The sequence below is a fragment of the Dasypus novemcinctus genome, chromosome Y (genome assembly GCF_030445035.2).
Source record: "Dasypus novemcinctus isolate mDasNov1 chromosome Y, mDasNov1.1.hap2, whole genome shotgun sequence".
NCBI lineage: Eukaryota > Metazoa > Chordata > Mammalia > Cingulata > Dasypodidae > Dasypus > Dasypus novemcinctus.
In genome coordinates, this window is record NC_092216.1 from 15,275,222 (window position 1) to 15,347,310 (window position 72,089).

General features: G+C 41.6%; 1 non-coding gene across 1 annotated transcript; it reads left to right on the plus strand.

Moving 5' to 3' along the window:
* Positions 1–20,598: 20,598 nt before the first annotated feature.
* Positions 20,599–20,705, plus strand: LOC139438415 (U6 spliceosomal RNA). Its single transcript, XR_011648091.1, has one exon. It is a non-coding gene; the product is annotated as a U6 spliceosomal RNA (small nuclear RNA).
* The last annotated feature ends 51,384 nt before the right edge of the window (positions 20,706–72,089 follow it).

Genomic DNA, 72,089 nt, shown 5'->3' on the forward strand with positions numbered 1-72,089 from the left:
CTTTGGCCTCACAGCCTCACCAACTCGTGCCCTTCAGGAGTGGGACTGGAACAACTGGCGAGCCAGCCAAGAGACTGAAGGACCACTGGCGGTAGTGGGCATGAGGTCAGGGAAAGGAGAATGCCCTGGGGAAATTCCAGGTTGGCTTCTAATGCCCATGTGGGGAGGGGTGGCTGCTCCCCTCGACAAGTGGGGACCGCTGAGAGAATATGGCGTCACCCACTTGCTTGATTTGTGGAACTCCGTGTGAGTGTGGAGATGTTTTCAAAATTCTGAGGGTCATGCTGCAAGAACAGTAAACTAAGATAGGGAAAACATTCCAACAGCAACTCCATGGACCCCTTGCCACCTGGTTGGTGTGCTTGTGGACTATTGGAACTAATAGAATTAGTTTAACTACTGGAGAAGTGGAAAAACTTAGCAAAATAAATGTTCTGTTTTATTTCCATGTTAATTTTAATTAGATCTGGATAGCCACATTAAAAAAAATGGTGCTGTTAAAGTTTAGTAACTTTGAACTGGACAGCTCTAAAGAAAAATAGAAAGAAAAAAAAATGCTAGCAGCTTTTATAAGCCTGCAATTAAAAAATGTTACAAAACTGGAAGCTCATAATACTTGTGTAAACTGTGGAAGCGTTTAATGGGATGTTATTTTGACAATGTTTTAAGTTTTATGCACATTTTATTTTGATCAGAATTTTTATCAAGGTGTTAAAGTTTTGAATCAATAGCTTACTCCTGAACTTCAAGTCTAAGTGTACTCCTGAAGACCAGTAATCCAGAATATATCTGTTAAATGTCTGTCTGTCTAAACTGCTAAATTAGACTTAACTGCATTTACACTGTTCAAGTAATCCTAACAGGTTGCTGGTTACTAATAAAAGTGTTTCCAGGGAAGCGACTATGGCTCACTCAGCCAGGCTCCCACCTACCAGATGGGAGGCCCTAGGTTCGCGTCCCGGGGCCTCCTTGTGAAGGCAGGTTTGCCCGCATGCTGTGGAGTGCCGCCTAGCTCGCAAGTGCCGTGGAGAGCTAACTCAGCAAGGTGATGCAATAAAAAAAGGGAGACAGGCAAAAACATGAAAGAACGTGCAGCAAATGGACACAGAAAGCAGACAGCAAGCAAGCCACAATGGGGGTGGGGTGGGGGGGTGGGGGGTGGAAATTAAAAAAAAAATACAGACACAGAAGAATGCACACTGAATGGACACAAAAAGCAGACAGCAAAAAGTCGCAAGAGGTGGGGCAGATTTTTTTAAAAAGTGTTTCCAAGAACAAGCTTGCCTATCACAGGAACACTGATTCCAGAGATCTTAAAAGCAGTAAAAGTCAGAGAATATGAAGTGATGGAGAGCTTGGAGACAGCCAAACCAAAGAACTGAGAATTATGAGTCAAATTAGTGAGTTTTATGTTTCTATTGGTGTGTCTTAACTCTTTTTGTTTGTTTGTTCAGTGTATATTTTCATGCCTCTGGGTGGTAATAGCAAATTAACAAAGGAAAATTCTTGAAAGAGCTCTATTCAAATTGCTAAAAATTAAATAAGTGCTTCTATTAGTAAATGAGTATTCCTGAAGCCCAAATTGGGGAAGCCAGACAGGATAAAAAGTAAACTAAAATCTCAATAAAGCAACTATTTAAGGAAAGAAAATAAAAAAGCTTATTTTGAATTCTTCCATCATCTTTCTATAGTCTATCCTATCCCCAGGGTCTTCTCCTAACCTTGGCTGAAATCCAGTAAAACCAGTTGACCAAACTAAGGGGAGGGGCTGGGTGTGGAAAGATAGGGGAGATGTGAGTTTAGTCTAGAATTCTGTCTACTAGGCCTGGAAATTAAAATGGTAGGGACAGAGGGGATATTACAGAATAGACCTTGTTTTGTATAGTCTATCCCCAATCAAATGTTAAGAGCTTTTGAGATGATAGTAATAATCCAATGGCCAAATTTCAGTAAGTAAAAAAAAAATCCTTGAAAACTATGAAAAGATCTTTTCTAAATTATGATTAAAACAAGTTAAACAATTATAGTTACTCCATAGCCTGGTAACTAGTATGCTTGCAAGGCTTTTCAAAATTTTAGAATTTTATTAAAGAAAAAAAGAGATTTTAGCCTCCTGTGGAGGAAGAAAGGAAAAGGAACATTTCTTGCATAAACTATAATTGTTGCAATTTTATATAGCTTGGGTGAAATCTCCCCAGGTTTATAGGATACTAATGAAATTAATTATGTGTTAAATCTTTAGGATGATGAAAATTTTAAGATTTTGGCTAACGAAATTATTACAAGCCTCTTCTTTTTTTAGAAAAAATACTGTTCTTGCCTAAAGTGAAAGCAATAGTTTTTTTTTTCTTCACAGAACAGAATGAAGGACATGAGATTTAAATGGATGTAGAAAGAAGTAAAAGGTTTTTGGACGTAAATTCGTAGGTAATACTGACTAAAATTTGGTAAGTTTGTTAAAGGCACGGGGTCTTAATCTTTTTTGTTCCATGCACCCTTTTGACAGTCAGATGAAAACCATGGACCTCTTACTAAGTCCATACTGTACTGTGTATTATTTATTAAGTATATCACATCTGCCCCAACATATCACCACAAGAATGATGGTTTTTTGAATTTCAATTCAAGCTCACCCTCAATTCTAGACCCCTTAATAAGAACCCCTGATTTAAGGGAATGTGCTTTGTCCTAAGATGAGATGACTGGTTTTCATAAAATCAGGGTGGAAATACATAAAACAGGCTTGAATGAATATAGGAATTTGTAGAAGGTTTCATTAAGTAAGGGAATGTGTTTTTATAAAGGTGAAATTTGTCTTGAAATGAAGTAACCATAGTCTATGTGGTTACAGATAGTTACGTGAAGTCTGTAAAAGCATTTTCTAAACAGAAAGACTATAATGTAAGTGACTGATTCTAAGAAATTATGAAGTAGAAATCTAGGAGTTAATACTAATAACAAAAAGTAACATGGTTTTATAAGTAGTAAATTCAATTTATAAGTGTCTAAATTGAAGTATTTAAATGACTAATTCCAGGAAGCCATTATTAAATAGAATACTGACCTGATATTGGTAACAAAACGTAACTTCATAGCAGGAAAACCTGTCAGAGGCCACCTCAATCTGCGTATTAAAGTGATGGTGGGGGTAGATAATTGTGATTCCATTAGGACTCTTAGGTTTACATAAAATAATGGAGAAAGTATTTTTTCCTGCACTGCTAAAATAAAATGCCTGTTAATTAATGTAATCATGGTAAAGGTATAAAAGTAAAGTATTGAAATTGTCAAGTTCACTTGAGATGTTATAAACTACATTGAAAGTATTTAGAAAGTGTATGAGAATTACAAGAGATAGTCTTCAGTACTGTCAAACTCTCTTGGGCCTTCAGTACCCTGCATGATGCCTCTCCATTGGAGTAACTGGCTGACCCCTAAAACAATAAAGGTATCTACCACATCTCTGTTATGTTCCTGAGGTGGATGGAGAGTACACTGCCATTTCAGACTCAAGGCAGCAGCTGGTGACGGCTCGATATCACTAGATTTACAATGGACATGGCCTCCAAACTGGCCCTGCTTCTTAGTGTTGAAGGATGCTATGTACCAGGCCAGGGAAACCCTGGAGCCTCCCTCCAAGGATCAATGGTGCTGCAGCATGCTGGCTGTGTGAAGGATATACAAGTGGAGCAATAGTGACCAAAGTAAGGTGAGTAGAACCTAAGCAGACATAATTGGCATTATGGTCTGCTCCCATGGAGAGACAACATGTATGGTATTACAGATCTGGAGCTTAGATCTATTAACTGCAGCTCAAAGGGGAACTTGTGCACTGATGAGTGCATTGATGAGTATTAAGTGCTGTACCTATATACCTGATGAATATGATATTATCTCTTCTATTCTAGATCATATGCAGAAGGATAGTGAACATGTTAAAAGTCTTGACAAACTTAATTCATTTTCTAAGTAATTAATGAACATGTCTATAAGATAAAGGAATGGCTCTCTTAAGCAATGTCTTTTATTTTTCTTGCCATATGCTTATCTCGTTGATATCTATATTGTCTTTGTGAGTTTATATCTAGGGCAGTGCCTCTCCATACCTCTCCTAGCTGTCCTAAGCATAACCACCACTGTGGGAACTGGAGTTGGCAGTTTATACCCAAACCCAGCAAGTCTAACACAATCTCTCCCTAGAGCTAACCAACAGCATAAAAGAAGTCAAGGAAAAATGCTGTTTCCCATCAACTTTGGGAAGAAGCAGCCTCTGAAGGCACTCGGTTTTTCTCACTCTTGTTTTGGGCCTGCTTACCACCATCTTCTTTATCCTTTTAGTAGGACCATGTATCTTCAATATAACTAAGTTCCCTTCTTCCAGAATCAATACCTTCCCGAATAAGGTATTAGTCATATGGGGATTTCATCCACTTCCAACCTTGGTGCCAGACATGCCTTCCCTCAGCCTTAATAGAATAGCCAGAGAGTTTCACACCCCATCAGGCAGGGACCACTGGCCCTGTCCAGCAGGAAGCAGCTCCAGAAGATAAGGGTGTAAACTCTCTGAGAAGGGAGTTGAGGCAGATTAGTACAGGAGACAGGGAAGGTAGCTGGTCAGAATAAAGCCATAATAGCTGGAGCCCCATGTATGTCTACGTAGATTCTCTTTCTGCCTAAACTAGTCTTTGGGATATAGTAGTTTAGGATGATTAATGGCTGAATCTGTCACCATAGATCGATTTGCTTCTGTCTGCATGGAACGACAAGAGGGAATCCGTGATGTGGGGTGGTTATCCCGAGTTGTGTAATTTTACTATCAAGTAAAGCATGGTTCTACCTATTGGCTGTTTTTGTGCCAGGTGATGCTCTAGTTGTCACTGAAAAACACATAATAGCTTTGGCCAATCACACTGCTCAAGCCCTTAATGACGTCAAAGTAGCAACTTCCTTAGTAAACAAAGAAACTACCCAACTGCGAAAGGTAGTTTCACAAAATAGGATGGCTTTAGATATTCTTACTGTGTCACAAGGTGGTACCAGCGTCTCATTAACGTTCAATGTGGTGCACATGTTTTTATAGGTCTAGTAGCTTTTGGTGGAGGTTGCCTGTTATTCTGTTGTCTTTTACACTGTGGCTGAGGATGAGGATGTAATGCTTGTCCTATAGTCGATGCAGGTCGCTATGTGGGGGTGGACTGTGGGGGTCCTGAGCCTTAGCACATAGCCACCTGCATGACCTAGACATAAGCTAAAGGTTAACAACCCTTCCCAGAGGGGAATGTATAGCTATCATAAACTATGATCTTCTCAAAGCAGTAAAGGTCCTTGGTAAACATCCTTCCTAAGAGCACAGTGAAAGCATCACCACACCCCATGTGTACGCGTCACGTATGAGAAGTTTGTTCTCATACCCTATGGAATGTCCTTGTTCTGAGACCCCGTATATCATCCTTCATTCTTCCTGTCTCTTTGTGGAGCACTAATTTCATTCATTCTTTGACCGGCCACCATCAAAGTTTCTCTCTTGTGCCTAAGTCCCAATGAAGCTTGTGCCTGACTAAATGCCAGGTGTATTCTTGGTCTCACAGCCACACCAACTCATGCCCCTCATGAGCTGGGTTGGAACAGACGTGGTCACTAACATAATGAGCTAACTATCACCTCAGCACTTACTAGAGAATTTAGAACAATTTATTTCATGGAATAATCCTTGTGCTACCATAAATGAGCTTTAACATCTTTAAACACAGGGACTGTTGTACATGTCACCATCCTCGCCATTCATCTAATAAATGAATGATGTTGACCATTTGAGAAATCAGGCTTGAGAGGGCACCTCAACACAGAGCGGTCAACACTGTAGCTGCCCCTGTGGACAGGGATGCTTGGTGGCCAGCAGTTTGAACTTAGAGGACACGCCAAGCAAAGACCGCATGAGGTACACTATCTCGGGTGACTGAAAATTTTACATTTTCACGTCGCAGCTCTATTTTTCTACACATGCCATTTCTGATTTACTGGTACATTTATTCTGGTGAATCCCTTCAATCAAATGCTCTTTGAGCACAAATGTTTTGAATTGGTGCCACCAGAGATGGATTTCTTTTCCTCCCTTCCATCCAGATAGATTTGCTTATTTCTAAATCTCATCAGACGCCACAAATGACCAGGAAGCAAAATCTAGATGACTCAAAATAATTTAAAAGTTATTCTCCGATAGGCTTTTGGAATGGAGTTTGATGGAATCTTCTGGCTTTCCCAGCCAAGGCAATTCAGCTAAGTCAACTGCCCTTACTTGGCTCTTTGATTGATTTTTCCTCCACCCTCCTCCCCCACCCTGCTGTTTTTGCTGTCTGTGTCCATCCGGTGTGTGATCTTCTGTATCTATTTCTCTTTTTGTCTTCTCTTCTCGTCGTTCTCCTCTAGGAGTCACCGGGATTTGATCCTGGGGATTTCCAATGTGGAAAGAGGTTCCCTGTCACTTGAGCCACCTCAGTTCCTGGTTTCTGTTGTGTTTTGCCTTGACTCTCCCCTTCATCTCTCTTTTTGTTGTGTCGTCATCTTGCTGCATGGCTTGCCACATGGGCACTGACTCTGATGGGCAGGGACTTGCCACACAGGGACTTGGCTCACCACATGGGCACTGGCTCACTGTGTGGGCACGTGGCTTGCCATGTGGGCACCGGTTCGCCCTGCAGGTAGCCACATGGGCACTGGCCATGTGGGTTGCCATGTGTGCACTGACTCATTGTGTGGGCACTAGTTTGCTGCATGGGCACTTGGCTCACCTCATGGGCACTGGTTTGCCATGTGGGTCACCGCGTGGGCACTGGCTTGCCATGCAGGTTGCCATGGAGGCACCGGCTCGCCATGTGGGCACTTGGCTCATTTCACGAATCGCCATGTGGGCACTGGCTTGCCACATGGGCCTGGCTCACCACACTGGTATGTCTTTTTTTTCTTTTTAACCAGGAGGCTCTGGGGATCGAATCCATGTCCTCCCATATAGTAGGTGGAAGCCCAATCGCTTGAGCCACATTTGCTTCCAGTGATTAATTATTTTTAAAGAAGCTTTAGATTACATAAATGTTACATCGAAAATATAGGGGATTCCCATAAACTTCACTTCCTTCCCTCCCACACTTGCCCCCATTAAGAACACTTTTCATTAGCGTGGTGCATTTGTTACATGTGATGAACATATACTGAAGCACTGCTAATAACCATGGTCTATAGTTTACATTATGTTTTACACTTTGCACTGCACAATTTTATTGGTTTTGACAAAATGTATAATGGCCTGTATCCGTCCTTGCAAGGTTATGTAAAACAATTCCCATGTCCCATGATATACCTCTTCTTTCTTCTCCCTCCCCTCAGGACCTCTGGTGACCACTGCCTTTATGTCAACATTACTAGTTCTTCCATTACTAGAGTACTATTAATAAGTTTGCCTTAGTCCATAGTTGCAATGCCCCCTTGTGTCTGTTCATTCCTCAGTCTTGAGGATTTGAAGATAGTGATGACCACTGTGCCCCCTCTTGAAAGGGGCCTTGGATCCCATGCGGCAGAGGTGTGGAACTGTCTTACTTGCTGTTGTACAAACGCTTTGCTTTGGGGGGATGGGTGCTGTCCCTCCTCATCCTTTTGTTAGTTGAACCAGGTGAGTCTGATGAACTGGAGGGTAGGTATTGGCTGCAGCTCTGCTGAGATTCAGGGCTCAGCTGGTATATGAACAGCCAGAAAGTCTCAGTATCTGGGACACATATTTAACGGGTATAGGGCTAATTATAAGTTCAAATAAAGGGACATGAGAAACATGTGTAGGGAAATCATGAGTCCAACTCTGATACACTGGGGGGATACTTTATCATATATTCCAAGGTAAGGCCCACTGACAGGGTGCCAAATTCCTGAGATGTCTGCCCTGCCTATAGTATCTAGAAGTCTCTAGAGCCCTCAGGAGCCCCGCTGCTTGAGGCACTGTTTAGTTTGGCAGTCAATGAGATCCTGCTGAGACATGCATACCCATAACCTCTGGAATGACCTCCCAACTCGCTTTGAAATCTCTTAGCCATAACAACTCATATGTATTTAATTTTCCTCCTTTTGATCAGGGTTTTTTTCTAAATGCATCTCTAGTTGAGCCAAATGCTTACTTGGCTCTTTTGGACTGTGATTCTGCTTGCCAAACATAGAAATGCTCATCCAGATAAGTTCAAATTTATGGTTCCCAGAAAGTTTTTAGGACAAGGAAGTTTCTTAAATGGAATTCCCTTTTTCCTAAACCCTTTGGCATGACTTAATAATATACATGTGTAAAAGTTTACAATGTATTGTAAATATATGCCTCTCTATATGTAACTTACTGTAAATGTCAAATTTTCATTGCCTTCAATTTTTTAATATGAAAGTCAATAGGGCTTATTTTTAGTACAATTATATAATTTATTGATAAAATAAAATAATTTCCTTTTCTTCTCTAAATGTACAGAGCTTGTGATTCATGTTAAATAAATTTTGGATATCTTATAACAGTAGCACAGCTTTATTAACAATAGAGTCACTGTGAATATTTGCTGAGATATTGAGTGAATGAATGGATTGATAAATGAGTCTATGAATAAGTGGCTGAGTTCAGAAGAATTTGTTTTTTTAGGAAGATTAATGAAAAACATACTTTAGCAAAACAGCTTCACAAAATTGCACCAAAATGATGGATTGTCCTATGTCCATATATAAAAAATTGTATATATTGATTTTATAGTTCTTTTCCCTTGTTTGATGTATCCATTTTATTTTATTTTTTGTTGACAGAATTACTGTAAAAGCCTGTATGTTTATAATGAAATTTCTATAAGCAACAGAATCACAAAAAGAAATTTGTTCCATTTCTATTGCATTGAAAACTTAAAAGTTATCTTTAGATCATTTCTAATTTTTTGTTCTTGTTATTGCTCATTGTTCCTGAATTTATGTTTTTCTCTTTTAAAATTAGCTTTTACATCTTACTTGAATGATTTTGCATTTTAAAATTGATTTGGAAATGGTATACAACTTCGAAATAGCAAGCTTTTTCTTTCATCCTTCATGTAACAAAACTCTGATAGCCTCACAGGTTAGGCATGGCACAAAGTACAGATGACAAGAAGCAAAGGTGGCACAAGCAGTTGAGCACCTGCCTCCCCCATGGGAAGTTCTGGGTTTGGTTCCCAGTGCCTCCTAAAGAAGAAAAACCATGAACAGACATTGAGCAAAAACAATGAGCAAGACTACGAGCAAACAACGATCAGACATTGAGCAAAAACAACAAGGAAAAACAAGCAGGAAGCAGATGTGGCTGAAGCAGTTGAGTACCTGCCTCCCACACAAGAAGTCCTGAGTTTGGTTCCCAGTGCATCCTAAGGAAAAAAATCAAACAGACAATGAGCATACAACGAGAAAACAACAACAACAACAACAACAACAACAAGCAGACAAGCAGACAATGAGCACAAACAACAAGCAAAAACAATGAACAAAATGACAAGGGTGCCACCTCAGCCCAGCCCAGGAGGTCCTGTGGCGGAAAGGGTCCCTTTAGCAGCAACACCTGAAGCCATCCCTGGAGGCTGGCATGTGATTAGGGAAAGGAACATACTCCAGGCAGAGGTATTCTTGCAGAAGTGCTACATTATTAAAATGTTGCAAATAATTCACACATTTCTGTTGCAAGTGCAAATTCAAAAGTCTCTGAAGAACTGTTGGCAATAGGGACCAATATTAAAAATGTATTGATTATGGAAGAGTACTACTTGAGAATTTATACTACAGGTATACTTCTTTGTGTGTAAGAGTGTATGTGTACAAATTTATTCATGTCCTCTCTTTTAATAGCAAAAGATTTTAAACAACCTAAACCTCCACCAGAATAAGACTAATTAAATAAAACATCATAAACCCAAGGGATGGAAGTGCCACTATAATGCAATGAAAAGAAAAAACTTTCAAGATATGATAAGTGAAGAGAGTAATTTGTAGATCAGTGTGTCTGGTATGCTATACCTCATGTAAAAAAGGGACAATTAAAACAGACATTTGTTTCTCTCGTAAATTCATGAAGTTATCTGAAAGTACATATCAGAAGCTAAGAATGGCATTTGTTGATGGTATTGGTTTTTGGACTCTGGGAACTGGATTTTTGAAGTGAAGGGTGCAAGGGAGATTTTTATTGTATAACTAAAAACTATAACGTTTATGATGGAAAAATTCAAACATGTGAGAGAATGCTAAATTCCTATATACTGATTCCAAGCTTCTTATAATCAACCAATATTTTCATCACAACCTCTAGCCATTTCTCTCTAACCCAGAGTTGATTATTTTTGAAGCAAATCTCAGACATCTTATAATTTTACATATAAATATTTTTAGTATAAGTGCAATACCATTGAAACACCTAAAATAAAAATTATTCCTTAAATCATTAAATATCGAGGCTGTGCTGAAATTGTTCCACATCACTCATATTTTTTATTTTTAAACATTCATTTGCTTGAATCAATGTTCAAATAAGGTCCATTCATACCAATTAAGGCTATAAATTTCCTTTTAAGTACTTAGTTACTCAAACAAATCACGTTCTTCTAGGTATTTCTTTATTTTCATTACGAATTCTTGCTTAACCCATTAGGGAGCTTAAAGTGTGTGTGTGTCTGTTTTAATTTCCAAATATATGATGCCTTTTCAGGGTTTTTTGTAAATTGGAGGTATTATAGTTGGAAAATTCCAGATTTTTTGAAATTTGATGAGACCTACTTTATGGAACACTTTCGATTAAGTTTTAGAAATAGTCCTGGAATGCTCAAAATGAATATGTAAGCCCACTAGCTTGAGATTATTAGCTGAATTATTAAGGCATTTTATGTTAATATTATTTTTTGTCTCGATGCCAATCCCAGATCATTCTTGCAGCTTGCATGGAGTATGCAGAAGTCTCCCACCCCGACAGTGGGTTTGTTCATTTCTGCTTTTGTTCTGGCAATTTTAATTTTACATATACGGTGGGCATAAAATTAGATGCATACAAATTTTAAATTGCTATATCTTCCTGAGAATTTAACACATTTTCCAATATAGGCAACTCATGGTTTCATAGGACTGGCTTATGTTTTTATGTTTAATCTGTCTGATGTTGATATAGTTGTGCCTCTTTCCTTTGGGTATTTTTTGGCATTTGATTTTCCATCTATTTTCCCCAAACTGTTTGTGTGTTTATCTTTTCAATGTAGAGTTTAATCCATTTACACTGTGTTTACTGTTATAGCCTAATTTACTTCCACCATCTTCTATTATTGTGCTTTCTACTTGTATCACGTGTTGTCTTTTTAGTTCTTCCCATTTTGCTTTGTGATTGTTATTTATTTTAGGTTGACTGAGTTTTCCCATTCCATTTTCTTCTCTCTTGCAGTACAGAAGTCTAATTTTATTCTTTTAGTAGATAATCTAAAAATGTTAACGTTAAAGGTATTTATTGAACCACCTACAAGTTTAAAGTGAATGAATAGCATTCCCCTTCTCTAGAGTGTTACAAAGACCACAGGAAGCGGGTACAACACTGTTGAGAGGCTGAAATTTAGGGGCTGCGTTTGATGACATGACACAGACTCTCCACATGCAGCTGGGTTCCTCACTTGAGGATGGACTTCGGGGTGGTGGATACCTAAGTGCATGTTCTTGTTTGCTAGGCCACTGAATGCAGATACCATAAATGGGTTGGCTTAGCAAGGGAGTTTATTTGCTTACAGTTTGAGAAGGTCCAAATCCAGGCCTCAGCAAGGTGAGGCTTCCTTCCCAAAGACCAGCTGCCAGCGAGCCGGGACTCGGCTGGACTCCTCTGCCACATGGTGAGGCACGTGACAGCCACCTGCTGCTCTCTCCCTTCTCTTCCGGGTTCCACTGCTTTCAGCTTCTTGCTCCTGTGCCTTCTTTTCCTCTCCTTGCAGTCACTCCATTTATAAAGGACTCCGGGATAGGATTGAGACCCATGCTCACTGAGGTGGGGCACAGCTTAACTGACGTGACCTCATCACGAGATCCCGCTTACGATGCGTTCACACCCCCCAGGGATGCATCAGATTTAAGGACATGTTTTTCTGGAGGGACATACAGCTTCAAACCACCACTTCAAATAATTGTGCGTGCATGTGCATGTGTGTGCATGGATTCAGGATTTACCTGTGTGGATTCTTATTTATGAAGAGTGAACAGATTTCATGTTCAAAGGAGTTTATGGCCCAAAGAATATATCCCAATGACTGAGTACAGTAAATGTCTTTGTTGCATTTGGATAGGCTTTTTAATGTAGTATCTCATCTTCTTCACAAATTTACTAGCTTCCTACCTTCCAAAAAGCTAGCGTCCACTTTAAAATTTCTCCAGCCTAGTGCAGTGCCGTGAAGAGAGATGGATCACCAAAATGACAAGATTAAATAGGCATGTTCTGAGCATGTAATTGTAATATGCAACCACATCAAATAGCAGAATTAAGCAGATTTGTATAAAAGCAAGAATGGAATTGCGAAAAACATGGAAGACAATGCACCTAAAACCCAATAATTAAAAGAATCTTCACATGGAGAGACACTGAAATCTCTCTGCAATAGTTATAGATGGAAATGCTGTGAGAAGCTTCTGTAGGACACAAAGCAGGATCCAGAATCAGGACAATGGATAAGCAAGAGGTCTTGGCAAGGCCCATAGTTTTAACTCCACGGGCCACATCTGTCTTAAGCAGTTCATTAATTCCTTCCTGACACGGAATTTGTATTAAAATTGGCACCAGCATGTGGTCATACGTCTATTTGCCAAGGTCAACCATTTAGCAGAACGCCTATAAATTACCTGACAGTGTAGCCTCTGGCACTCACTCACAGCAGATATTTTCTGTCAGCTTTATACACTTACGAAGTAAAAAGTCCCTGTTAAAAGTTTTTCAAAAATAGATGCCCCAAAGGTGGACTCGAGTGGTAATTTTTCTGCAGGACTCTGGCGCTGAGAGTGGTGTAGCAGATAAGCCTTGAGCTGTTTTCCAGGCACTAGCACACGCTGAGAGGAGCTGAAAGGGCGGAGGTGAAACGCACTCCAGAGAGGAATCAAGCTGGACTGCAACTAGTGCAAGGGAAGAGGTCTCTTTTGTGTTCAATACTAAAATCATTTTATCCATTTAAACGTGTATTTATATACTCGTGACGTTAATGTGCTCTCAAAACTATTTTCATGTAAAGGGACCGATGGTCCTGATGAGGAAAGACCCACAGCTGGAACGCTGATGCTGATGGAAACACCCGGCAATCGTGAAAGTGGGTTGGGGCCACGTCCAGGCGTTCACCGGGCCGCAAGATCCAGCAGACCCGTGGCGCTCTTGAGAGCCCGTTCTTGGTGGCGTGCCCCTGGCCGTTTAATTCAGTGCTCCCTTACCTCACTTCTCTCTCACAGAGCCAGCTGCTTCCTGCACCCAGGGGCTTGCGTGTGTGGCCAGGAGAAGGTGGCTGGAGCCTGAGGAGCCCAGCTCCGCGGCCTGGACCTACGTAAAGGGGCACGACAGGGTGGACGGCTATCAAGCATGCCACTCCCTTCGCTCTCTTGAGCAGGCCTTACAGTCCTGAAGGCCAAGCGTGCCCTCATCATAACTCAATCATGCCCAGGTACAGATCAGATTACAAGCATAATCCAGTATCTACTATTAGAATTCATCCATAATATCAAATTGCCACACCCCCAAGGAGGGGTGGAGTTTAATGGCCTGGACAATGTGGAGTCTCCACACCTTTCATGCTGTGGCCTTCAGGTGTTTGTTTGGGAGGGCTGCAATAACACAGCTCAGCCAGGAAGCCCAGGAAATCAGGACAGTGGGCAGCATGGCTCCACCTGTTTCCAGCAGGCCCACGAAGAAAAGGAAGGGGCCTCAACATAGGAAAGACACACTGGCAGGAAATCTTTTGTCCTTTCCTTATTTGTGTCATGCCCTCCTTGGTCAGAAAGAGTCTGTGAGAACAATTCTGAAACTGAAGTTAGCCTAAGGCCGTGAAGAGAGCTTTTTCAGGCCTAGAAGGCCATTTGGCGTCTTTCTGGGAACTGCTGTTCATTTTCAGCGTTAACATACTTGGTGGACATTTTCAAAGGGAAGTCATTAGACATATGTCAAGTGAACCTGCATCATTTCAGTAACGCCTCTTTCGGAGAACAATACATCAAAAGGAAGGTAATAAACAAAAATTTCACTAAGGAGTTAATTCTTTCAAAAATTTCCTAGCTCTATTCAGTAGCAAGAGACTATACTCGCCGGATAGATATTAATTAAAACAGTTATAACTTTACAAACATTGAATAATAACCAAACTTCAAACCCTGTGTTAACTACTTATAGACATACAGATACATATTCACATATTGCAAGAAAGGAGAAAAGTAGTAATTACTTTTCCCATATTTCAAAGGAAGACAAGCAAACAATGTTTGGAATAAAATTACCCATCATAAAGATCCTTTTTTTTTTTTAACATAATGAATCATTCTGCTTAACATATAAATAAGGCCCATCTTCATGATTGTTTCATGAAGGGATACACTTCATTTTGCTTTCTTTGAGGAATTTTTCAAAGGAAAACAAGTTGGCTGGCACAGAATGAGTTCTATTCATGGATTTAGATCAGGAGGTTCTTCTGTAAATGGGTACATGTATTTAAAAGATGTCCATATAGATATGATGAGGCAGGTGACAGATAGCAGAGCAAAAGTGGTACAGCATCAGCATTCATGATTTCAAAGAACAGATTATTTTCATGCATGTATGGGAAATATGAAAATACTCATGCACACTTTACCTACTTCACATGGATGTGTTTCATTCCGTAAGTGATAAATGTCTTTATGATAATAAAGAGCAGAGGACAAAGAGAAATGTATGCAGCATCGAATGTCTTTGGCCACGGGGTGTCATGGTTTTCTCCTGTAATGGTTAAGCCTTCAGCCAGAAAATATCCTCTATTTCACTATTACATGGGCTAGCACTTTCAAACGTACTTTTTATTAGACAATGCCACAATCCTTTTTTTCAGGTTCTTATGCTATTTCTAAATATGTTATTGATATCCCTTTCTCCCTGAAAACTGGCCAACAAGTATTAAATCTCCAAATGTCTAAATGTCATACAAGTGCACAGCTGTTCTCGTTCTGGTCATAGTCGAGTCTCACTGTACCAACGCCAAACCTGAAGAGTCTGCACAGTGCATTTATATGTGTGTGTGTTGGTACATGTTTTGAAGAAGGCTTTGTTATGCAGCGTTTTGGGAGAACAATGCTTGGCCTGAGATGTAACGACCATATTTTGCTGCCTAATTGTTTTGACTTCTGCTTCAGTCTACATATGTGTTGGCAGACGTACTGTAGAACCGCACCATCAATTACACCCAGACAACTCCATTTCTTCTCTCTGGAGTTGGATGAGTTCGCCAAGTCAGACAGAAGTGACTTGATGTGACAATTAAAAACAGTTGTGCTTGTCCCATAATTGGCTTGCTACTGGACCTGCAGAAAGAACTGGAAGGATGGAACGTGCCAGAGAAGACGTAGCAAGGCACTCGGAAACGTCCTCGCGTTCTCTCCTCTTAAAGGCTGGTTGTTGCCCTAGCAGGAAAGGTAAACCCGATGGCGCGACGGACGAGTTAGAAACCAACACTGAAGACTGTGATGGGATATGTGTGGAGCAACAGTTGGAAAAGGTGAATTTGGGGACCTGGGGCTATTTTATTTCTTTTTGTCATTGCTGTTGCCATTGCTTTGTTTAAGACAAAGTCAGGAAAATATCCAAGTTACCATTGCCTGAACCTATAAGTGACATGTTTGCAGAGCCCACTTATTATGGAAAATTAGTTAATTGCTTTTTGCTAGGAATGTGGACTTCCTTGCTTTTTAAATAAGGGGTTGACCATGGAGCCAAGAGTCTCGAAAGTTACTGAGAAAAGTAAAACGGAGGAGTTACCAAAAAGTGCAGCTTAATGGAAGGTCTGCATTCATCTGAATGCAAATATTTTCCTATTCTAATAATAAAAATACACCTAAGGCTTAATTATCTCAGATCCAGGTTCACATTAATTTGTTGATATGGTTACGCAAACCCAGCCAAAGAACAATGTCAGAGTTGAAATATGCTACTTAGGGGCACAACTTGTTATAAAAAATTAAAAATAAAAACCAAGGCCAGTAAAACAACACTCATTACACATTTTTAAAGTGCTTGCTCTTTGACTGAAACTTAAATTCCACCCCCCAGTGAAACCACTGCCCCAGTGGAAGAGTCATTTTTTGTCAAAGAAGTGTCCAAAATATGCCATTAAAAATGCAATTCATTCTGTGAGTAGACCTGCTCTACCTTCTTGTTCAGAAATGGATTCCCTGACACTTGGCCAGTGAGAAGGGGGCTTGACTGGGGCAAGGTGGTAGCAGGTGTTTAGCTAGCACTCCTGAAGGGGCAGGTGCAAGAGATGGCTCAGAAACTGAGAGCATGGTCCCACTGTTAGGATTTAGCACATGGGGGTGCAGTTTGGGGGCTGATGAGAGGAAGGCACAGCACATGACGAATTTGGAGGGTAAAGGAAGTAGCAAGTATCTTGGTCTCTTTTCCTTTTTTATTGTGTGAATTTATCTATAACATAATACTTGCTCTTTAAGACACAAAGAATCATGTCCTTTGCTTAAGAGCAAGGGAGACAGAGAAAGGAGAAAGAGGAAAAGGAATGGCAGGGACACTAATTATAGCAGTTACAGTAATTAATGCAGTAATTTAGTCACGTAAATTTAGGTGATTTGGGTTAGGTTAGGTAATGGAGAGGTGATGAAAGTTTGCATGAGGGTGGTACTGGCTGAGATGGAGCAAACCAGGCACTTCTGAGAGATGGTTAAGAGATTAAACTGTCGAGATGCAGTATGATTTGTTATTTGGTGGTGGGAGGAAGTTATTGAAGGGAATCATCCATAACATCCCTCAGGTTTCAGGATTGCACTGCTAGGTGGACAGAGAGTAGCTGTTAGAACAAGGCTGGCATAAGGGGAAAGGTTATGAAATCTATTTGGAAATGACAAAATAGAGATGTCTTTGGGACTTTAGGGGGGCCACTGGTTATTGGTGGGAATCTCAAAAGAGAAGCATGAACAGGGGTGGTAAATGATGTCACGATGTGATTCAACAGCCGAAGTAGGGAGAAAGCATAGAGTAAGAAGAAGCAAGGTCAAGGACTGACTCCTGCAAAACCCCAACACGTAAAAGGAGGTGCAGCCAAGGGCTAGAGAGTGTTACCTCAGCACTCCTACTTCCCTCCCTTCGTGCAGGAAATCCCTCCCACACACATTTCTTCTTGGACATGTTTTTCATCCCATGTGGCTTCCTTGTGTTCTCCTTGACTCCACCCTTCTGGACACAGCTGATTGGCTCAGTGGTCAATATGACCAAAGGAAGTAATTTAATGATCTTATGGCACATTTCAAACTGGAGCTGAGAGAAGACTTTTGCTTTTATTTTTGTAGGCTTGGAGAAAAGAGAGATGGAAACTTGAAGCTATGCAGCCTCTCAGAAACCATGTTTCCTACTGATGGGCTCATCAGAGACAATAAAGCCAAGGCACAGAAAAAAGCAGAGGCTCCTGCACTTCGGCAGTGGAAAGCAAGAGCCCATCAGAGAGACGCACAGACTGAATCCTGGTAGAATTCCACCCCTTGCTTCAGCAGTCCCTGAGCCATCATTTTCACCTTCCCTCCTACTGTGCCCTCCCCCAATAGAATTGGTTCAAGTTAGGGGACTTCTGTCATTGGAAAGTGAAATAATGGCTCACCCTGATGGAGGTGGCAAAAGCAGCAAAGTAAAATGACAGGGCATGCTCCAACCGGGAGGAAGAGAGCCAGGGGATTCGTGGCTTCAGGGATGGACAGGAAATACAGCATCCCCGAGGGTGCTGGATGCTGTTGAGGGGTCAAGAGGAGGACGGCTGGAAAACGCCCACTGAATTTGGGAAGATGGTGATACTGGCGACCTGAGTGAGAGCCAGCGTGTGGATTAAGGAGTTGAAGAACAATTGGAGTAGTATGAGAAGTAAACTGGAAGTAAGGAAATGAAAAAATGCAACTGAAGAAATTATTCCAGGAATTGATATAATGATGGCTGGAGAGGGTAAGTCAGAGCAAAGAATAATTTTATTTTCTTTTTTCTTTGTTTTCTTTACTTTTTCCCTTTATGTTTTCTTTCTTTCTTTCAAGATGAGAGCCTTGAAGTTATGTATACCCAGGGGACCTAAATCTCTGGACTGACCATGTGATAGCCAGGCCCTGAGCCTCAATAGACCTGCAACTCCTACACTCTGGTTTATTGGACTTACCCCGCTCAGCTAACATGGAGGTGAAGAAGGTCAGCCACCACACCAGGGAGCCAAGAGTGCCTACAACTGAAAGCGGGAGAATTGCATCCAGCATCCATGTGGAATCTAAGCCCCCTCTTGATATAGATGTGGAGTGGACATCACCATCCCAGAGTCCACAGGATGGAGGGACAGAGTATGGATTAGAGTGGACTTACTGATATTCTATTCATGAACTATTGTGATTAATAACTGAAGAAAATGTGGCATTGGTGTGGAGAAAGTGGCCATGGTGGCTGCTGGGGGTAGGGAATGGGAGGAAGAGATGAGATGTGGGGGCATTTTTGGGACTTGGAGTTGTCCTGGGTGGGGCTGCAGGGACAGTTACCGGACATTGTGTGTCCTCCCATGGCCCACTGGGTGGACTGTGGGAGACTGTGGGCTATGGTGTGGACCATTGACCATGAAGTGCAGCGGTGCTCAGAGATGTATTCACCAATGAATGTCTCATGATGATGGAGGAGGTTGTTGTTATGGGGGGAGGAGTAGAGAGAGGGGGTAGGGGGTAAGTGGGAACCTCATATTTTTTTAATGTAATATTAAAAAAATAAAGACAAAAAAAAATAAAAGCCTTCATGTATATTCTGACAGAAGAGGAAAGACTAAATATAAAAAGATGGGGTTCTAAATGTATAATTCCCGAGACACAGCAAACTGGCTCAAGAGAAAGGAATGGTGGGTGGCGATAAACAGACGCAGGTGAGGTTGAGGTTGAGGTGCTGCTTACAGAGTTAGTTGACCAGAGCAGAACCTTTAGGAAACTCCTACCTGATGGTTGATATTTCATATACGATAGAAAAAAAAAGTGGCCTCTATTGAGAAAAAGAAATAAGGCAGGAATCAATTGGAGAGTTTAATTGGAATTTTAAAAAGAATAGTTGTGAAAAGTGCTGAGTTGAACTGAAAATGTGGTTGGTTTTTCTGGACATTTTAAAGGACCCAACTCATCTTGTTTCCCCCCTGTCACTTGGGTATGGTTTTCCCAATAGTTCTCCATACTTGGATAAAAGGAACTAGAACAGAAAGATTTGATAAGATAAAATTCAGTGCAAGGGAGTTTAGTGTATTGGCAAGGAAATGATTGGGATAACATAACATGTAATGTGACCAAAGTGGACATGTAAGCAAGAAAAAGTGAGGAGAAGTGGTGGGTTACAAGAACACACAGTTGCCAAAGGATGTTTGGACTCCATGAGCTTGAACAATATCTTCTAGTTGGAGCAGTCAATCAAGCAGTCAGCAAGGAGAGAAGAAGATGGGGTCCGAGAAGAAGGTATTTTAAGAAGCTATTTTGGAGATGGAACCACAAAGAACAATCAAGTGGCAATTACATGACCTTGGATGCAGACCAGGGCTTGACCGTTATGGGAGACGGGAGGGCGAAACTTGAGGTATGAGAAGGAACGTGCTCCCAGTGAAATGGTGCGAGGTTATAAAGCCCTAGCAGCACCCTGCACGTGACAGACCACGAGCACGTGCCCAGCGCCTTTCTCCCATCAGTTCTGCATCTATCGTGTGGGGGTGGGGGCGGGGTGGGAGGAGCCCCCATCTGATTAATTAGGACTATTCTGAGAGAACCACCAGAAGAAAATGAAGAACTACTCAAAACAAAACTCATATTCTGCAATCTGGAAATGACTGAATTTGAAGCTTGTTGAAGCAGCTGGTAACTTTTATCCGAAGAGAATCATACTTGGAATGAGGGAGAAATGTCAGAATTATACTCCTCCCCCTGATGACTGCGGCTGAGGCCAGGGCACACATATTCCTCCATAAGAGCCAGGCAAAATGCAACAGAAACCTACAGCACAGGGAGACTGGTCCTCAGGAAATATGGGGTAAATAAATGGAGAAAGTCGAAACAAAATGTCTCCTAAGCAGTGGAGGTTAGCTGGGGCATTCCACTGCATCGTGGCTTGAAGATATCGTAGCTTGAAGAGATCTGCCTAATGGAGGAAAAAGAAACTACATTTATATCCTCTTAGAAAAATTCACTCCTCAGTGCTTCAGGCTGCATAGAGACTCTGAGCAAATCTAGACACATACAGGGATCATCAGGTACTGAGAGGAGTCACCAATTCCCCCAGTGTCTGTTAGAGGGGTCACAGCTCAGACAAATTTATTTGCCATCTTCCTTCACAAGAGCGTCTCAGTGCTCGCTTCGGCAGCACATATACTAAAGTTGGAACGATACAGAGAAGATTAGCATGGCCCCTGCGCAAGGATGACATGCAAATTCATGAAGCGGTCCATATTTTTGAGTGTCCGCCTACCACATGGGAGGTCCAGGGTTCAAACCCAGGGCCTCCTGACCCATGTGGGGAGCCGGCCCACACGCAGTGCTGATGCATGCAAGGAGTGCCATGCCACGCAGGGGTGTCCCCCGTGTAGGGGAATGCCATGCACAAGGAGTATGCCCTGCAAGGAGAGCTGCCACTCTTGAAAAAAGTGCAGCCAGCCAGGAGTGGCGCCACACACATGGAGAGCTGACGCAGCAAGATGACGCAACAAAAAAGAGATACAGATTGCAGAAATCTGGTGCCGCTGACAAGAATACAAACGGACAGAGAAGAGCACACAGTGAATGGACACAGAGCAGACAACGGGGCGGGGGGAGAGAAATAAATAAGAAAATAAATAAATCTTTAAAAAAAAAAAAGAGTGTCTCAGTGGAGAACTAAAACCTCCTCGATACCGTCGGGACAATGGCGCTCATCAAGAGGAGGCACGTGTTGAAGACCTACACTCTGAGGACAGGAGGAGGCTGCCTGGCCAGCTGTGCCACACACCACTCTGAAGACCGGAGGCTCCAAGCTGCAGAGATGACCCTGAGACCTTTTCAGGCCAGGTGACATCAGCAATGGGAGGCACCTGCCTAAAAGGTGCTTCATCATGACAGCATTTACAGAATCGTCGGTGTGGGCAGTGTCAGCTGTAACTGTAGGCCACCATCCCCTAGTTTTAAAAGCGCTCACACACTCACTGTAATGGAGGGCCCCGGGCATGTGAGAACACCTGAGCAATCGCCTTGGTCCTGAGGCTCCGACGTCCCCTACGGGAGAGGCAGCTGTGCGTGGCCCGAGCAGCAGGCCCCGGCCCTTGTCCACGTGCATTTCCCAATGAGTATGTTATCGTGGCCTGCCGTGGCTGCTCGCAAACTCTACCTGGGGACATCATCTGTCTTCCCCATGGCATCGAAATCCCCGCCTTGGGCCCAGGACTGGGGAGGGGCTGATTTTCTCTGAGAGGCTCAGCCTGGAACCATGTCCCTGGAAGGGCCCCCACCCCAGGAGGGTCAGAAGGGCCTGGCTGGGAGGGTCATGGGGAGGCTGGGGTACGTGCACGGAGGGAGAAGGGGCAGGCTGCAGACGGGCGTTCGGGGATGGAAAGGAGGAAGAAAGGAAAACGGGAGAACGTCGAGACAGGGAAGTTTGAAGAGAAGGGATCAAAGATGGCCAGGTAGCTTGAGCAGAAAACCAAGAAGCAAATAAAGGATCCGGTGAGGAATAGAAGAGCAAAAGAACAGAAAAGCAAGAGAAAAAGAGAGTGAGAGAAAGAGTGAAAGAGGGTGATCAGGCAGCCAGAGGTACACGGCTGGAGCTGCACTCACACACACACAGGAAAAATGAACATGTACCATCCTTCTTCTTCTATGGTTCTCTCCCTATAGAAATAGAAACAATTTCATACAGTAACATTTTCAACGAAAAAAAATATAGCACTCACTTTATAATACTCAAACTGATTCTAGGGAGACCAAAATGAGTTTGGCGTGCCTACCATCACTAAATGCAAGAGAACAGTCCATGTGCTCTGAAACAAAAGCCTTCAAGAACTCAGGGATTCCAACTAGCGGAGAAGTACACCTGAATCGAGAGAAGCGTGTAAATGCTCTGTCCGGAGGAGAAAGCCGAGATAAAGAGGAAAGGAAGCACAGTTTCTATAGTAGCTGAGCGGGAGCAAGGACTCCAAATCAGGAGAACCCCATGACCGTGGCTGGAAGAGCGTCCTGTTTGGCTAGGACACTGGGTGTGTGTACGATGAGGGGCCAAAGTTAATGTGTGAGGTGGGGCTCGGAAACTTCCAGAGATGGCTTGAAATGCTATGTGAGGAGTGCAGCTCTTGAGTGGGTGATGGGAAACACTGGATGGTTTAAAATGAAAGCAGTCAAGATTGCAGTATTCATGATGGTGAGTAACTACATAAAAGACACAAAGGCTCCTCCCGCAGAGCAGAGCCACAGGTGCTGAGGACTGTTCTCAGGTAGCAGTATACCCTCTGCGAGCGAGCTGCCGGATAAGACTTTCCGTGATGGTTTGGGGGCCCATATCTGCACTGCCCAATATGGAAGCCACTGGCTGCATGTGGCTACTGGTCACTCGACATGTGGCCAGTGCAACCGAGAGACTTCACTTTTAATTTTACTTAATATTAATTAATTTAAATAGTCACCAGCGGCCAGTGACTACCTATTTGGCCAACAGAGCTATACAGGTAGAGTGGGGAAAAAACTCAACTTAGAAAAGACGTTAAGTGTTAACTTAAGAGAGATTTTAGCCCTTTGAGGTCAGTAAGTTTCTTCCATTTCCAGTTTCAACACCCCATCGGGTTCATGTCAGAAACTTCTGCCTGATGGTGAAACTGGATGTTTAGAATATTGTCAAGGGCATCCCTGACCGTGGAATGGACCAAGAGTCTCAGGCCCCATCTAAGTGGGCAAATCTGCAGTTTCTATTTTTCTGTCTGTTACGGTTACTTGACCAATTTTAATTGAACGCTTTCGTGTAGTGTTTATCAAATGCCCTCAACCTTTTAAAATGCTTTGCTTGGTAGCAGGCTCCTTTCTGCAAGTAGGTTTCTTCTGGTGGCCTAGAGAAGTGCAGCTCTGAAAAGTCATTTCATGCTTGGGGATTCATGCTGCTGTAATTGATTTCAATGTCTGGCAATATAAGGTGAGAGAACATAGACACAGAGAAAGGTCATCACTGCAAATGAGAGGAAAATGTTTGTTGTTATATGGAAGGCAAGAACAGAAATGACAGGGAGGGACTTTTTAAAGGAAAGCCTAGCGAAACCAAGGGATTCCAAACAACAAACAGAAGACTTTCAAAATCATGTCCATACTAATGGAAAAAAATAGTATTGATAATATCTAATATCTAGTTTCCACATTTTGGGGGGTGATAAGTAATGGTCCAGAGACACACATTTGACTCTCTGAGTTCCCAAATCCCACCTGGCAGGGGTCCTGACAGACTGTCATGAACCCCAATGTCTAAAGGGAGCAGAGTTCTAAAAAATAATTGCTTAAATCAGATGAAATGACCTCAATACTATGTTGGAGGAAAAAAGCAATCCTTATTCTCACAAAGTTTATACAGAATAGGAAGGAACTAACAAGATGTGGTGGTTTGAAATTATTTTATGAATCCCCAAAAGAGGAAGATTATGTTTTTGAACTAACCCATTCCTGTGGGTGTGAGACTGTTTTAATTGGACTACATCACTGAGACGTGACTCGGGCTGAGTCTCCGATCTCTTGCTGAGACACACTGAGAGAGACGCAGAGGAAAAGGGAGCCACCATACTGATCCTGCCACGTGAGAGGGAGGACTCCAGTTCTGTCCACAGCTGAGCCCAAGGCGAGAAGCCCCCGAGAGGCTCCCAGAGGTGAGGCCAGGGTGAGATGAGCCCTACGCCTGACAGCTTGCAGCTGAACTTGGGAAGAAAGTGGGACAGCCAGCACTGACAGAGGAGGCCCAGAGGAGACAAGCCCTGAGCCTGGTTGCTCACAGCTGAGCTCCGCGAGGAGACCAGAGGGGAAGGCTGAGACCTCAGCAGAGATGGGCGGCCACCTTGCTCCACCACGTGGCAGCTGACTTTGGGGAGAAGGCATCTCTGCCGATGCCTTAATTTGGACATTTCACGGCCTTGGGACCGTAGGCTTTTACCCCAACTAACTCCCCCTCATAAAAGCCAACCCATTTCTGGTACTTTGTATCAGCAGTCCTTTGGCAAACTAAAGCACAAGGACAATCTTAAAATGGTGTGACAACAAAAATCTCAATTTGTGGATGAAATTCCAATGTGTCCATTCACAATTTGAGCTGCTTATGTTTTAGGCTGATATCTGATAGGAAAGCAGTTGGTTATTTACATGTACTTCATTTCCAAGTGAAAAGAAATGAAATTAAGCTCTTCTGGATTAAAGGAAAATGAGAATTTTTATCAACATCATCTTAATATATCATTGTAAATTTAAATATCTCAAGAAAAGAGAGTGAAGCAAAGAGCAAGCCATCCCAATCTGAATTCTAATTTAACCCTCTTAGCATAACCGATTAGATCTGGAACTCAGGTCGGTGGGGTTTATATTGGGTAAATGTGTCAAAACTAATGTAAGGCCCCTGGAGGGAGAAAATTATGGACTGAGTTTTATATTAACTTCAGGGATTCAGTTGGTTATGAAGCAGCTCCTTCTTCCAACAATGTATAAGAAAGAAAATTTTCATTGCGATATTAAGACTATACTTTAAACGAAAACCTAATTTTGTAATTTCCATTCATTAAGTCTTGATGTATTGTGTTACTTAGAAAAAGAAAAGTTTTCTTTGAAAAATGTTTTATAAGGTTGGCTTTTGTAGATGAAATCCTAAGAACACTGTCATCCTTTGAACTCTTGGTACAGCGATAGTAAGCAGAGTATTTCAGGATGTAATCTACACCCAGTCAAAAAGGAGAAAGGCCCTCTCATCCTTGGATTCTCTTCTCAGAGTGAAGAGACTTTGCTCATGAAGTCTCCTCTTTTACCTCAGCCCTTCATCAGGAAATCCCCTCTTTCATCTCACTGGCCTGAATGGATCACACGGCATTGCTGAACCAATCGCTTTCAAAGGCAAAGCAACCAACCCTTTTCTCTTGCTTCTGAGACTTTCTACCTTCATAGAAAGTGAAATTCTGTAGTGCACTCTTTTCAGCCTGGAGCGTCTGGGCACCCACTGCCCTTCCCAGTTACACCCTCTGTGAGGCACACGCCTGAGCGGCCTCACATCAGGCCCCCTCAGCCCGGGGCTGGGTGTGAGTTCACCTTCCCTGGGGTGGGAGCAGAGCAAAGCAAGGGTGGACAGAGGTGAGCGTGGGAGAAGGACTGGGGAGGGGAGATGGCAGGGAAGGATGGGTAGGCGGAGAGAACCCACTGTACTGTGCTCCTCAGAGATGCAGGCAGCACCCTTAGATGGCAGTGCGAGAGGAAAAGGAGGATGAGGGTGCACAGGGAAAACGCTGCTACCGCTGGAATTTAGTTGATGAGCTTTCAACAGCACTGTACTTAAAGCATGAAATATATATTTAAGGACATTCTTGGGGTGAGTAGGGTGGGTGGGGTGTGGGGTATATGGGAACCTCTTATATTTTTTAATGTAACATGTTTTGTGATCTGTGTTCTTTAAAAAAAGGCAAAAATTGAAAAAAAAAGGCGAAACGTTTACTGTGCGCAAGTTGCCATCATGTAGGAATTTTTAAAGAATTTGGATCATTTATTACTGGAAAACGTTTGAGGATTTCTACTCCATAAATGCATTGTCATATAATGAAAGTGCTCGGTGACCACAATATCTTGGAATTAAGATGTTTTACTTCTTCGGAGAGCCTGATACCTATCTTTGCATTAAATCTTAGAGAATTCTTTTTAGTTCTTAAAGAAATATAATACCGCCACCATTCTTAAGTCAGATAGCTATTAAGATGTGTATTAAAACATCCTAAATGTTTTCTTAAGCAATGTTAGATAACAACGTAATTGTATTACCTGGATACAGGATTATATCAGCACATGTAAACAGATCATTTTCTAGAAACACAAAAAGGGCAGGGATGAACTTCATTGCCCTTACCCTAATAACCTGATACCAAAATTGCTTTACTTCAAACTCTTTAAATCAAGTAAAACTGTCTACTCATGTGCTTAGAGAGTTGTTTGCTCTAGATTTAATCTTAGAGCTTCTTAGACAATTTTCTAAAAGTTTGAACTTAGAGGTAAGATGTCATTTGATGCATTTGCTAATCATTCTCAACACATGACTACTCTGTTTAAATTTAGTTCTCTAAAAAGAAAGTTTTAGTGCTAACCTCATGTTCTTTGAAAATTCCTTGTATAGTTTTTCTGGGATTAACCTCCTGGGAGGAAATGGACTTCCCTGGTCTGCAACGAGAAAGGGAGGAATAGGTAGAGGGATAGCTAGAGTTGGGGTGGCCACTTCTACCGTCTACCTTCTGATGATTTATACATCATGGAATATTAAGGTTCAGCCAAGCAGGTGTCTGTACTATAATACATATTGCAGGCATGGTGAAGAAGAGACATAGAGGTGACAGACGGGGGCACTTATTAGAAAACAGAAGAAGTGTAATGCATCACTTTAAACCCCAAATGCAACTCTAATAAGGATTTACACAATCCTGGGAGGTCCCACGAGTCTTGAAACCTTCTCAAGGTTATTTATTATTAAATAAGTAAACAAATAAATATCTATTTGTTATTTTGTTTTTAAAGATTTATTTACCTCATTTACTTTTTATGCTTTTTTTTTAACCATCCCCCAGGTGATTTTCTCATCTGTCTGCTCATTGTTTGCTCACCTTCTCCAGAAGGCACCAGGAAACAAGCCCAGGACCTCCTACATGGGAGGTGAGTGCCCAACAGCATGAGCCACATCTGCTCCCCTCAACAACCTTTAAAAATGCATTCTGTCACAAATGCAATGTGATATTTTTCCTCTTGGGTTGAACTGGACAAATTCATGGGCAGGGACCAGGCTGGGCTGATGAATACCTCAAGAACACATTTTCTGCTCTTAAGGAATAGGCAAGTGGGAAAAGAGATAGGATGTTCATACTGAACGTAGACCCAGGTTACGTGTGATACTTGCCAACTGGGTGGTACCGCCAAGGCCATGGGATTCAGAATGAGGTGGCTCAGGAATGGCATCCCCAGGGTTTCGTGGGATGTGAAAAAGAAGAGTTGGTCCATAAAGGGGAGGTGAGGACTGAAGGGGCCAAGGCAGGCAGAAAGAATTTCATGATGGCAATTGGGGGTAGAAACTGGAGGAGAGGAAATGGATGCCATGTTTTCCTATGAATGGTTCCAGAGTTAAACTAGGATTTTACCAAATGAGGTTTTATATCCTGATTCTTCTCTAAGAGAGGACTGCTTAAAAAACAGAGACAAAAAACAAGGGTTTGAATGTTTGTTTTCTCACTCTTTTTGTCCTTAGAATAGTGGAATGTTCTGTAGCCTTCTGCATATTGGTTCACTTTCCATGTCAGAATAGCCCTTTCTTGAGGAGATGATATCCCTCTGGAGTCTCTACACAACTCAAGGGCCATGAGTGGAATAATTTGCTGGGAGATTTTTGATGATGGATTCAATCTCTTTAAATGGGATTGGTTTGTTAAGTTCTTATACTTCTTATAGCATCAGTGTAGTTGGTTGTGCATTTCTAGGAATCTGTCCCTTTCAACTAGGTTGTCTAGTTTATTGGCATACAGTTTCTCATAATATGCTCTTATGATTCTTTTTACTTTTGTGGGGTCAGTCATAACTTTTCATTTCTGATGGTATTTACTTGCAGCTTCTCTCTTTTTTTCTTTGTTAGTCTAGCTAGGGGGTTGTCAGTTTTATTTATCTTCTGAAAACACCAGCTTTTGATTGTGTTGATTTTCTCTATTTTTTGTTCTCAATTTCATTTACTTCGGCTCTAATCTTTATTATTTCTTTCCTTCTCCTTTGGGATTGATTGTTTTTCTTTTCCTAGTTTCTCCAGTTCAACTAAATCTTTGAGTTTAGCTCATTCATCTTTTTTAATATAATTATTTAGGGCTAGAAATTTCCCTCTCAAGAGTATCCCATAAGTTTTGATAAGTTGTGTTCCTGTTTTACTGATTTTACTTGCAATTTCTTCTTTGACCCACTGATTATTTATTTAGGAGTATGTTGTTCAGCCTCCACACATTTGCAGATTTCCTTTTATCCTGTCTATTTTTGATTTCCAGTTTTATTTCATTATGATCTGAGAAGGTGCTTTGTATAATTTCAATCTGCTCATATTTATTGAGAGCTGCATTGTACACTAACATGTGGTTTATTCTGGAGAAAGATCCATGGGCACTTGAGAAGAACGTATAACCTGCAGAGTATGCATGCAGAGTTCTGTATATATGTCTGTTAGGTCTAACTCGTTTATCATATTGTTAAAGTTCTCTGTTTCTTTGTTGATCTTCTGTCTAGTTGTTCTATCTAACAATGTGAGCGTGGTATTGAAATCTCCAACGATTATTGTAGAGAGGTCTACTTGCCCTTCAATTTTCCCAGAGTTTGTCTCATGTATTTTGGGGCACCCTGGTTAGGTGCCTAGATATTTATGACTGTTATATCTTCCTGGTGGATTGTTTCTTTTATTAATATATAATGGTCTTATGTATCTCTTATACCTTTTTTGCATTTAAAGTCTGTTTTGTCTGATAGTACAGCTATGCCTGCTCTTTTTTGGTTATAACTTGCATGGAGTATCTTTTTCCAACATTTCACTTTCAGCCATTTTGTATCCCTGGGTCTAAGGTGAGTTTTTTTAAAAAGATTTATTTATTTAATTCCCGCCCCCCCAACCCTCTCCCCTGCCCCCGTTGTCTGTTCTCTGTGTTTATTTGCTGTGTCTTGATTCTTTGTCCGCTTCTGTTGTCGTCAGTGGCAGGGGAAGTGTGGGTGGTGCCATTCCTGGGCAGGCTGCACTTTCTTTCACGCTGGGCGGCTCTCCTTATGGGTGTACTCCTTGCGCGTGGGGCTCCCCTATGCGGGGGACACGCCTGCGTGGCAGGGCACTCCCTGCGTGCATCAGCACTGTGCATGGGCCAGCTCCATATGGGTCAAGGAGGCCTGGGGTTTGAACCATGGACTTCCCATGTGGTAGACGGATGCCCTAACCACTAGGCCAAGTCCGTTTCCCCCTAAGGTGAGTTTCTTGTAAGCAGTATATGGATGGCTCGTGTTTTTTTTTCACCCATTCTGTCAACCTGTATCTTTTCATTGGGGAGTTGAATTCATTCACATTTAATGATGTTATTGGAAATACGCCATTTATTTCCACCATTTTATTCTTTGGTTTTCCTATGTTATATCATAATTTTGTCTGTCTTTTTATTCTTTCAGGTAGCCTTTATGATATTTTTGCTCTCCTCTAAGCTTCTTTTTTCCTGTCTTTTTCTTTCAGATTTTAAGGCTTCATTTAATATTTCCTGCAAAGGTGGATTTTTTTTTTTTTTTGCAAACTCTCTTAGCTTCTGTTTGTTAATATTTTATATTCATCTTCATATTTGAAGGACAATTTTGCCGGATAAAGAATTCTTAGCTGGCAGCTTTTTATCTTTCAGTATCCTAATTGTATCATACCACTGTCTTCTTGCCTTCATGCTTTCTAAAGAGAAATCTGTGCTAAGTCTTACTGGATGTCCCTTGTACATGATGGTTTGCTTTTCCCTTGCTGTTCTGAGAATTTTCTCTTTATCTTTGACATTTGACATTCTGAGTAGTATGTGTCTTGGAGTAGGTCTATTTCGATTTATTCTGATTGGGGTACAGTGCGCTTCTTGGACATGTAAGTTCATTTCTTTCATAAGAGTTAGGGAATTTTCACCTATTATTTTCTCAAATACTCTTTCTGCCCCCTTTCCCCCTTCTCTTCTCTTTCTTGAACTCCTATGGCAAGTATGTTGTGTTTTGTGTTTTCATTCAACTCGCTGAGCCCCTAATAATTCTTTCCCATTCTTTTCTCTCTCAATTTTAATTTTTCTGTCTTTGGTATCACTTATTTTTTCTTCTATCATTTTGAATCTGCTGCTGTAGGACTCTAATGTGTTTTTTATCTCACTTCTTGAGTCTTTCATTCTCATGAACTCTGTTACTTTTCTGTTCAGGATTTCAAATTCTTCTTTGTACTCACTCAATGTCTTCTTGATTTCATTTATCTGTTTAACCATATTGTCTTTCAACTCATTAATTTGATTTTGGAAATTTGTGCACATCTCACTAATTAGTTCTCTCAAATTCTGCATCTCTTCTGGGGCTTTGATATATTACTTTTCTTGGACCATATCTTCTGTTTTCTTAGTATGGCTCTTAATTTTTTGCTGATGTCTAGGCATCCAATAGGATGTAGTTTACTCAGATGCTCAATTTTTATCTCTTTTGTAGGGATATAGTGGTAAGAGGTCATGTGTTACCAGTGCTTTCTGATTCTTGGCTCAACCTGGATTGTTAGGATTGCATCTGCTGGTTGCTTAAAACTGGGCACTGCACCCATTAATTGGTTGTAGATACACTTCCTAGGGCCTTAGGAGGAAGGCTATAGAAGCTGGAAAATGCCTCTCATTTTTTATTTTTTTTTTTGCATGCACTTCCTTAGTCTGCCAGCAGATGGCGCTCCTTGGTAGGACTCAATTCAATGCTCGGTAGAGTGTATTTCTTGCTGCACAGACCAGATTAATGTGATACAGATTCCTGTCTGGAGACTAGAAGCCTTGTAATTCAAACTTTCTCACACTGTTCTCCAGCTTTCTCTGGCAGCCCCCTCCCTTTTCCTGACTAGGAAATAGTTCCACTTCCCTCTTAGTCCTCAACAATCAGTCCCAGTTAGTAGGGAAGGAGATTGGGAGGGTCGTATATAGTTAGCCCTTTGCTGGCTCCCAAGGCAAAAATGGCCCAGCCCCACCTGGCCTGGAAGGGCTGGTGGGGCACGGCAGACCAAATTTGTGGGTCACAAGCTGAGTCAGCCTTAGGCTGTGTCCCTCTCTCTCCCCTTTCCTGAGGTGGTGGATCCCTGGAGCCCCTCTGCCTGTAGTCGCAGGTCCAGAGGCCTGAGAATTCTGAAGGGACTTTGGTATGAGGGACGGCGCTGGCAGCAGCAGCCGCTGGTTTCAGTTCACAGTTCTGTGGCTGCAATTTCCCTCCTTTGACCCTCTCTCCTCTGGGCAGTGTCCAGCCTTCGCCTGGTGTCCCAAACCCTAGAAGATCTTTTTCTGGGATGTTTCAGCCTGTCCTCTAGTTATTTTTCTGGAGAAGAGAGTTCCTTATCTTTTTAGTCCACCATCTTCCCAGAAGTTCCCAAAGGGAATAATTAAGACACAAAATTTAATTCCCCTTATACATATTTGAAATAGATTTTCCAATGACTGCGTTGTTTAATTAAATGAATAAAAAAGGGTGTTGTGATTTCAGAAATGTGGGGTCTCCCCATGGTTGACCATTTGACCCACTAAGTAATGATGTGGCCTTGCTCTATGAAGCTGCTCTCTGGACAGGGAGTACATTAGAGCAACATCTAAATGGACAAGAATTAAATATATGATCAGTGCCCTTTTGTCTAGAGAATATTGTAATAAGATATCTGTACCACAATCAGCGTTAGGTTTATTGTGTTGCAAATTCTTTGGTGTCTTTAAAATAATCTTTGAAGCCATCTTTTAACAGGTGTTCATCTCTCTTAGCAATTACAGTGCTCAGACAGAGCTTGAGGGCAATCAACTGGAGCTCATGCTCTAGTTCATTTGATAAAATGGTGCAGTAAGACCATGAAGCAGCCCCTAGCTACGCGAAATTCCCATCCTTCCCTCAAAGAAAAAGGGTTATTTTATAGCACTTATTTGTACAGGTATTTCCAAGAGATGAACTCAGGGTGACCTTGGCACCTCCCAGATAATTGGAGCTGTTATATAAATGAGAACATGTTGTAAAAACATATAGAAGACAGTCACGTTGTAACTTCTGCAATGCACAGCTGTTATATCATAGCAACATTTTCCTCATTATTTGCTGCAGTAAATACAAATTGGAGCCAGGAATGACTACCTTTAACATAAATAACATGGCCAGCTGCTCCTACTAAGAAAGCCAAAGTGCACACCATTTTCTAATATGTCTCAGGCTTGACACAGCTCTGCCTTCTTTCAGGTGAGAACCCTGTGTTTGCTTCCTCTTTCAGTCTCTCAGGACTTCTGAGTTCAAAGGTCCTAGAGCATGAGAAGCTGCAGACTTCCAGGGTCAGGGGCCCCGATGCAAGCAGGCCATGCATCTGAAGGTAAGGCTGAAGGGGCGGTAGGAGCATGTGTCACCTGCACAACTTTGTGTACAGGAATATGGAGGGTTTGAGACGCTGCCCCGAAATTCCGTAGACTTCTCCCAGGGCTGGCCTCGGGCCCAGGTGGGGTTTTGAGGGATGTCTTCAGGGGTACCTTGGGTTTTGGGTGATTGCTGAAGGAAGTCCACAGTCTGCAAGGCAGACTGATGCTCATTACAAGATGGAGACCAGGCAGGGGTTTGGGGCAGAACACACAGTTATTTCTACAGCAAGGTGTAAAGGTGGACACTCATAGTAAAACTGAAGTTAAAACAATGCTTTAGTCACCATCTATTTTTTTTCTTAAAAGGGGGGCGGGACAGTAGTCTTACTTGGTTCTTTACATTGACCTGCAGCTATTGGAATCCTTACACTATTATGTAAAGTTTACTTGAATCACCCTAACATTTATATAGGAATCTCTTATATTATACGTAAGGTTTTCTATAAATCTGGAAACAAGACTTTTGAACGTTTTCTGTGGTTCTTCTAAATTATCTTTGTATAACAGAAATACAAGTCAACATTTGAGGCACTGATGAAATTATTAAAGTTCTAGGCACCACGTTAAAAAAGTAAGAAACCAATGAAATTCATTTACTATTATATTTTATTTAACCCAATATATACAAAATATTATTTCAACAGGTAATCAACATAAAACTGATAGGGATCGTTACGTTCCTTTTATTCATATTAAGTCTCTGAGACACGGGGTGCATTTTATACTTGGGGCACCAGGCTTTAAGTGCTGAACAATCACATGTGGGAGGAGGGGCACCCGGCTTGCCTCAGTGGCAAACAGTGCGGCAAGTGGTGACACCGCCTCTGCCCACTGGGCCTAGACAAGGTGACCACACCTGATTAGGCCTTTGCTGCTAACGGCTAGCCGGCACCGCCCTCCCCCTTCCTATCTCCCGCCTAGCCCAGCTCTCACTTCCGCTCCCCCCTCCCTTAAACCTAATCTCTTAGTACGCTGTTTGCCCAGCAACAGCTTCAGCCTATCAAGAGTTAGCACATACTCTACTGGCCAATCACTAGCCCAATGCCAGAACATTGCCCTAGCCAATCAGAACCCACCACACCACTCCCCAATCCTATAAATCTGCATCCCCCTCCATAATAGACCAGACTTGTGCCATCAGCCTGTCTCCGCGACTCCTTCCTGGGTCGTGCACCCTCCACACCTTCGGAGCCCCCGAGGGAAGCCTCAGCGGCCATACGAGGCCATACGAGGCTTTCTTCCCCACGCCAGGGGGGCCAATCACTAGCCCAATGCCAGAACATTGCCTTATATGGAAACAGCATTTGCCCTAGCCAATCAGAACCCACCACACCACTCCCCAATCCTATAAATCTGCATCCCCCTCCGTAATAGACCAGACTTGTGCCATCAGCCTGTCTCCGCGACTCCTTCCTGGGTCGTGCACCCTCCACGCCTTCAGAGCCCCCGAGGGAAGCCTCAGCGGCCATACGAGGCTTTCTTCCCCACGCCAGGGACCCCTCTCGTCCCACAACGGGACCCCACTCGTCCCGCAACAGGGACCCCACTCGTCCCATAACAGGGACCCCATCTCATCCCTCAACTGGCGCCCAATGTGGGGCCAAAGCAACCCCACCACTGCACCGCTCCGAGGAAAATGCCTCACAACCATTCTGGATCCCAGGCCGAAACATCAAACCTGCCACCGCAGCCGAAACTAGGGAGGAGGAAGCGCCACCGCTTGAAGGCCCTACAGCGTCGGGAACCCCACAAAATGCCTCCCAGCCGCTCTGGATCCCCGGGAGAAACATCAAATCCGCCACGGGCCAGCAGTAGGTCCCAATGACGGATGATGAGAGCACTCGCCCATCGGATGGAGAGGCTGAACGTGGCCGCGGATCCAGTTCATGACACCCTCCTCCTCGGACAGCTAGTACAGCTTGCTGTCCACACATTGGCTTCAAACAAGAAACCTAAAAATCTATGCTCTCTCCTGCTTAGCCCTGTTCCCCTCCGCGTCCTCCCCCCCCAACGTCGAGAGCCCCGGCATATTAAAAACAAAGGGGGAGATGTGGGAGGAGGCGCACCCGGCTTGCCTCAGTGGCAAACAGTGCGGCAAGAGGTGACACCGCCTCTGCCCACTGGGCCTAGACAAGGTGACCACACCTGACTAGGCCTTTGCTGCTAACGGCTAGCCGGCACCGCCCTCCCCCTTCCTATCTCCTGCCTAGCCCAGCTCTCACTTCCGCTCCCCCCTCCCTTAAACCTAATCTCTTAGTACGCTGTTTGCCCAGCAACAGCTTCAGCCTATCAAGAGTTAGCACATACTCTACTGGCCAATCACTAGCCCAATGCCAGAACATTGCCTTATATGGAAACAGCATTTGCCCTAGCCAATCAGAACCCACCACACCACTCCCCAATCCTATAAATCTGCATCCCCCTCCATAATAGACCAGACTTGTGCCATCAGCCTGTCTCCGCGACTCCTTCCTGGGTCGTGCACCCTCCACGCCTTCGGAGCCCCCGAGGGAAGCCTCAGCGGCCATACGAGGCTTTCTTCCCCACGCCAGGGTCCCCTCTCATCCCACAACGGGACCCCACTCATCCCTTAACAGGGACCCTGCTCGTCCCACAACGGGACCCCACTCATCCCACAACAGGGACCCCACTTGTCCCATAACAGGGACCCCGTTTCGTCCCTCAATCACATGTGGCAGGTGGCCCTGCATTTGACAGCACTGGTCCAGAACACAGTGGGTGTGGTTGGAAATACTAAGAAACTGCTCCCTGCCCCAGCCTCAGCCTCCTCCCAATACAACCATTCACAGAAGGGATTCAGGGTAGAAAGGGCCTGCTTAGGATTTTATACTACTGATTTAATGCAGGCACTTACTAAAGTTAATCTCTACTTCTAATCACAAGATCTTCACCCCAAATTCCCTATGTCACATTAGGCATTTCTTGGAACTATTTAGGGAGTGAACTTTTTGAGAGATAAATGTGCACACTGAATGAATTTGACCTCAGGGACAGATCCTCTTGTTTAGGATGAGCCAATTTGAATCAATCTCCAGGGTACTGTGCTTATCTTGGAAAAGGTCAGATCATCTAAGGGGAAACCAGCATGGAACTTTTCATCTGAAGGTGTGTGCTGACTCCCATGGAAACAGAGCTGGCAGGTACCTAATATGTCACCTAACACATTCTCCTCTTTTGCTAGTCAAAAAAGAAAGCAAATGGATCTCTGGGAATATGATCAAATCACCCAGAACTCTGAAATTTATTTTAAAATTAAACAAGCTCTACCCAACATTTTAGATATTTGTTGTGCTAAAACGTAGTAAAAATACATAATTATGTAAGTAAAGCAAGGGCTTCCAAATTTACTCTAACATGCTTTTCCTGTAACCTTTTTTAATTTTCTTTTTTAAAAATTTATTTCTTTTTTTTAAAGATTTATTTATTTCTCTCCCCTTCCCAACCGCCTCCTCCCCCCCCGCCCCGGTTGTCTGTTCTGTGTCTATTTGCTGCGTCTTCTTTGTCTGCTTCTGTTGTTGTCAATGGCACGAAAATCTGTCTCTTTTTCTTGCATGACCTTGTTGTGTCAGCTTTCTGTGTGTGCAGCACCATTCCTGGGCAGGCTGCACTATCTTTCACGCTGGGCGGCTCTCCTTAAGGGGCGCACTCCTTGTGCGTGGGGCTCCCCTACACAGGGGACACCCCTGTGTGGCAGGGCACTCCTTGCACGCATCAGTACTGTGCATGGGCCAGCTCCACACGGGTCAAGGAGGCCCGGGGTTTGAACCGCGGATCTCCCATGTGGTAGACGGATGCCCTAACCACTGGGCCAAGTCCGCTTCCCTTTTCCCTTAACTTTTAAAGTCTCCTTAGACTTATATGTGACATTACAAAATTAATTCAATTTCCCCTTTCATGACAATAATAGTCGATCACACATATGGGTTAGGACCACACAAAATACATGCACTGATATTATTTTTCCACATCCAGAATAGAAACATAATCACTTTCTCACTATAAAATATCCTAATATTACAGAAATACACAGAGTAAAATGGGTGAATCTCCCCTCCGCCTCCCTTTTTTCTCAGCCACAATCCCTTCCCCAAAGGTAAATGCCAGTAACTGTTTGGTATTTGGCCTTGCATTACCTTTTTTATAAATATGCACACGTAAGGATATATGTGTGACTTTTTTTAATCAACATTTATTTTGGAAGTGCTGTAGATTTACAGAAAAGCTGCAGACAGTACAGAGAACTCCCCTGTCCTCCTTCCTCGTGTCCCTCTTAACATCTTACAGTGCCATGGATCCTGTGTCTCAATTAATGAACCAGTATCGACACACTATTAGTAGCTGAATTCCACCCGTGATGCACATGTCCTTCATTTTCCCCTAATGTCCTCTTTCTTTTCCAGGATTCCATCCAGGATCCCACGTTGCATTTAGTCATCATAGCTCCTTAGTCTTCTCTGGATGGTAACAGTTTCTCAGACTTTCCTTGCTTTTGATGATCTTCACAGTTTTGAGGTACAAGGTTTAGGTTTTTTTACAAGATGCCCTTCCATTTGGGTGCATTGATGCTTTTCTCGTGATTAGAATGGGATGATGAGTTTTCTGGAGGAAGACCATAGAGATAAAGTGTCATTCTCAATATAGGACCCTTAATATTTTGCGGGAAAACTGACATAAAATGCCACTAAATGTAAACAAAGTTTTCTTTCCTATGTGGTATTTTTCTTCAGCTTTGTTTAGGTGTAAAAAGAGAAAGTCCACCTCAAAAATGAGAATTAGCCATCAAACTTCTTGGTGATGCTTCTAGCAATTCCTCAAATATTCTCTTCATACAAGTAGGCCATGGCCTTTACCCTAAAAAAAGTGTCAAGGGAAGCTTTTATTATGTATTTAAGTGTTAGCCAAAATCACACCAACATCATAAAAATTTCACCCACGTCCTTAGAGTGGCATGGAAAGGGGATGTCCGGTGTGGGAAACTAGGTCTGAAAACAGAGGTGGTTGCTGGGAGGGCAGGAGAGAAACTAAATAAGAAGTAAGCCATGACGTTGCAAGTGCAGGTCAGCACTCAGGCTCTTCTCTACAGTACGTGCTAAGACTTGTCAGCACCTAATAAAGATGGATGGGTGGGGATGTTAACGCTGTTTGAAATTGCAAGGTTCATTTGTCAACTTAGCATTTTTCTTTTACCTAGTCAATAAAATAAATGGTTGTCTTTTTTGATACCCATTTTTTAAAAATTAAAAACTAACAAAGCATGCAAGACATATTACAGCTGATAATTTGTCAACACGAGGGACAGGAGACCTTGGCAGGTTGTGACTGTGATATTTCTATATGACTTGGATTACCATCCCACCATCTTACACTTTAGAAATGCATTAAGAGGAAACAATTCTAAAAATATAGACATTAACAGCATTTGAATCCATATAAGCATTTGTCCAGGACTAGGTGAGAGTTAACATTTTTAATATTTTAATTGGTAATTGGAAGTTGTCCCATGTCTTTTAATTCACTGCTACAGACAAGCAGATACAATCCTGGGGAGACGACTGGACTTCTAACCCAGAAGAGAAAGACCCACCCTGTGTCCTGCCTTGAAGTAACTCTTATTTTCGGCAAGACATTAAAATTACTGACCTATAAACAAGAGTTTCTTTCCATCTCTACAACTTAAGGAAACCTCGAGTCTCATAGCATCTGACCCTAAATATCCTTGTTTTGCCATGTATGTCATCCAAGTAGTGTGTGTGCTTGGAGAATAAATCATGAGAGAATGGAAGAACTGTGGATTTTGAACTGTTCTCTTTTACAGAAACTCCTTCCTCCTATTAGCTGTTACTACTGGGTGCCTCTGAAGCTGAACAGAACTGCATGTTTCATAAGATGACATCTATGAAATCACCCTCAGGGCAAGAATTCCGTGCATGTTGCTAATTTCCTCTCCCTTCCTTAAAGGCTTTTTTGGTTCTTTGGCCTTCTTCTAGCAATTAAATAAATGCTTGGCCTGCTCAAGACACTCAGCATTTTTACCAAAACTAGGATTCAAATGCTTTTTTCATTTTTCCATTCTTTTTAACAGTGGTGTTTTTATTATATTAATGTTACCAAGGGTTTAAAAGTGTATAGTGGGTCTTGTATTTTAGACTAAAAACTCAGTTACATGAATACACATTCTCTAGTTTTTGTAACTCTATTTAACCAATTTTTGAGCCCCCATTCTGCCAGATGACAGACAAGTCAGCTGTAGCAAAATTCTAGGCACTCATTCATTTCATGGGAAAGAAACTGGGTCCTCTCCTCTCCTCTTCCCTGAGATGGCCTCTGAAATCTTATCCTATTTACAGAAGCATTCCATGGGGCAAGGCATCGCTTCCGGTCATTAGCTTGTCCTACATGTCTTGAATTCCAGTCATTAACTGGTCCCACGTTGAAATCCAATAGGATCTTCTGCTCCTTGGGAACCTAAGACAGTAGCTGCCAGCTCTCTCACTCTCTCAGCTAACTTCCATGCTGCTCTTGAGAATCAGAGAAATTTTGACTGCCCTCCTTCTATATGGCCTCTCTATGACTTGGATTAACATCCCACCATCTTACACTTTAGAAATGCAGGGAGGCCAGGGAAGATGTGGTAGAAAGCTTCTGCTCGTTCGCTTTCACATGCCATTTCTTTTCTGTTGATGCCACAGTGTGCCAGAATGATCCAGGTGATCTAAAAACTCTTGACACTCCCTCTGCCCCAAGAAATGAACACATAGGCCCCATGCCTCTGAATCTCTGAATTTGTTTGGAGGTTCAATCTTCTGCCATTCTGCTTCCAGAACAATCTCCCATTTGGCCAACAGCAGCCTTCCACCTAACGTCCCAAAAGGTATGTAGGGAAAGGGGACATTGTGGGCTCAGGAGGAAAGAGCACGGTCCTGCTGCATTAGTATTAGCCCATGGCCATATCATTACTGTACAACACTTTGGAGATTAAAGGTCCTAATCCCAGAGATTTGGTCATCGACCCTCTGGAGCCATGAAATGTGTCATCTGACACATGAAATCTGGGGTAGACGAATAGCTTAGCAACCCTTGCAGCGGCCATTATTGGGAGACATTTACATTATATATTTTGTAGTAGTGAGGAGCTAATTTCCTTCCTACCACTATTTTGTTATCATTTTTAATCAAAAGAATAACACATGCTGCATGTGTCAAATCAAGAATTCTAAGAACCTATGGAAAAGTAAATACCCCTCAACAGCTAAACCCAATCCTGAACCTCTCTTTCCACCCCACCCCCTCTTTTCTGTGACCCTACAAATGTCCTATCCATGATCACTACCTTTTCACCTCTAGCTCCTCATCTGGTTTATCCTTAGAAATCATTATCCCCTGACCTATTGTGTACATTTCGATCTCCTCTCTCTCTACTCTAGAATTTGTCCTAATGAGTACAATTGATCTTTTTTTCATTGCCATATCTCCAACCTGATATATGGTAGGCTCAACAATCATTTACAAAATGAAGGATATGACTGTTACAGTGCGAGCATGGGGGCTTCCGAGGCTGATGGTTTCACATTTTCCGAAAGAAGTAAGGGGAGGGTTGTCTTCAATAGAGAATGGCCTTTGGGGACCTCTCAAGAGAAATCATTTGAAAGCATTCCGAGAGTCCCAGAGATGGATAGAACACGATGAACAGAAGAGATTGGGGCAATTTTGGAAAGCAAAGTCCAAGGGATAGCAAGGAAATATCTTTAGGAAATAGGCCTATTTGTGGGAGTTGGACAGAGCTATAAACAAGTAGTTGGGGACTTAATTTAAGGACAGCCAGGAATCTTGTTTCCATTTTGGTAAAACCAATGATACCACTGCTCAAATTCTAAACTAGACTCTAGCTGAGAAAGATTACTATCTTTTTTTTTTGTTTTGGGTTCTTATTTGAGAACATGGCTAAGAGCTTTTATCTTTAAATCAACCCAGAGTGCTCTGCAACCAATCTGTATATTTCTTTCCCTGGATGAAAACATTATTTTCTTTGGTTTGGTTGGTTTCACTGGCCTTGGCTAATGTCTGTATTTCAAGCTCTTCTTCATTTTCCAGGCTCCTTGACTTCTCAGCCAAACGGTGCATTGTTTCAGCTCCAGTCCCATTAATCAGGCGCTTGCCAACTCTCCACAGCTTGGGAAAAATTTTTACTCAAAACATTCAAAAGCAGCATTTCACGGACTTCAGCTGTGGTGAACAATAGGAAGCCTTGTTGGTGGGGACCACATTCAGAGTTAATGGGCTTGGAGGAGCATTTGGGGCTCGTTTTAAAGGCAGGGGATCTGGGTCCGGGGCTGTTAGGATGCTGGGGGCTGGCTCTCCAGCCTGGCAGGCAGCGCCGCCAGCTCTGCAGTGTTCTCAGCCTGCCGCGGGAGAAAAGCCAACGCATTTCCATAGAGACTGTCCCGAAGGCTCCCCTATAAAATGCAAGGATTCGCCTCAAGAGTAAACTGGGTGTAGTGCCGCTGGTGCTTTGTACTGAACTCAAACTGGGGTCACACTGACCCACTTTCCGTTTTCTTCTCCCTGTCATTGAACAAAGCACTCTAATAAATTTATGAGGTCTAATTTATTTGCAATTCTTGTGGCTTCGCAAATCGAGTTGGTTCTAAGAATGGTGTTCTCTTACTCAAAAGAATTAAAGCTTGAAGAGCAGCAAGTGGGGGCAGGAAGCCCTTCCAAATCCCCTTAAAAGCACTGCAGGTAGATTTTATACAAACCTTGTATAACACCAGCTCTGTCCTCAGATTTTGGAAAATTCTGGGTTTTGTTTTTGGTGCTTTTTTTGAAGTTTCTGATTGTTAAATTTGAAAATCAATTTTACCCATTGTGAAATACTGTCATGATTTTTAAATAGTTGCAGAAAATTACAGATTAAAGCCCCGAATAAATTTTTCTATCAACCTTGACATTTTATTTTCTGAATTCTCAAGATTTTTTAAAAAGTCCTGTACATTTTGCTAAGCCCTTTCTTTTAATAAAACTGTATTAATTTTTTTCTATTTTGGAGTCCAAATCAAGAGATTGTGGTAATAGTTTCAGGTTCAAGTGTATTTGGTTATCACATGTAGCTTTTTTAAAAAAAATCTGCTTTTAACAATTGTTAATAGACTCATTTGTTTCTTAATAAAATAACAAAAATTATGTCTCAAACTCAAAATGGCAGAAAGACACATAAAGAACAGTCTATTAGGTTGGTGCAAACGGAACTGCAGTTTTGCATTATTGAAATATGCTCTTTGACATTGGCATACATTCTTAAATAAATGTGGCTATGTTACACATCATTTTAATGTGCATTTCTCGCTCTATTTTTTTTGCTAACGACATTACTTGCTGTTTATTCTATATTAATTTTAGACTATGGAAATTATGTTAGACAAAAAGCAAATATCGAGCGATTTTCTTATTAGAGTTCAAAATGTTTGTTAAGCAGAGGAGACAACGTGAAACATCAACAACACATTTGGCCCAGGAACTGCTAACGAAAGTACAGTGCAGTGGTGGTTCAAGAAGTTTTGCAAAGGGGATGAGAGCCTTGAAGATGAGGAGCGTAGTGGCTGGCCATTGGAAGTTGAAAATGACCAACTGAGAGCAATCATCACAGCTGATCCTTTCCAACTACATGAGAAGTTGCCAAAGAACTCAACATTGACCATTCTATGGTCATTTGGCTTTTGAAGCAAATTGGAAAGGTGAAAAAGCTCAGTAGGTGGGGGCCTCGTGAGCTGCCCGAAAATTTTAAAAATCATCATTTTGAAGTGTTGTCTTCTCTTATTCCAGGCATCAACAACAAACCATTTCTCAACCAGATTGTGACAAGTGATGAAATGTGGATTTTTTTTATGACAACTGGTGATGACCAGCTCACTAGTTGGACTGAGAAGCAGCTCCACAACGCTTCCCAAATGGATTTGGCTCAATGGATAGAAGGCCCACCAACCACATGGGAAGTCCAGGATTCAAACCTCGGGCCTCCTTGACCCGTGTGGAGCTGGCCCACGTGCAGTGCTGATGCGCACAAAAAGTGCTGTGCCACGCAGGGGTGTCCCCCGTGTAGGGGAGCCCCATGTGCAAGGAGTGTGCCCTGAAAGGAGAGCCACCCAGCGTGAAAAAAGTGCAGCCTGCCCAGAAGTGGCATCACATGTACGGATAGCTGACATAGCAAGATGATGCAACAAAAAAAAGAGACACAGATTCCCGGTGCTGCTAACAAGAATGTAAGCAGACACAGAAGAACACACAGTGAATGGACACAGAGAGCAGGCAACTGGGGGGAGAGGCGGAGGGTAGGGAAGGGTAGAGAAATAAATAAAAAATAAATCTTTAAAAAAATAAATGCTTCCCAAAGCCAAACTTGTACCAAAAAAAAAAGTCATGGTGACTGTTTTGTGTTCTGCTCCCAGTCTGTTCCACTACAGCTTTCTGAATTCCGGCAAAACCATTACATCTGAGAAGTATGCTCAGCAAATTGATGAGATGCACCAAAAACTGCAATGCCTGCAGACTGCACTTGCCAACAGAAAGGGCCCAATTCTTCTCCACGATAATGCCCAACTGCACATCCCATAACCAATGCTTCAAAAGTTGAATGACTTGGGCTATGAAATTTTGTCTCAGCTACCATATTTACCTGACCTCTCACCAACCAACTACCACTTCTTCAAGCATCTTGACAACTTTTTGCAGGGAAAACATTTCTACAACCAGCAGGATGCAGAAAATTCTTTCCAAGAGTTCGTCAAATCCCAAAGCACAGATTTTACACTACAAGAATAAACAAACTTATTTCTCATTGGCAAAAATGTGTTGATTGTAATGGTTCCATTATCCATTAATAAAGATGTGTTTGATCCTAGTTATGATGATTTAAAACTCACAGTCTGAAATCACAATTCCTTTTGCATCAACATAATAGAAAAGTTACAGTGCCATTTGTGATTTATATTTTAAGAAATCTATTAAGAAGGACTTAGATGAAATAATGGTAAAAAAAAAAATCTCAGTAAATACCATTGTATAAGTACCAAAAGGTTTGGAAAAACACATTTTACCTGAAATGGGGAGAAATAGTTATATCAGATGCTTATTGCATGACAAATGGCTCACAAAATATATAATCATTTTTAAATATATTTATATACTCTTGACTTTCCTGAAGCCATAGGTGTGAGTTGAAGGAGAAGTGAATGTGTCTCAGAACATGTACTTTAGAATGACATCAACCTATCCCTGCATCTTACTTACTCTTGCCTTCAAATCCCAGTGGACCAGTCCAGCTGTGCAGTATTCCCCCTCTCCCTATGTAATCCTCAAAATCCACTCTCCGCTCTTCTCTTCCTTGCTCTGTGCCCTGGCAGGGGACACATGCTCCGGGCAGGTTAGATTTGTGGCAGCGGTGGGAGAGAGATGAACCCCATGAGAGGAAATCTACATACCTGAGCCCAAGGAGCTCTTCCACAGCTGCTGAAGTGACCCCTTTGTGCACGGGCCCACTGAGCCCCATGTGGCTGAGAAGGAGTCTGGCTGCCATCCCCGTGATCACTGAGCACATCCTCTGCCAAAGTCCCCTCTGGTGGGCATTTACAAGGAGCATGTTCACTCTTGGTGCCCACTCCAACATACCCATTCACAGATCTCTTTCCCAGACATCCGGAACACCGGCTCCACTCTTGTTTCTTTCAAGAAGCTGAGCAGCCAGCCAGGCCGGCAGACAGGGCCATGAGTCCCATGCATCTTTGCCTGTCTTTCCTCCAAAACAAAGTGGGCGACTAGCCCTACTGCCTAAAGACCTGGCCCTGGGAAGGTGCCCTTCGGCTTTGTCTCTCACCATTCCCGTTTCACAGGCAAATGCTGCTGTGCACGCCTGACCTAAGGATTTGGGGTGCGGGGGGTCAGATGATACCCTTTCGTGGTGGGCAGCTTGTACCTCATATCACTTGCTCTCTCATGGTCTGTTGCAAAGGCTCTACCAGAACCCATAATGAGCCAGGAATGGTTCTCAAGGGCACGGGAACTGTTGACAGAAGAGGGCGGAGTCGGTTCTCAGGCACTCCTGGGGCTTCCTGCAATCTTTGATCAGCATCCTCATGCCGCTCAGCAGCCAGGGAAGGACGGAGGAAGATCTTCCTGGGAGGTGGGGTCGTTGCACCCAGAGATGGCCATTAACACAGCTCCAGTGTCTTCCTTTTTTGGTGACCTTCCATTCAAGTCTTACATTCTCATGAGAAAGAATATGACTGGCTCATATTCTACCCCTGTACCATAATGTGTGGCCACAGGGCCATGGTGATGGAGCACAATGTGCTGGCTCAGACAGGGTCAAATCTTTGGGAGTGAAGGGAAAACCCAACTAATGTGTAATGTCCATGGTTCTCCTGATTTTGTAAAAAGAACTGGGGAGCGTTTCATCTTTTCCAGTGTGTTGGAGGAGTCTATCTATATATCTTTATCTATATCTCTATCCGTGTCTCTAACTTTCTCTCTATCCCTTTCCCATGAATATCTGATTTTTAAAAACCCCATACTGGTGTCATTATTCAGCTCACCAAACTTAACTCCCTCATTCTACAGGGTACCCAAGGAGCCCATTCTTACCTCCACTATGACATGTATCACCTGCACTCTGAAACAGGAATATGCTCTGTATTCACCATACCAGTTCTGCTTTCAGCACACAAATCCCAGAGCATCCTTCACGGTTAGATTGGAACATATGAATAAGTTCAACAAATGAAAGAGAAAGAGGGGGGACATTAGCCATGCCTACATCTATCCCAAGAGCAACACCCAACAGGATATTCTAGCTCTCCTTTCCCTTGTGTTGGTTATCTGGAGGACAACATGTTCTAGGAATCCTAAGCAGCAGTTGGAGGAGCACTACCTGACTATGACATCTTTGTCGAGTCACTGAAATGTGAGGGTTTATTACCAGATCATAGTCTCTCCTGTTCTGACTACACACACTATAATTTGCTCACTTGTGGGTTTTTCCTTTGTAGGTTTGTTTGTTTTTGCAACCTGACTGTGAGAAACTTGAGGATAACTTTGTGGGTTGTATTCCCAGGAATTTGTAAAGTGCTTTTCTGCTTTTTACTTAGTGCTCAGCAATAAATTAGTAAATAAACTTAAAGAGAAAAAGGTGATGATTGGGTATGTGTTATACACACAAACACTCAGCAATAAATTAGTAAATAAACTTAAAAATGAGACAAGGGTGATGACTGGGTATATGTTACACAAACAAACATGTGCGTACATGCACATGCACATGATAAAGTAGAAATTTAACACAAACTGGAATAAAACAATTGAATGGAAGTGGTTTACTTGTTTGCTTTTTTAGAAATACATTTGCTATTCTTTCTTCTGAGTTTTTCAATTATTTCTTTCTAGTTCTTTAAAGGTTGGAATGAATTTAATTCTAAATTTTAGAAAGTGTTCCTAAGTTCTGAAGGAAACATTTTTAACTGCTCTAGATGCTGACCATGGAAGATAAACAGCAAATTGAAAATAATTTGTCACGTGCATTGAAACTTGGTTTGTGGCTTGGATGCTTAAGTCATCCTATACTGAGGATCAAATTGTGATAAGGAGACCTCAAATTCAACAGTTTATTCTGAGAAGAAGAAAAGCTTGGGGCTGTACCATAGTTTACTCTTCCTGAGACATCTTGCTTTTAGCATTCCCTCTGTGATCAGGCACTTCTCAGAAGGTAAGATGAGCAATGGCAGGCTCTGGTAGGGCCTTGGCAGCAGAGGCGGCTCTGCAGGCGAGAGGACAGTTCAACCCAATGGAAACACTAGCATGGCCAGCTTTTTCTTGACCTTCATTCTACCACAGGGACAGGTTCATCTTACATGGGCATGACAGTCAATGAGACAAGAAAGGACGCCAACTTGACAAGGAAAAGAAGGAGTTAATGTTATCCACCTGCCCACACTCAAAGCCTGGTAGAGAGGACAAGTGGAAGTCAGATCTATAGAGACCTATAAAGGAGAGCCTCTCCTCAGCGCTAATGGGTAGACATGATGATACCATTTTACAAGTGAGAAAATAGAGCGCCAAAACGTTAAGGAACTGTCCTTAATTTACACTGCTCAACAACTTACTCCAGACACTAGGATTGTGGGAACATGGCCGACAAGTTAGGTAGATAAGGCTTAACATTCGCTAACAAAGAAAACAATAAAGAAAAAGCCAGAGGCTGCCATGGGGACCTGCAAACCAGGACAGTGCTTACCAACTCCCGGAAGAGTAAGAGTCAGAGACATGAAGAAGCCAAAACAAGTAATCTTTGTGCTGGAGTTAGTAGGTGTATGTCCAAGAGTCTTGAATCTCTGGACTGTCCATGTGCCAGCTGGGCCCTGAGCCTCAGTGGAGTTGCAACATCTACTCTCTGGTTCTTTGGACTCACCCGGAAGAACCAATAAGGAGGTGAGGATGGACAACCACCATACCAAGGAAATTAGAGAGCCTAAAACTGCAAGCAAGAGAGTCTCATCCATCAGCTGTATGGGATCAAAGCCCCTCTCAATTAGAGGTGGAGTGGGCATCACCATCCCCAGAATCCTCAGGACTGGGGAATGAACTATGGACTAGAGTGGACTTACTGATATTCTATTACAGACGTATTATTCTTCTAGCAATGGAAGAAATTACGACACTGATGTGGCCACTGAGACTCTGGGGGCAGGGAGAGGGAAAAACACATGTAACGTGGGGGCTTTCTGGGACTTGGGAATCGTCCTGAATGACATTGCCACGACAGATATAGGCCATTTTATATCTTCCTATGACATGCAGAATTGTGTGGGAGAGAGTGTAAACAACAATGTGAACTATGGCCCATGCTCAGTGGCAGTGCCCAAGGATGACTTTATTAATTGCAATGAACGTGCCACACTAATGAAGGATGTTGTTTATGTGGGAGGATGTGGGAGGTGTGGGGAGTGGGGCACATGCAAATCCCTGTATTTTTGGTATAACATTTATGTAATCTAAGTATCTTTTTAAGAAAAAATATTATAAAAACAAAACAAAGCTTACTGCATGCTTTCCCTATTACTAAAGCACAAAAATCAGAAACAGCACGTGACAGCAAACTCTATAAAACAAAACAGTGAAGCACCACATATAAAATGACAATGGAATTTAACTCTCTGTGACAGTAAGTGTGAATGGGATAATACATATATTAATATAAAAAGACACTTGGTTTAAAATCCAGCTATATGTTGCTTACCAAATATAGACCTAAAACAAACTGACCCAAAAGTTTCTATTGAAAAAGAATGGCAAGGCTATATCAGGGTGGGGGTAAGTTACGACTATAAAAATCAATAAAAAATATGGATAAAATTCAAAACTAGCAAATGACAGGAAAAAAGTGCCAGCAAGCATAAATAAGCTATGAATGTGCTTAATCATCATGAGTAAAACCGAGATGAGAAAGAAGTTAGCTACCACTGTAGAGTATTTTTACTTTATAGGTACAACAGAGTATATAACCTCAAGAGTAGATAATGTGTAGTAATTATGTAAGGGAATTGGGAATTTTGAGTACTTATTATCATTTTTTTAATAGAAATGTTAGTTATATGTTACACAATTTAATTTTGAATAATGACATGGTTTAATAATGGGCTTGCAAAAATCCTTTATTATAATAAACCAAGGATTAGTAGAATTAGCAATTTCATGTGAGGTTGAGATTTATATTTGCTGCCTTGGAACTGACCTTCTAATGTAGAAACAAACACATTACTTTACCCTGGGCTTTCACTGCCTAAGGTGAGGTGGTCACTGCAGGACCTACAGAGAAAATCCTGTGTACACTAGCCCAGGTGAGGGAAAAAGGAAGGAAGGAAAGAAAGAAAGGGAGGGAGAAAGAGATGTAAAACATACTCAAAAATGTGAAATTGGCATAGGTAGGGAAAGCTTTGGAAAGTTCATATGTAAGTATTAGGTGCACATTTGTCTTAGTGAAATTTTGGGAAACTATAAACTGACCCATGGTCATAATTTTCATAAGAAGTTGTTAAACACCCTCCACTCTGTCAGTCCACAAGGTGACTGGTGGTTATTTCATGGATGATTTTTCAGCATATATTCAAGAAAGTGAAATTTCTATGCTATTGAACTTTATTTTTTATTTTTTTTTTTGATTTTTTTAAAAATTGATTTTGTAAATATATTACATTAAAAAAAACATATGAGGTCCCATTCAACCCCACCACCCCCACCCCACCACTCCCCGCCCCAGCAACATTCACTCCCATCATCACGACACATCCATTGCATTTGGTAAGTACATCTCTGGGAATCTCTGCACCTCATGGTCCAAGGTCCACATCATGGCCCATACTCTCCCCCATTCCATCCAGTGGGCCCTGGGAGGATTTACAATGTCTGGTGATTGCCCCTGAAGCACCGTCCAGGGCAACTCCGAGTCCCAAAGGCACCTCCACATCTCATCTCTTCCTGCCATTCCCCATACCCATCAGCCACCATGTCCACTTTTCCCACTCCAATGCCACCTTTCCTCTGTGGACCTTGGATTGGTTGTGCCCATTGCACATCTATGTCGAGAGGAGGCTTAGATTCCACATGGATACTGGATGCAATCCTCCTGCTTTCAGTTGTAGGCACTCCAGGCTCCATGGTGTGGTGGTTGTCCTTCTTCAACTCCATCTTAGCTGAGTGAGGTAAGTCCAATAAATCCGATTGTAGGAGCTGGAGTCTGTTGAGGCTCAGGGCCTGGCCATCATATTGTCAGTCTAGAGATTCAAATCCCCTAATTATATCTTAAACCCCAACACCAACTACAATTCCAGTAAAGGAGCATGAAAGTCTTATGAAAAGAGATCCCATCTGAGTCCAGTTTCATCAAGCAGAAACACCAGCTCCAAAGAAGGGCCATCTGACATGGCAGTGAACCCCTTCTGCCATGACCATAAAACCCGTGGGTCTCTTTAGCCCTCCAAGGAACCAATACCTGGGGATTGTATCTACTTTATCTGTCTCCTAGACTCTGCTCAGTTGTGCATAAGGGCAATCCTTCTGACAGCCTCCAGACTCTTTTTTAGAGACTCGTAGCCATATAAACTCATTTCTCCTTTCCTTTTTCCCCTTGCATTAGGTCAAACAGCATTTTAAAGTCATGTTATTATATGTAGACAGGGATATTCTGCTGATCCGCATCGAACCTTCAATTCAAGGTCATTTTCCAGTTGCATCATCAGTTGGTAGTAGATAGTGATCCCTCGGTGCCAGGGAGGCTCATCCCTGGGTGTCATGTCCCACACTGGGGAGACTGAGTTTGTCTTCGAGACTGGCCACATTTGAGTAACATAAAGGCTGTCAGGAGGAAATTCCCAGGCACAGTGCTGCTCTAGGCCTTGTTCTTATTTCAAGCATATAGGCTCACAAGCATAGTCATTAGTATCAGGGGCTCACTGTTGGACCCTCATTCCTTCCCAGTCCTTGCCACTGCACCTGGGGGACTGCCCCTGCTCCCCTAGGAACCACGACAGAGCACCCCCGGCCAGGAACCCAGTAACCCCCCAGCTGTAGTTTTTAATTGTTGCCACTATGAGTATATCCAAACATTACCATGCACCCTGGACATATGCCCTGTATAGCTCCCTGTCAGCCATATATCACCTGTCAATAGTATCCTATACCAGTATTCCTCCACTGCCATTGTTGAACCACTCTGTGATCCAAAACTTCCTGAAAATTGAAGCCCAATATAATATCTGGATGCCTTACTAGCAAAATGGCATATAGCGATGGGTTTAAAGGTTAGATATAGAATACATGTTGACTTGGAAAAATTCTACATCTTACCTTTTTCTTTTTTTCGTTTTTTTTTTTCCCCTAGTTATTGAACTTCTCTTCACAAGAGCCCTAGACCACAGCAATTCATATATACAATATACAGCACTCCCACACATCCACCACAAAACCTTTTCCCTTCCACAGCGATACTCTTACAACTATTCACATCATATTTACTTAAAGTGATGTACAGAGTCTGAGACAATACTTTCAAACAAGGTGACATCTGTGCTTGCATTGTGGTGCATACTTTAGGATATACAGTTTTCTAAATTGTTAGTTAACCTATGTTTTACATTATGGTTTACATTATCAGTCTGTCGTCCCCTATATGTTTATGGTGTAATATTACATGTTTTATATCCATCCTTTTGTACTCTTTCGAAACTCATCTCTTACCCCACTTTTACCTTGGTTCCACACATTTAACATCCATTTTCCCATTCCCTTGGTGCCCACAGTGACAGCCAACCTCCATTTCCCAAGGAACCACATCCAGAGATACTTGCAACAGTGTTTAGGGCCTAACTTGCTCAACTGCCCCAATGCCCTGGGAGCCACCCTTTCTCTCGAGAGATACAGTTCCCTCTATTTGATGGCATTAGTCCTCCCCAGGATGTGGGTCCACCCCCACTCTCACTACTTGGGTCTCTACCCAATGGTACAACCCACTCTGGCAAAATGAGCATTCAGACATTCCCCAGGAGCCCGTCCCGCATCAGACCATCCCCCCCTGAGCATCCTAAACAGGTAACCCTCTTAATTATAATTTGATACGATTTTCTCAGCATTTTACTCTCAACCAACACCTGACGCTCTCCTATGTTCGTATGCTACCCTTCCCTCCCCCCACTTTTTGGGTAATATTACCCATCCGCCCATCCCCAGCCCCCCTGAAACCCGCAAAGCCCCACCCAAAGGCAACCCCGTGCCCCCATTTTATCTCTTCTTTGTGTTTATACTTACTGCCAGCTCATCATAAATTCCACCCCTGCAGACGTCGGCTCACATCCTTCCTCCACCCCCCGATTTCCTGTAAGCCTATCGTTCAGTCTCTAGCTCTCTGAGGCAGCTTGCTTATTTCATATCATTGAGGTCATGTAGTATTTGTCCTTCAATGTCTGGGTTGCTTCACTCAACATAAGGTTCTCAAGATTCATCCATGTTATCACGTGTGTTTGTAGTATATTTGTTCTTACAGCCGAGTAGTATTCCATTGTATGTATATTCCACATTTTATTGATCCACTCATCTGTTGATGGGCATTTGGGTTGATTCCAACTTTTGGCAAAAGTGAACAATGCTGCTATGAACATTGGCGTACATATATCGGTTTGTGTCCTTGTTTTCAGTTCTGCTGGGTATATACCCAGCAGTGGTATTGCTGGGTCATATGGCAAATCTATGGTTAGTTTTTTGAGAACCCGCCAAACTGTCCTCCAGAATGTTTGGATCCTTCTGCATTCCCACCAGCAGTCGATGAGTGTTCCCATTTCTTCACATCCTCTCCAGCATTTGTATTCTTCTGTTTTTTTCATAGCTGCCAATCTTATGGGAGTAAGATGGTATCTCATTGTAGTTTTGATTTGCATTTCCCCAATAGCTAGAGATTTGGAGCATTTTTTCATATGCTTTTTAGCCATTTGTACTTCTTCTTTGGAGAAGTGTCTGTTTAAATCTTTTTCCCATTTTTGAAATGGGTTGTTTATCTTTTTATTTTCAAGATATAGGTGTTCTTTATATATGCAAGTTATAACTCTCTTATCAGATATATGGTTGCCAAATATTTTCTCCCAATGTGTGGGCTCCCTTTTTACTTTCTTGACAAACTCCTTTGAGGTGCAGAAGGCTTTAATTTTGAGGAAGTCCTATTTATCTATTAGTTCCTTTGCTGCTTGTGCTTTTGGTGTGATATTCATGAATCCATTTCCTATTACAAGGTCCTGTAGATGTTTCCCTTCACTGCTTTCCAAGGTTTTTATGGTCTTGGCTCTTATATTTAGGTCTTTGATCCATCTTGAGTTGATCTTTGTATAAGGTGTGAGATGGTAATCCTCTTTCATTCTTCTACATATGGCTATCCAGTTCTCCAGGCACCATTTGTTGAATAGGCCACTCTCTCCCAGTTGAGAGGGTTTGGTGGCTTTATCGAATATTATATGGCTATATATGTGAGGTTCTATATCAGAGCTTTCAATTCAATTCCATTGGTCTGTGTGTCTCTCCTTATGCCAATACCATGCTGTTTTCACTACTGTAGCTTTGTAGTATGTTTTGAAGTCAGGTAGTGTGATTCCTCCGATTTCGTTTTTCTTTTTCAATATGTCTTTGGCTATTCGGGTTCTCTTTCCTTTCCAAATAAATTTCATAGTGATTTTTTCTAGTTCCTTAAAGAAGGTTGTGTTGATTTTTATTGGGATTGCATTGAATGTGTAGATCAGTTTTGGTAGGATAGACATCTTAATAATATTCAGTCTTCCTATCCATGAACAAGGAATATTCTTCCATTTATTTAGGTCTTCTTTGATTTCCTTGAACAGTCTTGTATAGTTCTCAGTGTATAAGTTTTTACATCTTTAGTTAAATTTATTCCTAAGTATTTGATTTTTTTATTTACTATTGTGAATGGTATTTGTTTCTTGATTTCCTCCTGATCTTGCTCATTATTGGTGTACAGAAATGCTACTGATTTTTGCACATTGATCTTATAACCTGTGACTTTACTAAACTCATTTATGAGTTCTAGAAGCTTTGTTTTAGATCTCTCAGGGTTTTCTATGTATAGGATCATGTCATCTGCAAATAATGAAATTTTGACTTCTTCCTTTCCAATTTGAATGCCTTTTATATCTGGTTCTTCCCTCAGTGCTTGAGCAAGTACTTCTAAGACAATGTTAAATAGGAGCGGAGACAATGGGCATCCTTGTCTTGTTCGAGTTTAGAGAGAAGGATTTTAGGATTTCTCCATTGTAAACAATGTTGGCTTTAGGTTTTTCATATATACTCTTTATCATGTTCAAAAAATTTCCTTGTATTCCAATCTTTTGGAGTGTTTTTATCAAGAAAGAGGGCTGTATTTTGTCAAATGCTTTTTCTGCATCTATAGATATACTCATGTGATTTGTTTCCTTCAATCTTTATATGGTGTATTACGTTGATTGATTTTCTTATGTTGAACCATCTTTGCATACCTGGAATAAATCTCACTTGGTCGTGGTGTATAATTCATTTAATGTGTTGTTGAATATGATTAGCAAGTATTTTGTTAAGTATTTTTGCGTCTAGGTTCATTAGAGAAATTGGTCTGTAATTTTCCTTTCTTGTGATATCTTTGTTTGGCTTTGATACTAGGGTAATGTTGGCATCATAGAAGGAGTTCGGCAATGTTCCTTCTGTTTCAATTTTTTGGAATATTTTCAGCAAGATTGGTGTTAGTTCTTTCCGGAATGTTTTGTAGAATTCACCTGTGAAGTCGTCTGGCCCTGGGCTCTTCTTAGTTGGGAGATTTTTAATGACTGATTCTATCTCTCTGCTTGTGATTGGTTTGTTAAGATCATCAATTTCTTCTTTCGTCAATATGGGTTGTTTATGTGTTCCTAGGAATTTGTCCATTTCCTCTAAATTGTCATTTTTGTTGGAATATAGTTTTTCAAAGCATCCTCTTATGATAGTCATTATTTCTGTGGGGTCAGTGGTGATATTGCCTTTCTTATTTCTTATTTTGCGTATTTGCATCTTCCCTCTTTTTTTCTCTGTTAGTCTCGGTAAAGGTTTGTCAATTTTGTTGATCTTCTTAAAAAACCAGCTCTTGGTCTTGTTTATCTTTTCAAGTGCTTTCTTATTTTCTATTTCATTTAGTTCTGCTCTTATCTTTGTTATTTACTTCCTTCTTCTTCCTGTTGGGTTACTTTGTTGTTGTTTTTCTAATTCCTTCAAATGTGCAGTTAGTTCTTCAATTTTTGCTCTTTCTTCTTTTTTGATATATGAATTTATGGCTATAAACTTCCCTCTCAGTACTGCTTTTGCTGCATCCCATAAATTTTGGTATGTTGTGTTATCATTATCATTTGTTTCAAGGTAGTCAATGATTTCTTTTGAGATTTCCTCTTTGACCCACTGTTTTTCTAAGAGTGTGCTGTTTAATTTCCAAATCGTGGTATGAAACCTGGGCCTCTGTCCCTTGCAAATTTCCAGCTTGACTCCACTGTGGTCAGAGATATTGTTTTGTATGATTTTAATCTTTCTGAATTCATTCAGCCTTTCTTTGTGGCCTAGCATATGGTCTATCTTGGAGAATGATCCATGTGCGCTTGAGAAAAATGTATATCCTGCTGTGTTTGGGTGTAATGATCTATATATGTCTATTAGATCGAGCTCCTCTAATATACTATTCAAATGTTTTGTTTCTTTAGTGATTCTCTTTTGAGATGTTTTGTCCAAGGGAGATAGTGGTGTATTAAAGTCCCCCACTATAATTGTAGATGCATCTATTGTTTCACTTAGTTTTTCCAGCGTTTGCCTCATGTATTTAGAAGCACCCTTGTTGGGAGCATAAATATTTATGATCGTTCGATCTTCTTGACAGATTTTCCCTTTCACTAAAATGTAGTATCCTTCTTTGTCTCTCACAATTGTTTCACATTTAAAGTCTATTTTGTCTGATATTAATATAGCTACTCCTGCCTTTTTTTGGTTATTGTTTGCTTGTATGATTGTTTTCCAGCCATTCACTTTCAAGCTCCATGCGTCTCTGGGTCTAAGATGTGTCTCTTGTAGACAGCATACACATGGGTCATATTTCCTTATCCAATGTCCCAGTCTGAATCTTTTCATAGGTGAGTTTAATCCGTTGACATTCAGTGTTATTACTATCAAGGAATTATTTGTGTTAGCCATATTTTGATTGGATTTGTGTTTGTCATATTTTGTTTGTATTTTTTTTTCCTTCTATTTTTGTCTTTTTTTGTTGCTCTTATACTCTCCTCCAACTCTGCCTGTCCTATTTTTTCCTTTCTTCCTCAGAACTCCCTTTAGAATTTCTTGAAGGGGAGGTTTCTTGTTGGTGTACTCTTTCAGTTTCTGTTTATCTGTGAATATTTTGAACTCTCCATCATGTTTGAATGCTAGTTTAGCTGGATAGAGTATTCTTGGTTGGAAATTTTTTTTCCTTTAGTACCTTGACTATATCATACCACTGCCTTCTTGCCTCCATGGTTTCAGATGAGAAATCAGCACTTAATCTTATGGATCTTCCCTTGTATGTGATGGTTTTCTTTTCTCTTGCTGCTTTTAGGATTTTCTCTTTGTCTTGAGCATTGGATAATTTGACAAGTATATGTCTTGGGGTGTGCCTGTTGGGGTTTATGACCTGTGGAGTGCGCTGTGCTTCTTGGATATGTACATCTGTCTCTTTCAGTAGATTTGGGAAGTTTTCAGCCATTATTTCCTGCAACACTCCTTCTGACCCCTTTCCCTTCTCTTCTCCTTCTGGAATGCCTATAATATGTATGTTTGAGCATTTTGCATTGTCATTCAGGTCCCTAAATCCTAGCTGGATTTTTTCTATCTTTTTATCGACCCCTTCTACTATCTGTTTGATTTCTGATTACTGTCTTCCACATCACTGATTCTCTGCTCTGCCTCTTCTAGTCTGCTGATATTTGCTGCAAGTGTATTTTTGATTTCTTGAACTGTGGTGTTCATTCCCATCATATCTGTTATCTTTTTGCCTATGTCTGCAATTTCTCCTCCAAGTGCTATTGAACTTTATAGGGACAATTAATTCCTATGATACTAAAACTGACCAAGGCCATATAAAAAAGAAGGAATATGTGTATTAAATATTATAAAGGTAGATTAACTCTGATACTAAAATTTGAGAAAGTTCAGAAAGCAAGAAAATTATGTGCATATATATGTGCCTTCTTAATTACATAAATATTAATGCAAACTCTTTCTTAAGGGAAAAATTTAATCCAGCAATATATTAAGAAGTAATACCCCACGATAAAATAGTATCTATTTCAGGAATACCAGCACGATTCATGTTTTATGTACATATATATTTCCATATATATATATATGGAAATGTGTTAATGTAATTCATGACATTATTATGTAAAGTGAAAGAAATAATTTCACTATTTCAATAAATGACACAAAGTATTTGATAAAATCCAACCATTATCACTGCTAAAATTTCTAAGTAAAATGAAAATAAACATAATAAAAATAACTTTAACCAAATGGCTAAATTTGTTCTTGACAGTAAAACACTAGGGAAATTCTACTGAAGTCAGTAATAAGAAATGATGTCTGCTATCATTTTTATTATTAACATTAGTGTGGAAGTGCTAACCAGTGCAATAATTTAAAATTTAGGAAAAGATTCAAATTTGGAAAAGTAAAATTATATTTTTTAAAGATGAGAAAGCAAAAATAATTAGTACCACTACCACAACTGCTAATACAACTAGTAGAGGAAAGCAGACTTGGCCCAGCAGTTAGGGCATCCATCTACCACATGGGAGGTCCACGGTTCAAACCCCGGACCTCCTTGACCTGTGTGGAGCTGGCCCACACACAGTGCTGATGTGTGCAAGGAGTGCCGTACCACAGAAGGGTGTCCCCTGCATAGGGGAGCCCCACACTCAAGGAGTGCGCCCGTAAGGAGAGCCGCCCAGTGTGAAAGGAAGTGCAGCCTGCCCAGGAATGGCACCACACACACGGAGAGCTGATACAAGATGACACAACAAAAAGAAACACAGATTTCCATGCCGCTGACAACAACAGAAGCGGACAAAGAGGAACACGCAGCAAATAGACACAGAGAACAGACAACCGGGGCTGGGCGGGGTGAGGGGAGAGAAATAAAATAAATAAATAAATCTTTAAAAAAAACCAACTAGTAGAAACCATAAGCTTGCTAATTAAGGCATCCAGTTACAAAATCAATACACATGAAAATAACGTTTCTATATTGGAATCATACCGAATGTACAACAGAATTTCAAAAATTCCATTTACAATAGCACAAACTATTATCAACATTCAAAATCTCAAGTTACAGTGATACCATGAGTACTTCCTAAGGAATTTATTAGTGAAAAACATTCAGACAACAGAAATCACTAGAGACATTAACCTAAGAAAAGTGGTTATCAATAATTACAGATTAACTTCTAAAATTAAAACAACATATGAGTTAAAAAGGGAGAGAAGAGTGCAACTGCCATGTATGATCCAACAATGTAGCTATGATACTACTATTAACAAATGCGAGAGAGGTGGCGGACTTGGCCCAGTAGTTAGGGCATTCGTCTACCACATGGGAGGTCCGTGGTTCGATGCCCGGGCCTCCTTGACCCGTGTGGAGCTGGCCCATGCTCAGTGCTGTTGGGCGCAAGGAGTACCCTGCCACGCAGGTGTGTCCCCCGTGTAGGGGATCCCCATGTGCAAGGAGTGCGCCCCGTAAGGAGAGCCGCCCAGTGCGAAAGAAAGTGCATCCTGCCCAGGAATGGCACCACACACACCGAGAGCTGATACAAGATGACACAACAAAAAGAAACACAGATTCCCATGCTGCTGACAACAACAGAAGCAGACAAAGAAGACAATGCAGTAAACAGACACAGAGAACAGACAACAGGGGTGGGGGGGAAGGGGAGAGAAATAAATAAATACATCTTTAAAAAAAATGTGAGAGAAAGGCATAGCATAGGAAAAATAAAATTTGTTTGTGACTATCATAATTGCTATTAGTAATGCTATATTGACACTGTATGGGATAAAAAATAGGCATAATTATGAAATATTCTGATTGTATCATCTCCTATGTCCTTCAAAATGAACATTCTTAAAGCTGAACAAAGAAATAGAGATGTAATGTTAAATAAATCTCTGTGCTCTCATAGTCCTAAATTGCAAGGGTAGTAATATTAATATGAAACATTTTTTTTCATATATGTCATTGAAAAGTCCTAAAACAATGACCAACCTAATGACATTCCTGCCCCCAGATTTTCTTCTTGATATACCACTTCTTAGTTATAAAACCAGGGTTTTTTCTTTCTTTCTTTTTTTTTTTTTTTTTGAAATGACAGATTCCTGATTTGGGCCAGGAATTTGTGAAATGTTACTATTACATGGTAACAATTCAGGTAACAACAAAGCTACCAAAGGGCTACCAGGGTGTTGACAAATACTCAGTCGTGAATCTGAAGGGCTTGCTCTGGTCAATTAAGGGTGAGCTAATTTGATTTTCAGTAAGGAAGTATGTTTAGACCCATGAGTTTGGGTTACATTGTGAGGAAGAGAGGAAAGCAATTCCTTACCTTAAGAACCCAGCACTATCTTGCTTCTTCTGTATGAGTAACATCATATTTGATGAGAGGACATCTCCAAGAAAGTTATCATAGCTAAAAAAAAATAAAATGATAGAACATTATCACTTTGCAAACCTCATTGAGTTGATAAAAGTAGCCATTGAGCGTCAAGTCTGATGTACCCTAAAAGGAGTGAAAACTAGGAAATGTATCTATTCTTTTTTTTTAAAGATTTATTTATTTTTCTCTCCCCTCCCCGTTGTCTTCTCTCTGTGTCCATTCGCTCTTTTGTGTGTGTCATCTTGCTGTGTCAGCTCTCTGTGTGTGCGGCGCCACTCCTGGGCAGACTGTGCCTTTTTCACACGGGACAGCTCTCCTTGCCAGGCACACTCCTTGCGCATGGGGTACCCCTATGCGGGAGTGCCCCTGAATGGCATGGCACTCCTTTCACACAGCAGTACTGTGCACAGGCCAGCTTACCACATGGGTGAGGAGGCCCTGGGGATCTAACATTGGACCCTCCATATAGTAGATGGATGCTCTATCAGTTGAGCCATGTCAGCTTCCCAATGTATCTATTTTTCAACGAATTCAGCTCCAAATATGGTCTTGCCAACCAGCTGTCAATGTTTAAGAAATGCAGAGAATAGAATAACCTGCTTAACCACAACACAAAAATGCAGTAAGTAAAATTCATACTGTGGGAAACACTATATTCAAACGTTCTTCTTGGAGATTTTTCAAGAGTAAAGCCCCTTTCTGAACACGTGTCAGCAAAGATGTGAAAAGATCACTGGAACACACAATAAGAGGAGAAAAACTGGGAAGGATTCTAACTATATATATATATTTTTTTTCCTTTTCTAAATGGCAGGAATTTTGTGAAAAGGAAGACAAAGGAGGGATCAAATCCGTCAAGATCTTCTAAGTGGAGGGGAGATGCCCAGAACATCCCATGTACAGCTTACCTCTCCAGCTTTGAAGACTCAGTGCTGGAACCAGGTATCGATTTTTACCCACCATTTTCTTTGAATTTTCTGCTAGGAGTGTGTGGGAGGGGTCAGATGAAGAGGTTAACTGTGGTCAAAAGAACCAAATTGACTCTCTGAGGGAAGTAAGAGCTCCAAGATTTTAATCTGAGTTTAGAGGACCATCTCATGCCTGAGAATAGCATTTCCCTGAGGGAGCCCTGGCACCTACAGAGGGGCTTGATCCAGAAAAGCACAAACAGGGAAGCGGATGTGGCTCAACTGATAGAACGTCCGCCTACCATATAGGAGGTCCAGGGTTCAATCTCAGGGCCTCCTGGCCCGCATGGTGAGCTGACCCATGAGCAAGGAGTGCCATGCCATGCAGGAGTGCCCCCCACATAAGGAAGACCCACATGCAAGGAGTGTACCCCCCAAGGAGAGCCACCCCATGCAAAAAAAGTGCAGCCTTCCCAGGAGTGGTGCCACACACAACAGAGAGCTGATGCAGCAAGATGATGCCACAAAAAGAGACACAGATTCCTGGTGCCACCAAGAATACAAGTGGACACAGAAGAACACACAGCGAATGGATACAGAGAGTAGACAACGGTGGCGGGGGGGAGAGGGAAAATTTTTTTTAAATCTTAAAAAAAGAGGAAAAAGAAAAGCACAAACGAAATTCCTCAAATATTCATGCTCCAGAGATATTAATATTTGAATCACATTCCGTAGCAGAAAACAGGGAGGACACATGCCAAGAAAAAGGCATTCATGCTATTTGAGTACGAGTAAAATGACCAGATGATGGGACAGTGAAGAGAATCTAGGGAAGTGTAGGAAACTATAAAAGTGTCAATGATACTGACCCCACAGGCTGTAAAAAAATTGTGACCCAAATTATACAGTCACAATACATTTGTTAGAATTCCTGCCTCTGGAAATCTGGAAAGTAGCAAATGGACCTAACAAATTATTGGACTCAGGCAAAGAGATCTTGCAAATGCTCTAAGTATCATCTGTCGCTCATTTGCTGCATACGCTATGGCAGTACAATAAAAGGGATGAATGCAGAAAGAATGGCTTGATGATCTGTATTAAAAATTAGAGGAAATACAGAAAGTTTGGAATTACAGGGTTGGGGAAAAAACATGTGTCTTATCTCCTGCCTCTTAAGTGAGAAAATGATGGAGGTGAACCTGGCTAGCAAGGTAGGGAATCAATAGACGGATCTGGAACTTGGCAGAGAGCCCACATGGACATCAACAACCCCAAGACGGCTGCTGGAGATCCCCACTCCCAAGATTCTGCCATCCAGAACAAAGACTTCTTCTGGAAGCCAGGAGAAGCCCCAGATATTCCCCAAGGACTATCATTGGGACCTCCTGAGGGATTGATGGTTGGGGTAATCAATCAGCACAGCAAACAGCCAGAAACCCTCCCCTGACATTAGCAAAGGGGTGGAATAATTAACAGTTTAAAAAGGCAGGCACAGAGCCTAAGCGCATTCTCGCTCTCCGCTCTCTCCTCTCTGGACCCCTTCCTGCCCCTGCGCACTCTCGCCATTTCTCCTCTGCCACGTGGCCCTGCAAGTAAACCTGGGCATTTATAACCTATAATGGGGAATTGTAGCCTGTAAATCAGCCCTCTTTACCACTTTCCAGCCCCTTCCTCTCCACCTGGGACCCCTGCTCTCTTATTTTCTCCCATTTCTCGTCCCTCCCTGCCTGAATAAATTACTGGCCTAACTCACCCGGCGTGCTCTTGAAATTCATTTCTGCAGCCAAGCCAAGAACCTAGATAAAATCCGGTAACAGAGGCTATCTTGAAAAAATATAGGAGATCTTCCCACACTTTGGAGAGTTGCTCTGGCAAAAGCATTTCCTGCCTGGACTCAAAGGAGCTGATTTTACTCAAAATGTCAATATAAGCCCGAGCTGCCAATTGTGTATGGATGGAAAGCAGGCTGAAAGGTTTGTTTGAAGGGCCTACTTTCTTCTTCACGAATGACTAGGGGCATGTTCACAGGAAGAACATCCCAGAAGGCAGAGCCAGAAGTCTTGAAGAGCAATAGCCTGAGTTGTCAAGGCCGGGAAGCCAAATATATCTAGAATATTTCCTACCCCTGGAGGAGGACTTTGCCATATTTACAGCCATTTGAATAAGGAGTTCATTTGCATATGCTCCTGTGGGTAGCTCTCCTATATGTTTACATGAAAAGAGAAAGAAGGAAGTTATTACCTGTCTTTTTGAGTTTCCCAGTGCTATTGGATTTTGTAAACACGGTCTACTTTTTAGATATTTGTGGTGTTATTTGGATGGTGATATAGTGTATCATTTTCTGTTTACTGTATGGTGGTACTGTATATTAAAAAAATTAATCCATGTTTTCTTAAGCAGCATATTAGAAATTCTAATTCTGGTATCTTCTGTTAAAAAAAACTTCGAGCATGAATGCAAATTATATGGATATGCTACAACATAGTTTATTTTAGAAAAAAAATGAAACCCTTTTTCACCTCAAAGTAGAACACTGGATTTTTTTTTCAGAATACATTCACAAAATACTCTGCAGCCACTGAAATGATCGGAGTGTGTTTCATTGTCTTGAGTTTATGTTTCTGATACCATAAAAAAAATAAGTCTATCTTTTAGCAAATGTAACTATGATCCTGTTTTCCTAATTGCATATATTTATACATATATAACCATGCAGGAAATAATCTGGACACAGCAAAATTGGCAAGAGTATAAAGTATATGATGATACATAGAGATACATCTATCTATGTGAAGATGTATCCACACATATGTATATACGCATAGATTCCTAAAGAAGACATGTGCAGACACATCTGTCACCTTACATGAAGGTATAAATCCCTCCATGAAGACACATGCAGATATATCTCCACATGAAGGTAAAGCAGATACTGCTCCACACATGAGGACTCATCTCCATACCTGAAGATATGTCTTGCTCATAAGAACAAACTCTCCTTTCTCTTACTCCCATGTTGTCTGATATTTGTTGTCACTTAAAATTCTTTAAAGAACCCTGCTTAGCCAAGTATTATATTATTCAGAGAAACTCAAACCTGAAGCAAAATCAATATGCCATCTTTGTAGGGTGCCATCTCCCTATTGTGATGAAGATTTTTCTCTTCTTCTCAAGACTAAGAGAGGGAGAGAAAAAGAAAGGTGCTGGCGGGCCTGGTACTGATAAGCAGGGGTGACAGGGGTGCTGGAATCCTGACCTTGCAGTTCACGTTCGAGCAGAATTTCACAGCTTTGCCTAACGACAAAGAACAGATGGTGCCAGTTGGCACTGTCCCGTCAAAGGAGCACGAAGGCGGATCTGAGGGTCTGGTAGGTGGTCCTGAAAGCGCTCAATTCTACTTGACGTGATCCGATGGACTGACACCTGGTAGACTGGATTTTTTTTTCCTCCAGAATATGTGCACAAGATACTCTGTAGCCATTGAAATGACATGAATGAGTTGTGGGAATTACTGGTGGTCTTGTCTTTTGAGCATAATAAGTTCATTCTTGAAATTCAGAGGCAAATCCTCTGGTCAGGCAGATTTCCTTACAGGGTTCAGCAAAAGCATGACAGCTGTAGGAGATGCCAAACAGTATGAGCTACCATTATGGGTACTCACAAGTAATCTGTCTGTGGTAAAGGTATCCATTAATTATAAACATATTAAGCCACTGCTTTCATAAAGGATCTGAGCTTAAATTTGAACATTTGCTTAAGTCAATGAAATAAGGGTTCTGGCTATGTGATGACGATATTGATGAGGTTACCTCAAGGTACCATTTCTCAAGGTCAAATTCAGCATGCTCCTAGCTTCTGTTTATCGCCCCTCACATCCGCCTGTAAAGGGTACTACCTGCTCTGTGTCATGAACAAGCCTGAAACCTCAGTCACTTTTGCCTTCCCCCAGCTGCCTTACTCTTCTCTACACCTTCGCCAATTTGACAGTATAAACAAGTGACCTGGCATTGACCTTCAGAGGATGCTCACTTTGATGCCCTTGTCTCTTAATCAGCTCCTCACCAACTTCCTCCCTTAACAGCCTGATAAATCAGGCCTCCAGCGCCTCTGCACTCCATCAGGACACAGGGGCCAACCCCCCTAACACAGCCTTTATCAGGGCACTGTGGAATTTGGAATGAGAATTTTGGATTTGAATCTTGATTTTGAGAGTTACCGACTTTGTACATCTAGTTCGTCAGGCAGTCTACATTTCACATTTACTCTTTCGGGGGGATCAAGTTAATGGCCAAAGGAAATACTAAGGAACAATAAAGCAATGTTTGAAGGTGAGCTGTGTGCCCCGCTGCTAACACAGAGTGCCCTGCTACCGAGCAGGGCTCCTCAGCCTCAGCCCGTACATGGACCAGATAATCTCGCTGGGGTGTGGCAGGACCGGGCGCTGCAGCATGTGGAGCAGCCTCCTAGGCCCTACACACCAGGTGCTGGGGCATGCCCTCTCCAGCGGTGACAACCAAAGGCGGCTCCAGAAATGGACGAGTGTCCCCTTGGGGGTAAAAAAGGCCTGGTCAAGAACCGTTTTCATGAAGTATAATTTTCTTAACTCCACGATCTGCCCCAATCTAATCTTACAATCTTGAACCCCAATGAACCCATTAAACCACCCCTAAACCAATGCAAATACTTGCTTATCTCCTTAAACATTTCTGATTTGTCTACCTCCTTGCATTTCCTCACTGGTAAGTTTCACCTTTGAAAAGAATATGTACTTCAATAACATAACACTTTCTTCTTACTGAACATCAAGATAATTTTCATTTTTTAAACATATGAAGATATTTCCCCCAATTTTTTGACAACTTCTTTGAGGTATAATTTGAATATCTAAATATATAAAGGTAAAAGCATTGGTAATAGTTTCTGATTAGCTATCAGTTAGGCACTTATTTCTCTCTAGAAGGCACTTACTGTGCACATAGTGGATCCGGTCAGCTAGATTCAGAAGTGAATGGAACAAAGAAAATGAATTTATAGAGAACGTGGACTTTGCATTTAGAAAGCTGGGTTTGGAAGGGAAACACAAATGAACCTAAGTAAAAACCATTCCAGACGGTTCCATTCACTCTGTGCTTGGCATTCAGTGTTACACAATGTTATTTTTTTAGTATCTAAGAGGATGGCAGTGATCAAATTCATCCCACTACATCCTTGGATTATTTTTCACCATCACCATGGCAGAACAGGTGAATTTTATCCAAAAAATAGGGACCTCCTCAAATACTTGCATCTCATTTAAGAGATAGGACACAAGAGAATAGAAATGTTAGGAAAACAGGTTTAGAGTCAGAGCTGTGTTCAAATGGTGATTTTTGTTAACTACTCGGGCGCTCTTGTTCACCAGCAATTCTATTTCCTGACCTCGCTGACCCTCAGTCTCTTTACTTCTAAACTAAGAACCATAACACTGACCTAATGGAATTTTTAGTGAAAATTCATTGAGATAAAGTATGCATAATTATGTCCAGGTCTAGTCAGTTCAGGAATACAAGTCTCGTCACGCTTGTAATAAACCCCTTACATCTCAGCTGCTGAATTTCCAGAATTTCCCCCTCCATTACTGTCCTCCCACAACTCACCACCTGAGAACCATCAGAAAGGACGGAACTTCTCCCTCTGCCTCACTGTCATCATGTGAAAAGGTTTCAGAGGATTGTTGTGATTGTTAGAAATGAAGGCACGCACTCATCGCCCCTAGAAACACTTATGCAGAAAGGTCCACTATTACTCTCCTTCCTCATCTTCTCTGAAGGAACACCATGTCGGTATCCTCCTCTTCCTCCCCTCACCACTGCATCGCCACCTTCTTGCCTGCAGGTGGAGAACCTCAGCTCCTACTCACCGGGAGGTGTGGGCAGGAGAAGTGTGCTGGAACCTGAGAGCTGGGCTAGCAAAGTACTTCACCCCTATTCTTAGCTCAACTCGAGGCCATGTTCACATGCATGGGATCCTTCCAGCTCCCGCCAGGGCTGGTGGCTGGTTAGCCCACCCAAGGTCCTTCCATGAGAGCACAGAATGGACCCAGTAAGGCCCCTGAGGCAGTGTCATTACCTTCGCCTCCCACCCCCATGTCTCGTTCCCCTCCCAAAGACATGGAAATCCATTTGCATGATCTCAGCACCTTTTTGACTTTATATCTCACTGAAAGTATGAAAACTTCTTTGCCACCATTGCCTTCGCTTCCTGTTCCTCTTTCTAATTTAATATTAGCATTACCCATCATTATTATTACTACCAGCAGCACCAATCGAATTATTCAAGTACACTCACAGAAAGCAACATTATGATGCCAAAGTCCCTGGGCATAATTTTTTTCTCATCGATTGTCTATAGTGTGAATAATATCCTTCTCTGTAAATGAGCCAAATCTTTATGTGCTGGATAAGAGAAATCAACTCTTTGATTTGCATGTGGAGCTCCTTACCCAATGCACATTTCCTGTGTTACATGAAGTAAAGAAGGAAAGTCAAGGCCAAATTCCTTAGCAGAGAGCTCAGTGTCCAATACTGTTTAGAGCACTGGGCCCAAACAACCGAGGACATAAGGGTAAATCCACCTACTGCATTGGTACTTACCGTCTCCAACAAAAGCAGCGGTTCACTTCCTGGTTGTCAAGGCTCTCTCAACTTATGAAATAAAATACTGCAATTTCTCTTGGTGTAGGAGAAGGTCCAAGTCAGATAACCATGCTTTCTCCACGTTAAATGCATGTATTAGCTTCAGTAAATTGTGTAGAGAAGATATTGTCCTGCACTGGTGGGAATACTGACTGTGTTAAAGGAAGCCTGTTGGGAAGCTGGCACACTGATGGAGACCAACAAGAAAGACATTATTAAACAATGCTGTCAGTGAGAACACAAGGATCATACTCTTGGAGAATCGAGACAAAGAATGATTGTGTTGGTAAAGAATTGGGTGGAGATGTGCGGATTAGGAAAGCCTACTCTGATGCCCAGATGGAATGAATTCCATCCAAAAGTTAAAAGACACAAAACGTAACAAAATTGTGCTTGTCATATCATGGTGTTCATAACGAGCAGTGCTATTGCATGGATATGACAGTGGTTGAAAAGGCAAATCTAAGGTCATGTATCTTACTAGAAGGAAACCTAAAAACTGTGACACGGGGCTGTCTAAGATAGTAAAGCCTCATGTAAAACACAAATATGGGGGGATACTGCATATATAAGACTGTTTTTACAACTATAAATACAAATATACTATAGAGAAGGAAAAAGGATAGCAAGTATGTATGGCAAGGGATGCATAGAGAGATTGAGAGGTGATGAGTTTTTGGTTGTTTTTTAAAAATTATTACTGGAATAACAAAAGTGCTCTGGGAGTGACTGGGATGATGAATGCAAAAATATGTGATTATTCTGAATACCACTGATTGTACTCTTTAAATGGATTTATGCTGTATTAATATGTAACAATAAAATTGATTTGTTAAAAAAAAATTGTGCTTTTAACACCAACAGAATTCTTGTGATCTTCCATTCCTTACAGAGGATAAATAGAAGGATCACGACTCCTTCACTGTGACTTACCACACAATACATGGTTCTTTCAGGAGCTGTAGTATCCATCACATCATGATATGATTTTTGGCTTTGCCTTGTGTTTTCATACTGATGATTTTGTTCCATTGCTTCTAAAGCATGAACCTCTGTCCATGAAGCAAAGGTCAGGATGTTTGCTTCCCTTAGCTTCTCTTGGCTGGGTATCAGCTGGGTTAGTAAAAGCCCTTTTAATTTGGTCTCATCCTTACCCTCCTATTCTTGGTACTGGCAGTCTGCTAAAATCCTCCACAGAATGTCACTGGCTTCTGACATATGAAGATACTTCATGCTGGCTTGGAAAAGTTTACCTGGCTTCATAAATTGAAAGAGCCTGGACCCATCCCATGCAGGGATGTTGCTGAAGGAGCACAATCAAGGCCTTTTATCCCCTTTACTATTGAAAAGCCAGCTTCACAGAAGTTGCTATGAGCCATGCAGCAGCATCACATGCTGGCTTGGGCTTCCAGAATTATTGGCTTGTGTTGATGCTTTCTTTCTAACCGATGCGCCTTGATTATCTTCACTCAGATTAAAATCAAAGGGAGCCTTGACTTGACTGGGAGGATAAAAGGCAGCCCTATTTCCTCTGGACGATTAAAGAAAGTGCAGTACTAGATCATAAAACTTTGACACACTCATTATCAAAGTTTAGAAATAATTTTTGAACTCTTGGGCTTTTTCCATCAACCTGTTTCCTTAATACTCTAGAAGTGTAGTTCCACATAATTGGTACCTGCATGTTTTAGTCATTTTTAAACTTTAAGATTTTTGTTTACATCAAGTAAATAAACCCATACTTAATGATTATGTGTAAAAGTTCTTTCAATGAAAAAAACTTCTTTTTCTAATTTAATTCCATTAAAATTCTGAATTTTAATTAAGCAAAATAGTCTGAAAATTGGATAGAAAGAACCAGAGATACATGCAGGAGAGTATAAAAACATTTCCTATGTTTCCAAAACACAGAGCTAACAAAGGCCAGAGTTTGGGGTGTTTCCTGCCAAAATCTCTGTCTTATGATGATCCTCCTCTCTATCTGGCTCTCAACCAGGGCAATTTTGCTCCCAGGGGTCCCCTAGCAATGTCTGGAGGAATTTTTTTACTCTCATAATTGGGCAGTTGCTACTGGGATCTACTGGGTAGAGGCACTAAACATCCTATAATGCCCAGGATAGTCCCCCACAACCATTCTCAGGGAGCATAACTGGTTCCTAACCAGTGCACATTCCCTACCCTATAGCAAGTGCATTTGGTGAAATGTGCCCAGCTGAATTTAAGAATTGCTATGGGCCAGTGACTTTTCTTAACCCTCCCCTTTTAAAAGGTGTCTATTGCGGTTCTCCTGTCTCATCTGAAACATGTTATGTTTGGAAGTGGTAACTCATCTCTTTGGTTTGCATATCTTCAGGTCAAGCCGCTCCATACCCCAGGAAACTCATCGACACCTGTATGTTATTTAGATGACAATACCCTGGGCTTTAAGCCTGAGCCTGAAGGTGGAATGGGACGAGACTTTGGGATCTGCAGAGAGGTGAACAGATGGTGTGATGGTTAGTTGTATGCATCAATATGACCAGGCTATACGATCCAGTTATTTGTGCACACATTTAAGTGTTGCTGTGAAGGTGTTTTGTAAATGTGGTTAACACCTACAGGCATCGACTTTAAGGAAAGGAGATTAACACGATAATGTGAGTGGGCTTCATCCAATCAGTTAAAATTTTAACAGTGAAAACCGAGGTTTCCTCAAGCAGAAGAAATTCTGACTCAAGATGACATCAATGCTTTTCAGAGTTTCCCACCTACCAGCCTGTCCTGCAGATTTTAAACTTGCCAGTCCCCAAAATCACAAGTCTGTTTATGGGAAATCAATCTCTACCATCTCAAACAAAGACAAAACTATCAACTCTTTGTAAGATTCCAGAGACATATATAGATTCTGAAGAAGTCCCCAATGAAACACTTCTTCTTGTGTTCATGCCCTAATGAAACTACCCACATCCTTGAATTTGGGCTTTCTCTGGGATCCCCTTCAGCCAAAAGAATGGGGTAGAAGTGATGCTGTGCTGGTCCCAGGCCAAGAGTTAAGAAGGCATGGCAGCTTTCATCGTTGAGATTTTGTCATTCCTGAGCCATAATTTAAGAAATCCAGCTTCCCTACTGAAGAGGTCACCTGGAGACACCTTGAGACTAAGGAAGTGGGGGGAGCGCTGATGTATCCCAGGTGAGCCCAGTCCTTTAGGCATCCCTGCCAAGATGTCAAAAATGCGACTAAGCTATCTTGAATGTTCCAATCCAATAGCACTCCCAGATGACTTGAGATTCAGCCAACATCACACAAAGGAGTACTGCCCAATAGAGCTCAGTTAATTCACAGACTCTTCGGAGATAATTAAATTGTTGCTTTAATACAACATTCAATTGTGAGGTAGTTTATAACACAGCACCAAAAAAGCAAACCCTACCTTAGCTGCAATCACTACCAAAGTACATATGACTACTCCTCAAGCATTACAATATCTGTTCCTAGGTAGTTCTACAGATGTTATTCCCTTGGTCGAAGATATACTTTCCTCATTGTCTAGATGGAAAAAGCCTACTCATCATGAGCATGGTGAATCTACCCTTACTCCCTATAGAAAGAAGCAACTCTTCTCTGTGTCTTTATGGTGCTCTTTTTTTTTTTTTTAAAGATACATTTTTTATTTATTTCTCTCCCCTTCCCCCCCGCCCCCAGTTGTCTGTTCTCTGTGTCCATTCACTGTGAGCTCTTCTGTGACCACTTCTATCCTTATCAGCAGCACTGGGAATCTGTATCTCCCTTTGTTGAGTCATCTTGTTGTGTCAGCTCTCCATGTGTGTGGCGCCATTCCTGGGCAGGCTGCACTTTTATTCGCACTGGGCAACTCTCCTTATGGGGCACACACCTTGCACATGGGGCTCCCCTACACGGGGACACCCCTGTGTGGCACGGCATTCCTTGCATGCGCATCAGCACTGCGCATGGGCCAGCTCCACGCTGATCAAGGAGGCCCGGGGTTTGAACCGTGGACCTTCCATGTGGTAGGTGGATGCCATATCCATTGGTCCAAGTCCACCTCCCTACGGTGCTCTTGATAGGTATGTCATAGACAGGTAGGTAGATTGATCAATTAAAAGATAAATAGATGATCACTAGATAGGTAATAGAATTTTTGACTAAGATTGCAGTGGTCAGATTGTAGGTCTGATATTCTTTTTTTTTTTTTTTTTAGTCCCCACGGCTTAACACCTCTGAGGTGCTTGATGAACTGTATTAATCAAAGGAACTATTTGTTTTCGGAATAGTTCAGAGATTTCATGTAGAATTGTCTAAAGCAGCATATTCTAAATACATTCCATATATGCTACTTATTCATTAAAATAATATTTTACACACATTTAAACAATCCACAAAAAGAGGGGGGATATGTGAGGAACTTGACTCAGGTCTATAACAAGGTTTTATATTTTAACTTAATTATTACAGTCAGTTGTTTTTAACGTTCCTTTTAGTCATCTTTGAAAGAAAACATAATGAAATTTTAAATTAAATTAAATGATTACAAGTCAACATTGGGGATGTCCTGGCCTATTTCTATAATCAAAGCTAATGTCACAGGGGCATATCCCATCAAATATATGTTATACATACAGGGTGACCTAAAACCATGATTTTCCTGATGATTTTCAATCCCTGATAAAATCTTTCTCTGTGTGTCTCTTTCTCTGTGTCTCTCTCTGTCTCCTCTCTTTCTATGTATCTCTCTTTCTCTGTGTCTCTCTCTTCCTGTGTGTCTCCTCTCTGTCTCTTTCTCTATTGTGTCTCTCTCTGTATCTTCTTCCTTCTCTGTATGTCTCTCTCTTTCTCTGTATATGTCTCTTTCTTTCTCCATCTCTCTCTTACTCTAATTTCCCTGGATCCTCCCAATAAGCAATGTGCAGGGATGTTGCTGAAGGAGCACAGTATCCCTGACAATAAGAAGGGGACAAAAAGAAAAAATAGTAAGCAATTGTTTCTACCATATTAGTAATGTGCTGGAATTTGAGTCCACGTTGTGATTCCGTTGAAATTTTCCTGTGCCTGTATATTCCTATATATTTTTTACCACTGACATTCTCTTGTTCCTCCAAACCTTTCTGATCCCCAAAATATGGGAAGCAGACATTTTCTTATTTCCTTTTTCCTCATCCGGGGTACTCACTGCTGATTTGGTCTCTTCCTGTGCCCTGACCAGCTACCAGTTATTGCATAAGCATCATTTGCTTGCCTCTGGCCCCTCTGCATTTTCAAAAGCAAAACATCTACTATTCCACTTAAGAAGCAGCATCATTTAAGAAACAAACAGAAATAAATAGTTGGGAGTTGTCAGCCCTTTAAATAAATCCTCTTATCTAGATAAAAACTAACTTTCCAGATTATAGTTCTAGCTCAGGAAAATGTCCCCAGCATATTGGATCAATCCCTAAAGTCTCAGTTCTATATTTCTAAGATTCTTAGAAACAAGGCATCTTCTTTTTTATTCTCCAAGGAGGTCTCATAGGGCAAATCAAGCAAAAATACTCATTCTTGGATATATAAATTTGTGGAATATGATCATTTGAAGAGAAAAGTTTTCTAAATTAAATTCAGGCCAATTTTTGGAA